Below are 60,948 nucleotides of genomic sequence, written 5' to 3'. Positions count from 1 at the left end.
AATGGCACTATATGCATTGGGATGCTTCTATAAATATTTACTATATTCAAATAGCTAGATTATTTTAGATTGAATAATAACTGTGTCTTTTATTTTTAAAAGTAAATGTTTCTTTGTATGTGATTGTTGATATTTCTTTGTTTTTATAGTTGTCATTAGATGGCTGTTTCTTTATTTTTTAGATAAAATTTCTTTGCTTATGGCTGCGTATATGTCTTTGTTTGTGATTGCAGATGGATGATTGCAGAAAGTCTACTTTAAAATGATTGATAAATGAAACTGATCGAAGAAGAAATTGAAACAGTTGATGAATTGGATGAAGTGAAAGAGACGTGATCCAAGTGTAGCAACTAGAAAGTTATTCTTTATTTAGCTAGTTGTATAGTAATGATATACCCATTTTCTAAACGATGTAGCTTCACCCCCTCTAACAAAATATAAAGTTTAATAAATGATGTAGCTTCACTTTCCAGGAGCATCCTGAAGAGGCGAAAGCAATATGCAAAAATCTACCTCAGATGTTTCTTTTGTTAAATAAATAAATGTTTTTTTAATAATAAATGGATGATTCTTTTTGTATTACTTTTGGTCATGATAAATTCCTGTATCGACAGTGTTGCAAATTGTATGGATAAGTTGAATGATTATGATTATTTCTTTCATTACATTTTAGTATGGTGACAAATTCATAGTTACTTATATAGGATAAGCTTTTTTTAAAAATTTTTCATTCACACGACTTCTGTTCAAGTAACATCTATTAAGTGTGGAAAAAGAACATCCTGATGTTTGACAGAAATAACATCCACTTAGATCTTTACAAAAATAATTAGGTACCTAACAGAAGTTAGTTGTATTTATTCTTTACTGCAGAGATGATTCAATTGACAGTGAATACAAGTATCACAAAAGAAAGAAAAATTTTTTGTCTTTATCCTGATGCTTGTTTAACAAAATTTAAAGAAGAAAAAAAAAGATAAAAAAAAGACAACAACCGTATCTGATTATTTGCTTTTTCAAGAGCAATCAAAGTGTTTTAACAGCTTTTCTTTTACCCACTGTTTGCTTTATGCAGTTATTATATTTGAACTTTGGACTTCAAAGTCCACATACACAACATACTACTTAGTACTACTTAGTGATGAACTTATGAGGCAAGTGTTACTTCCATGATTAAATTTATTATCTAGTGGTGAGAGTGTATGTAATAAATGAATAGCCATCTATGTCCATTATATATTAACTATAAAAATGCTCATAAGTCACAACAATTGAATCAATAAGTACAATATGCGTTCAATTACATCAAAATTAATTTCCACCTAAAATGATGATTCATTTCAAAGAATCATCCATTCAGTATAAAGAGAAACATCCATTTATTTAACAAAAGAAACATCTGATGTAGATTTTTGTATATTGCGCTCGGGTCTTCAGGATGCAACTGCAAAGTGAAAGCAAAACAAAACATTTATAGTCAACGTATATGCAACAGATTAATAGCCATCTATGTCTATTATATATTAACTATAAAAACATCCATAAGTCACAACAATTAAATCAATAAGTACAATATGGGTTCAATTACTTCAAAGTTAATTCCCTTCTTAAATGATGATTCCTTTTAAAAGAATCATCCATTTAGTATAAAAAGAAGCATATATTTGTTTAACAAAAAAAATATGTGACATAAATTTTTACATAAACATTTAAGTTGCCTACAAAAAGAAAAATACTAAGTAGGACTAAAATAAAATACATCCAATTTGCTGTACTAACAAATTGGCAAATTTAGTTTATTCGCAATTGTTGCTTACACATAAAAATACAATTCTACTATTTGGCAAAATAGTAACAAAACCAAGGATGAAGCTGAAACTTGAACCTAAGTTCTAAACTTGACCTTTACTGCTCATATTGTACAATATAAAGTTTGTCGATCTCCTTGGAGTGTCTGAGTTAGAAAAAGAAACACACGGAGAATTTACAAGAAAATGAAACTTGGGGACATGTACTGGTTGTTTAGGAGTGCTAACAAAATTGAAACCTTTCACACTTCTATTTATTTGTCTATTATGATTTTATAGTGTTTCATAATTGAATAATCAACACTTTCCATTGAAGAATAATACACAAAATTGATCAAGAATCATCCACATACATACTAAAAGCAACATACGTTTATTATGGTCGGAGACATATACACACAAAAATTAGAAAAAAAAAATCCCTATTTCACGGTGTCTAGTTAATGTAACATATTGCGAATGTGTAGTTAAATTTCAAACCACCCATATTGAACACAATCCACAAACACCATTCTCTTTTTTTGTGGCAAAGTCAAAGAATCGTATCACAAATAATACAGTCCAATCTAACAAAGCAGTAACATCCAATCTCTATGCACAGGCATCTCAGCAATAGGGGGCCCCTAACGACAACAACATCCAGTGTCGAACAAGTACATTGACCTATATTTACCACAATTGAATCCAATTTTATTCTGTCTCAGTTAAAATAAAAAAAATAGCTAGTTTCACAGAAAATCCATTTGAATTCCTTCAATCAAACCTCTAATTTTAGACAGCAACAACATCCAACAAATCAAAATTCATTGTATATGATTGTGTCATTATATGCATATGATCTGATTTAAAATCCACTTACAACTAATTTACTCATACCCTTTTCAATCAAGTAACACGCATGAATAGATACTAACCGATTAGTACTGTCAGGCGAGGCTTCATGGCGCTAGCAGGAGGAGTCCGACGCGGCATTCGTCAGAGCAGAGCAGGAAAGCCAACATCGAGTTGTTCGGCTGAAAAATGGACGCTTCAATGGCGCTGCGACAACGACATGTAGCAGCAGCGACACAATGTAGGTGAGAATTAGACCCCCTGGTTGCTCGCACGTGGGCGGCACGACGGCGCTGCAGTGAACTGGACCGAACCTCTGACGAACGCGGCTGGTAGCACATGGACAGAATGGAGGCATTGCAGCGATCTAGGGCGAGCTTCCGATGCCGGCTGGTGCTCGCACATGGATGGACGGAGGCGCTACGGTGGTTGACGGCGGTTGAGAAAGGCGTCCGACGAACCTGGTTAGAAGGCACTACCATTGGATGGTTTTGAATGCTGCTAAAGTGAAACAGTGAAAAGGAGAAGAGGTTTAGCTAGGGTTAATTTTGTTGAATTGGGGTTAATTTTGGATGTTGCTTTTTGCTTGTGTGGTGAAATAGGCTTCGGGTCCAGCCTAATAGGAGTTGGCTGGACCCCTCTTGGTTTCCTAGCAGGATTGTTCTTACAGTTATTTTTTTAATGAAGTTAGTAAAATACTAGTTTGTCGATAAATTTTTATTAGTCTTTTGATATGAAATTTAGTGCAAAATCGACATGTTATATATGTTCTTATTTTTTCAAGTCTCTTTCTTTATGGTTCATGAATATTATAAACTTCAAACCGTTTCATTTGCATTTTATTTTAAATAAAGATAAAACAACATATTTAAGATATTTATTATATAATGACGGTGTTATACTAAATTCAAAAAATTTATAATTATAAAATATTATTTTTAATTTACTATATCAAATTAAAATATAAGTTTGTATCGCACAGATTTAACATTAGTTATATACATACCAGAACAAATAAAAACAATTACATATTTATAACAATATATAATACTAATACATGAAGATTGATGTCCAATTTTCTATTTTCTATTTTAACCCTACTAACATAATTCAAAATTATTTTGCAGTTACTTATTCTATTAACAATTACAAATTTCATTTAGTTTTGTGGAAGTTACTAAATTTACGTATAATTTTTACCTATATTTTATTTTCTCTTTAATTTACTTATCCAATCAATATTTTTATCATTCTTTTACCTTTTAGATAGTAAGCTCATTGGTGGAATTGAAGAGTCTGATATTAGGTAGCGTCGGTAGGAGTGGGAGAAAAGAGATCGGAATGGTGGGGTATAAATTGATAGCAATGATGAAAAATGGAGTATTTCGGTTTCGTCTGTTTTTACTCCATGGCAACGAGCATGTGCGCCTGATGTTTGACATCCATGAGAGAATCATGGTGGAGCAAGTGATGCAGCTTTCTGCAGAGGTTGGCGATGTCGATGGCGGTGGATCTGGGTCGTTAGACTTCGTCCAACATGACCCATCTCTCGCACCACCATCGATTCATGTTGTCAGTCCAGTGGAAGTCATGGAGGTCGACGGTAAGGAGTCTGATGGGGAGTATATTGCGAATAGCAACGAGAGCGGTTCCTCCAAGGATGATGATGAGGAAGAGTTTGTACCGGAGACCCCGGTTGAGGCATCACGTAGGTATCTTTTGCCTCCCCCGCATCCAATTTCAGCCTTGTCATCTGTACCCAGTCACTATGGTACGTTGGATCTAGACGAGATGCACGAGAATAACTCATTAGAAAACATGGGTGAGGAATATTACAACTTGGACGGTGGGGTAGACTTTAGGGTTGGCCACATATTCAAAAGTAAAGATGCAGTAATGCAGGGTGCTAAGAATTACATCATTCGCAAAAGTGTTGAATATCGAGTGGTGGAGTCCGATCGGTTGAAGTACCATGTGCGTTGCCGACAACATGCAGCAGGCTGCTCTTGGAGTCTCCGTGTTGCTCTCCGACAGAATCTCGGATACTGGTACGTTAAGGATTTATTGTATTCAATATTGTCAGTTGTCGTTGTTATGCTTGTTGAACATGTTTACCACAGTTGTTCTATTTCCCTAAGGAGGTGCGTAGAGTAGGAGGAGCGCAGACGTGTTTAGCACCTACAATGTCGCAGGACCACCGACAGTTAGACAGCAGTCATATCTGCCGTCTCATCCTCCCGTTAATACAGTCAAACCCGTCTATTAGCATCTCAATCCTACAAGGTGCAGTTAGGCTGAATTATTACTTCAAACTCTCATACATGAAGGTCTGGATAGCGAAGCAAAAGACGATTACACAGATATATGGTAACTGGGAGGAGTCTTACAACAAGGTGCCAAGCTTGCTGCAAGCGCTGCAAAGTTGTTGTCCCAGAGTAACTGATCCAACTTCCAACGCCATCTGTGGACCCTCTGCTCGTGCTGGTCCCTGCTCTGCTGTGTCATCACAATCAATATGTAGCACCTCGCATACTGTCGGAGGATGGCTGGGTTATCAGTATCGGGCAGCATCTGTTAAACACGATCCCAAAGCCATGTTAGTTTCAAGAAGAATGACTCCTTCCTCTGTGCCCCCTGCTGCTAGACTGGAGGAGGTCGGGCTTTGAGTAACCTCTCAACCAACTCCAAGGCCACATACCGTACCACGTGTGAAGTTACGAAAGCAACCACCCACGGACTCTCCATTAGCGCACAGCCCAAGGTGGTATGCGACATCCTGGAGGGTGATCGTGCACTCACCCACGACATGTGGAAGGTGTGGGTCTCTGGGCGCCAACGCTCAATGAATGCTGTGATCAGGGAGTTGTCGAAGACGAAATCCCTGAGCGGCAACACATCACCGAATTTGGCCTCCTTCAGGTACGGAACAATGGCGTTTGGTGGTGGGAGTGTGTGACTTGCTATCCTCGAAAGAAGCAGGCGATGCCTTTGGTAAACAATACGAATACCGAATCAAGAATTAATTTGGCTTATAAGTAAACAATTCAAGCAAATAAGCACAAACACTTAAATATAAATTTATTCACATCAAAAAGTTTACTTGAATAATAGAAATGCTTAGATAAATGATTAACTTTAACGTTTATTTTAATACAAATGAAAATGTCTCTTAAGATAACTAATGACTACACTTTCTATTTTAATTAAGGAAAAGTATAAGGAAACAATAAGAGTAGTAAAAAAAATTAATGGCTCTCAATTATCAATTTCACGTGAAGTTAACTGCATCTTAGTTTTCACCTCTAAAAAAATTAAGAAGTATGCACGAATATAATAAATTTAATAAAATCAATTAATATTAAGCTATTGTTAGGATAACTAACTAAATATAAGTATTTTATTTTAAATTTGATCATAAAAATAAAATGACCTAATTTTATTTTTAAAAAATTATAAGAATATATGAATTAAAATTAAGATTGTGACTCAATTATAATAAATAGAAAAATTTTAAGTGTATCAAAAATACTATGTTCTAATTGTTTTAATCGTTAATCTGAATTATAAAAAAGGATTGTCTAAAATTAGCTCAACACTTATGTGTTTATTGAATGTGCCACATTTATATAGGCCATTAGATTTTATTAGATTAAAATGAAAGGTTAATATAAAATAAGAGCATTGATAGACTCTAATAAATACAGAATATCATAGTACATAAATAAATACTTTAAATGACAATACTTTAATATATAATACTTTAAAAAACAACAAAATCTTTTATTCTTAAATAATTAAATATAAAATATATAAATACAAAATATCTAAATATTTTTTATTTATTAAAATTAATTATTATACAATTTTTTTTATAATATTAAAAATTATATTAATTTAGATATTATTATACAAAATATTATTTATAATACATGTAAATATTAATTTTTTTATTTTTTAATTTAAAAAACAGAATAAATAATATAATTTTAAATACATACTTAAATAAAAAAGTTAATATTTTCATGTATTATATATAACGTTTTAAATAAATTTTACTTTTACAAATATTTTGATAAAAATTATATTATATAAAAATAGATTTAACAAAGTAATTAATTAATAAATTTTAAATATAATAAACTAATTATTTATCAAGTAATATAAAATAAATTTTATTTATTTTATATTTTTATGTTGTAGTTTAAAAAATTATTTTAATATTATAAAAATTTTTTGTATAATAATTAATCTTAATGAATAAAAAAACTTATATTTTTTGTATTTTTTATTTTATATTTTTTAGAACAAAAAATTTCTATCTTTATATAAAAAATATGTGATCATCTTCTTTTATATATATATATATATATAAAGGGCGGTAAAAACGGATCGAATCCGTCGGGCCGACCCGCCGAACCCGCTAAAAAGGTGGGTTAGACTAGAATTTGAGAATTGTCAAATTAAAAAAATTTGCCAAATTATGTATATATGTTTCAATTATATGACTTTATTTATTTTATTTTACAATTTCATATATATGTTCAAATTACGTGATTTATTTTTTAAAATAAAAATAGTTTTATTGACAAATATTATTTTGAACAATTTTATTGAAGTTAAAAATTTTAAAAAAGATAATAAAAAAATTATATTATAATTTGATTATTTTTTATTTGTATTTAATTATTTAATTATTATTTTTTGTTAATTTTAACTAATTTAATTTTTTTTAAAAAATAAAGTAAAACGACTAACATTTTGTACCCACTTTAGATGGTGGAGCGGGCCAGCCCGCATTGCCACTATTATATACTATCTAGTAATTTTTTTTATATATTAAATAATTATAATAATATAATAAAATTGGAATAAAAAACATATTAAATCTGTTATAGTATAACTATTTAAAATATCATTTTAATATAATTTTTTAATATTATAAAAAAATTTTGCATAAAAATTTTGCGAATTTGGCGAATTTTTTTAATTTGACAGGTTTCAAATCCTAGTCCAACCCACCTTTTTTAGCGAGTTTGGCAGGTTGGTTTGACGGACTCGACCCGTTTTGCCACCCTAATATATATATATTAAGAAGATTATCACATATTTTATTATCTAAAGGTAGAAATTTTTTTCTAAAAAGTATAAATTAAATAAATACAAAAAATATAAAATTTTTTATTCATTAAGATTAATTATTATGCAAAATCTTTTTTATAATATTAAAATAATATTTTAAACTACAATATAAAAATATAAAATAATTAAATTTTTTTTATATTATTTGACAAATAATTAGATTATTATATTTAAATTTATTAATTAATTATTTTGTTAAATATATTATTGTTCATACCCTGGCCCAATATAAAGGCCCAGGTCCAACTAAAAGGCCTAATCTAAAGGATTAGAGCCTAGCTAAGTACCGACCTTCACATAAGAAGTCGGTATCAACCACGACTTGGTCAGAAGAGGTCGGATGCGAGATTAGCTGGCAGATAAACACTCATTCAAATGAGTAACCGCCCCTAAAATCTCTCTAACCGTCTCATAAAGCCATATCTTAACCTCCCCAAGATAATAGGGACGGTTACCACCCTAAAGATATGGCACTACACCAACGGTGGTTATTGGCTCGCCTCTATAAATACCCTGACACCCCTTCAGGTATCTCGAAGTTCCAATACATTCTAAACCTGCTTAACCCCATGCTGACTTAGGCATCGGAGTGTCATTGCAGGTACCACCCCCCATCTCTTGGAACACACAACTCGGAGGCAGCTCCCAGACGTAAACCAAGTCGGAGACCACACTCCTCCAGCGCTTGGGCCTCAGACAAGTCCAACCACCGTCCGGTTCTAGGTAAGCCCCGGAACATTGGCGCCGTTGCCGGGGACCCGAGAGATCACTCAACGATGGCGGATAGATCCCACGAAGAAGGCCATGTGGAAACAGATTCTGAACAAGAGAATCTAGACATGGGTAATGGCAATGAAGACAATGATCAACACAGAGAGGGCACCTCCGGAGTAAAGAATCCGAAGGTAAATTCCTCAGATGGACGTGAATCAGAAAAGGGCGGACCACCTCATGTAACTGAACTAATGGGATTGGTCCATAGCCGCTTGGAGCAATTGGAACAAGAGCGGGAGAGGCAAAAGGAAACCGAAAGGTACCTTAAAGAGGAGATGGAACGGCGGAAAGAGTTAGAAAGAAAACTCTTGCAGCTAGAATCCTCCCTCAAGAACTCCCGCGATGAAAGAGAAAACCAACTCCCAGGCGGAGAAGATCCCTTCAGCGAGGACATAATGAGGGCAAAAGTTCCAAGGAACTTCAAAAGCCCTGATATGGACCTCTATGATGGAACTACGGATCCAAAGCATCATCTTAGCAACTTCAAAAGTCGGATGTATCTAGCGGATGCCTCCGACGCTACGAGATGCAAGGCTTTCCCGACCACTTTATCAAAAGCAGCGATGAAGTGGTTCGATAGCCTCCCCCCGAGATCCATCACTAGTTTTGAAGACCTCTCGAGGAAATTCTTGATGAGGTTCTCAATCCAAAAGGATAAAGTAAAACATGCACCGAGCCTCCTGGGAATAAAACAGGAGGTCGGAGAATCTTTACGAGCCTATATGGAAAGGTTCAATAAGGCATGTTTAGAGATTCAAGACCTGCCGACGGAGGCAGTAATAATGGGGTTAGTCAATGGACTTAGAGAAGGTCCCTTCTCACAGTCCATATCTAAAAGACACCCCGTTTCTCTAAGTGATGTACAAGGAAGGGCCGAAAAGTACATCAATATGGAAGAGAATGCAAGACTAAGAGACTTGAGTTCGCGGCCTGGACCTACTTCCTCCTCTAGGGAAAGAGAAAGGGAAGTCAGGAAAAAGGAAGAACCCGGTCTCGAAAGGCCCAGAAAATATCACTCTTATACTCCTCTAAAGACTTCTATAGTGGATGTATACAGAGAGATTTGCAACACTGAAAGGCTGCCACCCCCAAGACCTATTAAAAATAAAAAAGGGGGAAGTCGCAGTGAGTATTGCGAGTACCATAAAATATATGGTCACTCCACCAACGACTGTTACGACCTCAAGAATGTGATAGAAAAGCTGGCTAGAGAAGGCCGGCTTGACAGATATCTCATGGAGAGGTCGGACGCCCATGGAAAGAGAAAGCGAGATGATATGGACAGAAGAGATCCTCCACCACAGACCCCTGAGAGACACATCCACATGATCTCAGGAGGATTTGCGGGAGGTGGAATCACCAAATCTTCTCGCAAAAGACATCTCAAAAGAGTCTTTCAAGTTGGGGATGAGACACCCGACCTCCCCACTATATCATTCACAAAAGAGGATGGGCAAGGGATAATCCCCGGGCATGACGATCCCGTGGTGATAACCATGATCTTAGCCAACGCCCATCTCCACAGAACCCTAGTAGACCAAGGAAGCTCGGCGGACATCCTTTTCAAGCCCGCCTTCGACAAGCTAGGGTTAGATGAAAAAGAGTTGAGAGCTTACCCCGACACCCTATATGGGTTAGGGGATACGCCAATAAAACCACTGGGATTTTTGCCCCTTCACGCAACTTTCGGAAAAGGGGAAAAATCAAGGACTCTGAGCATAGACTTCATAGTCATCGATGAAGGGTCAGCCTACAATGCCCTAATTGGCAGGACTACCCTTAATCGTCTTGGAGCAGTGGTATCAACTCCCCACCTTTGCATGAAATTCCCGACTCCAGGAGGAATAGCAACGGTAAGGGGAGATCAAAAATTGGCAAGGAAGTGCTACAACGAAAGCCTAAATCTGAGAGGGAAGGGCAAAGAAGTCCACACCATAGAACTAGGCGGCGCAAGAACCAGAGAAGAGCTACGACCCCAGCCGGGGGGAAAAACCGAGGAGATACAAGTCGGAGAGGAGGAAGGAAAAAACACTCACATAGGAGCCAACCTAGGGGAAACCCTGAAACAAAGGTTGGGTGAACTCCTAAGAGCTAATTCCGACCTCTTCGCCTGGAAGGCTTCTGACATGCCCGGGATTGACCCCGAGCTCATGTCTCACAGGCTCTCGGTTTACCCAGGATCCCGACCTGTACAGCAAAGAAGACGCAAGCTCGGCCCAGAAAGGGCCTCCATAGTAGAAGAGCAAGTACAGGCGCTCCTAGAAGCCGGCTTTATCAGAGAGGTCAAATACCCAACATGGCTAGCCAATGTAGTGCTAGTCAAAAAACAAAATGGTAAATGGAGAATGTGCGTCGACTATACCGACTTGAATAAGGCATGTCCTAAGGACCCTTATCCCCTACCGAGTATTGATACCCTGGTGGACTCCAGCTCAGGGTACCAATACCTATCGTTCATGGATGCCTATTCGGGATATAATCAAATCCCGATGCATGAACCCGACCAGGAAAAAACATCGTTCATCACACCAAAAGCCAATTACTGCTACGTGGTCATGCCATTCGGACTGAAGAATGCAGGAGCCACGTACCAAAGGCTGATGAACAAAGTGTTTTCCCCCCATCTAGGAAGCCTAATGGAGGTATACGTCGACGACATGTTAGTAAAAACCAAGCAAGAAGTCGACCTCTTAACCGACCTCTCACAAGTCTTCGACACTATAAGGTTGCATGGGATGAGACTAAATCCCGCAAAATGCGCCTTCGCAGTAGAGGCAGGAAAATTTCTAGGGTTCATGCTAACACAAAGAGGGATTGAGGCCAATCCCGACAAATGCAGAGCCATCCTAGAAATGAAAAGCCCGACTTGTTTGAGAGAGGTTCAACAGCTCAATGGCCGACTTGCAGCCCTCTCCAGATTTTTGGCAGGATCGGCACTAAAATCCCTTCCACTGTTCTCCCTATTAAGGAAGGGATGCCAGTTCGAATGGACTCCGGAATGTGAGGAGGTGTTCCAAGAGTTCAAAAGCTTCTTAAGCCAACCTCCTATCTTAACCCGACCGGAACCGGGAAAAGACCTCGTCCTATACCTATCCGTCGCAAACAGAGTTGTCGCATCAGCCCTGATTAGAAAAGATGAGGTCGGGCAACACCCGGTCTATTTCACCAGTAAGGTTCTACAAGGTCCGGAGCTAAGGTACCACAAACTAGAGAAGTTTGCTTACTCCTTAGTGATAGCCTCAAGAAGGCTACGACCTTACTTCCAGGCTCACACAATAAGAGTCCGTACGAACCAGCCCATGAAGCAAATCCTTCAAAAGACGGATGTTGCAGGGAGAATGGTTCAATGGGCGATAGAGCTTTCTGAGTTCGATTTGAGATACGAAACTCGGACTGCAATTAAAGCCCAGTGCCTCGCCGACTTCATTGCAGAATGCGCAGGTGAGCAAGAGGAAAAACCGACTACATGGGAACTCTATGTAGACGGATCCTCCAACAAAACAGGGAGCGGCGCAGGCATAATATTGGTAGATGGAAAAGGAACCCAGATAGAGGTTTCCTTAAAATTTGAATTTCCGGCTTCAAACAATCAGGCAGAATATGAAGCCTTGATTGCAGGATTAAAGTTAGCAGAAGAAGTTGGCGCCACAAAGGTGACGATCTACAGCGACTCACAAGTGGTGACTTCCCAAATAAATGGGGAATATCAGGCAAAGGACCCCAATATGAAGAAATACTTGGAAAAAACCTTGGAACACCTAGGGCGCTTTGCGGAAACCGAGGTCAAACATATAACTCGGGATCTAAATAGCAGAGCTGACGCCCTATCCAAGTTAGCAAGTACCAAACCCGGAGGGAACAACAGAAGCCTGATTCAAGAAACCCTCCAAGAGCCCTCGGTATCAAAAGCAGAAGATGAACGAGAGGTACTTGAAGTAGTCGGCCTAAACCTCGGATGGATGAATCCCTTAGTCGAATACCTAAAATTCGACATCCTCCCTAAAGGGGAGAAAGAAGCTAAAAAGATCCGAAGGGAAGCACAACATTATACTTTGGTGAGAAATGTCCTTTACAAAAGAGGGATATCAACACCATTGCTGAAGTGCGTACCGACCTCAAGAACCACCGAGGTCTTGGAGGAAGTACATAGTGGGATTTGCGGAAACCATCTTGGAGCAAGGTCGCTGGCCAGAAAAGTAATCCGAGCAGGATTCTACTGGCCGACCTTGCAGAAAGATGCAACAGACTTTGTGAAAAAATGCCAGCCATGCCAGATGCATGCAAATTTCCACGTGGCTCCACCAGAAGAGCTCATTAGTATAACTTCCCCCTGGCCTTTCGCAAAATGGGGGATGGATCTGTTAGGTCCTTTTCCCCAAGCACCAGGGCAAGTTAAATACTTAATCGTGGGAATAGATTACTTCACAAAGTGGATAGAAGCAGAACCGTTAGCCACTATCACCGCTCAAAGAAGTCGCAGGTTCCTCTACAAAAACATCATCACAAGGTATGGGATACCATATTCCATCACCACAGATAATGGAACCCAATTCACCGACGCCACCTTCAAAAACCTGGTAGCCAGTATGAAAATCAAACATCAATTCACCTCGGTAGAGCACCCACAAGCCAATGGGCAAGCCGAGGCAGCTAACAAGGTCATACTGGCAGGTTTGAAGAAAAGATTACAGGAAGCGAAGGGAGCTTGGGCTGAAGAGCTCCCTCAAGTGCTGTGGGCTTATAGGACAACACCCCAATCCGCCACAGGAGAAACACCCTTCCGACTGGTATACGGCGTAGAAGCCATGATTCCTATAGAAATCAGTGAGCAAAGCCCAAGGGTAATTCTTCATGATGAGGTCGGAAATGTACAGGGGCACAAAGAGGAGCTCGACTTGCTCCCCGAAGTCCGAGAGAACGCCCAGATAAGAGAAGCGGCATTAAAGCAAAGGATGACTACCAGATACAACAAGAAAGTCATTCGAAGAACATTTGCCGTAGATGACTTGGTCCTAATCAGAAACAACATTGGAGTCAACAAGTCAGGAGATGGAAAGCTCGCCGCAAATTGGAAAGGGCCATACAAAATCAAGGAAGTGTTAGGGAAATGTTATTATAAAGTAACCGACCTAGATAGCACTGAGTTTCCAAGGTCGTGGCATGCATGTAATATGAAAAGGTACTACAGCTAGAAGCGAACTCTACTCCCTGATGTACTCTTTTCCCAGCTTCATGATTTTTTCCCAAAAAAGGGTTTTTTCTGGAGAGGGGTTTTTAACGAGGCATCATAGTAGAGGCTAAGGGAAAATACACTGTCAAGACCCTTAGTAGCAAAAAGGTACCTTCCCGATTAATAAAGATCTTTCTTATCACTATATTTCTCTTAAAATATCCTCCTTTATTTCTTATAAGTCTTTCTACGAAACGCGCCGACTTAAGCTCGACAAAGCGTGAAAATCCCATGAATCGATCTAACATGGTCGTCAGGATAAAACGACGAGGTACAAGTCGGTGTAAAGAGGTTATACAAGTTGATCGTATTAAACTCGGAAACTATCCGACTCTTAAGTCGAAAGGAAATCCGAGTAAAACAAACTCGAAAGAGCTCCGAGTAAAAGAAAACCGAGCTCCGAGTAGATGAAAAACGCATCACAAAAATAACCTAAGTCATAAAAGCTCACTAAAGCAAAGTTGAGTATAAAGGATAACAAAAGAGATATGAAAACCTGAAAAGTTTAAAGTTTGCATACAAGTCTTTGCACGAAAAAGGCTCGAGAAAACAATGCAAGCTAACAAAAGGGTTTTCCGAAAAAGATCAAACATATTCAAAACGGAAAAGCATGTACACGCGCAAAGTAACTTAAACCCTTATCCAAAAAGGGGCACCTACTTTGATTAGAAAACCCTTATCCAAAAAAGGGCATTTATTTTGTTTAAAACCCTTATCCAAAAAAGGGCACCAAACAGAATATTTTGTTTACGGCCTTAAAAGGCCAGAAGGAAATTGTTCACAACCGCCAACAAATAAATAAGTTCAAAAAAGGGGGGACCCACAGGCCGGGCCCCCATATAGCCATAAAAATAAAAAGTCATTTTTTGGACGGAGTAGAGGAATCACCACCACCAGGAGGAACACCACCAGGACCGGGAGGAGGAGCCGAAGAGGAAGTCGGGGAAAGGATTGAAGAACCCGGAGCATCTTTGGGACGAGGAGGAGACTCTATAATCCTCTGCCCCCGAGTCTTTAGGTCTGACTCGGAAATGACCTCGGGGACAGGAGGGTCAACAATAGCGCCGTCGATAACTACCTTGTCAGGATGTAAAGGAGAAAGGTCCAAGTCGGGAGCAATAACTCTGACTTGTTCCAAGAAAATTCTCCAAGACTCCTCGGCGCCCTCGGCGATAGAATCCTCCAACTCGGCGTATGCGTTCCGGGAATTCAGCAAGTCCTTCCTCACAGCAACAATATCTTGAAACAAACTGTGGTAGCTCTCTTACGCTGTTTTCCTCAAATTTGCCTCCAAGGTGCATTGAGCCCGCAGCTTACCCTCCTCCTCCTTAAGGTGATCCCTCTCCTTCCTCAGTCTATCTCTCTCCTCCTTCAACTCTTTTTCATGTTTTTCATAAATAAGAAGTCTCCCCTCCAGCTCCTCAACCTTCGAGGATGCCCCCAAAGAGCTGAGGGGAGCCTTCTCAAAAATGTCCAAGAGTTTGCTACAAACACCCGCTGTCCTAAAACTCTCCTCAGCCATGGCGGTAAGGTGGTTTCGAACAGAAACATCATCCATACTTATAAAAGGATAGATGTTCTTTCGAACGAATGTCAAAGCATCCGCCTTAACCCCGCCATCAAAAGAAGAAGAGCCAGACTCTGAAGTCTTGCGCTTCTTCTTCTCGGGCTCAGAGAGAGTTTGGGCAAAAGGGGGTGGTCGGGGCAAACTCGAGGAAGAAATGACAAGAGGTTGAGAGGGAGTAACCACATTCTTAGGAGGAGGAGGAGGTGGCGGAGAGATGACCGTCTTGGCCCTAGCCCGGGACTTCGCCTTAGCCTCCTGGACCCTTTGGTAGGCCTCCTGAGCGTTCTTTTTTGCCATATCTATAAAAGAAACAACCAAGTTACAAGTCGGTAGAATACAAGTCGGCATAAACAACTCGGAAATAAAAAATGCATGCGCTACCTATGCAAGATTGAACGAAAGTCGACGTCCCCTGAAGGATTTTCCTCGTATCTAAGTATAGGGCCCTCCCCCATGCTTCTCGGAAAAACCCCACAATGGCCGCCTCCACCTCGTCTAGGTCATCTAGACCAATCTTTTCGCAAGGGGAGGCCGGCAACCAGTAAAGGGGAAAGCGGGGGAGGAATGCTCGTCCAGAAAAAAGGGGTGGTGACCCCCTACAGCTTGAACCTTGAAAAAGAAGTTTTTGAAGTCGTGGAAAGATTCGTCGAAAAGGGTGAAAATCCTCCGACCTTGAATAGCTCTGAAGGATACCCATTGTTGTTTGTTGTTTAGCCCACTGAAGGGCTTAGTCATATGAAAGAGAAAGAAAAAAATCCTTAAAGAGGTCGGGAAGTCCAGAGCATGGCTTATAAACTGATAGATCTTCAAAAAACCCCAAGAATTGGGGTGGAGTTGAGTAGGGGCAACCTTACAGTGGTGCAAAACGGACATTTCGAAATCAGAGAAAGGAAGAAAAACACCCAAACGGGTGATCATACATTCATACATGAAGAAAAAATGAGGGGCCGCCTCATTAGCTCTCCCAAAACAGACCCGGTCTTCAGGACCCGGGATTATCAGTTCGTATTTGGGCTCATCCTCGTCCGAAGTACAGAGCCTATGATGAGTACGAAGGTGGGTGATAAACTCAGCGTCAACCAACGGTTCCTCCCCAAGGACCGTATCGTCAACCCACTGAGAAAGAATGTCTACAGAAGCCATTTTTTATATAAAGAAGAAAGTGGCAGAAAACCTACAAAAAGGAAAAAGAAAAAGAAAATCAAAAAATACGGCCACTAAAGAAGAGAGATTCGAAACCAGAATCTACAGGTCAACCTATCTACTCGCAAAACAAAACATGCAAACATAAAGCATGACATGGAAAAAGCAAAACTAACCTTTATCCGAAAATAGAGGTTGGAGAAGAACAGAAGTCTTCGAATACAAAGATGCAGTATGAACAAGATAAGGAGAAAGTTTGAAAGATTGCAGAAACGGAAAATGGAAAGAGAGGGAAAATATTTATAAGAAGGGCTAAGGGGCATAATGGTAAAAAGCGAGGCAGTCATTAATGAGACTGCACCGTTACCAAAGCCCTCAATCCCTAAATGATCCCTCAACGGACACGACGCTTGAATTGACGTAACTGTCAGAAACTAAAGGTCGCGAAAATCACGTCGGTTTCCAAGATCCGTACTCTTTCAAACAAGTCGACTGCGAGCCCGAGTTGAATACTTGAACCCAAACTTTAAAGAAAATTTGGGCTCAAGTAGGGGCACTGTTCATACCCTGGCCCAATATAAAGGCCCAGGTCCAACTAAAAGGCCTAATCTAAAGGATTAGAGCCTAGCTAAGTACCGGCCTTCACATAAGAAGTCGGTATCAACCACGACTTGGTCAGAAGAGGTCGGATGCGAGATTAGCTGGCAGATAAACACTCATTCAAATGAGTAACCGCCCCTAAAATCTCTCTAACCGTCTCATAAAGCCATATCTTAACCTCCCCAAGATAATAGGGACGGTTACCACCCTAAAGATATGGCACTACACCAACGGTGGTTATTGGCTCGCCTCTATAAATACCCTGACACCCCTTCAGGTATCTCGAAGTTCCAATACATTCTAAACCTGCTTAACCCCATGCTGACTTAGGCATCGGAGTGTCCTTGCAGGTACCACCCCCCATCTCTTGGAACACACAACTCGGAGGCAGCTCCCAGACGTAAACCAAGTCGGAGACCACACTCCTCCAGCGCTTGGGCCTCAGACAAGTCCAACCACCGTCCGGTTCTAGGTAAGCCCCGGAACAATTATTATATTATATAATTTTTTATCAACATATTTGTAAAAGTAAAATTTATTTAAAAAGTTATATATAATACATGAAAATATTAACTTTTTTATTTATGTATGTATTTAAAATTATATTATTTATTATATTTTTTTAAAAAAATTGAAAAAAATAAAAAGTTAATATTTTTATGTATTATATATAATATTTTAAATAAATTATATTTTTAAAATATTTTTATAAAAAATTATATTATATAATAATATATTTAATAAACGTAATTAGTTAATAAATTTTAAATATAATAATTTAATTATTTGTCAAGTAATATAAAATAATATTTTAATTATTTTATATTTTTATGTTAGTTATAGTTTAAAATATTATTTTAATATAATTTTTTAATATTATAAAAAAATTTTGCATAATAATTAATTTTAATTAATAAAAAATACTCATATATTTTATATTTAATTATTTAAGAATAAAATATTCTGTTATCGTTTAAAGTATTGTGTATTAAAGTATTGTCATTTAAAGTATTTATTTATGTATTAGAATATTCTATATTTATTAGAGTTCATGAATGCTCTTTTTTTATATTAACTTTCAATTTTCATCTAATAAAATCTAAGGACCTATATAAATATAGCTCATTCAATAAACACATAATTCTTAAACTCGTTTTAGACATACTCTATAAAAAATATATATAATATATATTAATTAAAATCAACCGTTAAAATATAAAATACTGTTATTTTCAGGACATTTGAAATTCTTCCTAATAAATATACTGATAACTGTAACCTAAAGTTGTTTGATATGTTTCTAATTTTTTCATTAAAAAAGTGTTCCTAAAAATTATTCAATTACTTCACCTCTCATCACCTCTCATCCTAGCAGACCTTCCCTCCCATCACCTCTCATCCTCGCCGGCTCCTGCCCGCTGCTCACCATTCTCGCCGGCTACAGATAGTTTCTCGCCTTCTCCTCTCCTTGTTGCTGACCTGTCACCATCTGCTCCCCGTCGCCGCAGCACCTTCTTCTTCTCCTCTTCCCAGTGCCACTGTCATCGTCTTCTCCTTCACTTGGCACCGCGCCTTAGTCGTCTTTTCCAACATGTAAATCCCTCTCTTCTTTGATTTTGATTCGGTTTTAAGCTTGATTTCAAATCACATTTGCTTAATAAGAGCTTCTGTTTGGTCAGCAATCGTTTGAAATTAGCGATGATAAGGCAGGACTATATTGGGTAGAGTATCAACCTTATATCAGAAGTTTACATTAGTTAGAACCAGGTATTGAAGTATTCTTTCACTAGTACCTTAATTTTTTGGTCTTGATGATGATTGATAATAAAATTTAATATTAGCTTTGTTATTTACATTATGTTATTGTTTAAAAGAAAAACAGTGGCTAGATGCATTACCTTAATGTCATCAAAATCATTTTAATTTTGTTTATTGTAACTATGAAGGTTTCATGTATTACATATATGATTAGACTAGATAGGCGCTGCTTAGCTCTTGTGTATGCACATATTATTATTATGTTGAGAAATGAGAAGTTTGAATTGAGATGCTAAAATAGAAGAATGAAGGCAAGAGATGGATCCAAAAGAAACTAGAACCTTGGTCCATATAATTTATTTATTTATTTATTCTTGGGTTCTTTAGTTAAAGGCTGGCTTATATATGTGATTGAACTTGATAGTTCTGCTTAGGTCTGCATATAACTATAGCTCCTGCATATAGAGAGATAGGTTAAAAGAGAAGAATGAAGGAAAGAGAGGGAGCAAAAAGAGACAAGAACCTTGTCCTCCTTGAATGAAGCCACAACCTTGCCCGTTTCCCTCTTTTGCATGAAGCCAGAATTTTGCCATCTTCCTTTCCTGTAAAAAAAACCTAGCACATATGAAATGAGAAAATTTGGAAGAGAATAATGAGAGTTCCAACTCTCGACTCTACTTATACAAGGTAAGTTTCTGTGAATTTTAATATTGACTAATATTTTAATATTTCAAACTTCTCGTGACTGTAATTCAGCTAATTTATTATTAATGTGCAGGTTCACTTTTTCAAATGTGCAGCAGAGAAAAAAGTGTCAAAGCGGAACGTAAACACTGACTACCTGCATGTTGATATCCCATTGCAAATCACTGCACAACATTGCACATCTCATATCCCATTGTTTTCTTGCTCCAATATTTCTGCCCATTTGTCTCAGCTTGACACCTCACCTTCATCTCCTCCTCGCTACATAATTTTATATTTAGTAGATTTGGCTATGCATTTGGGTCTGTTACCATCTGATATGTATCAAAGTGTTGGGGCAAGGCGCCTCCTATACCGCTCTCAGATAACACATTACGTGAAAGCAGGTCTCATTGACAATGCCATCAAGGTGTTCGACGAAATGACCCAATCAAACTGCCGCCTCTTCAGCCTTGACTACAACCGCTTCATCGGTGTCCTCCTCCGCCAGTCCCGCTTCGACCTTGCTGAGCACTACTACTTCCACCACGTCATCCCCCAGGGCTTCTCCCTCTCCCCATTCACCTATTCCCGCTTCATTTCTGCCCTCTGCAGTGTCAGGAATTTCACCCTCATCAACAAGCTCCTCCGTGACATGGAGGCACTCGGTTGCATCCCTGACATATGGGCCTTCAATATCTACTTGGACCTCTTGTGTCGTGATCATCGGTTGGACGATGCTCTGGAACTTTTCCATTGCTTGTCCCGCAAGGGAAGAGAGCCTGATTTTGTTAGTTACACTATCCTCATTGATGCACTGTGCAAGTCTCGCCGGTTCAATGAGGCTGCGGGGTTTTGGCGAGGTTTGATTGATAAGGGGCTGAAACCTGATGCTAAGGCTTGTGGTGCTCTTGTGATTGGTTTGTGTTCTGGTGGTCATGTTGATTTGGCTTATGAGCTTGTTGTTGAGGTGATCAAGGGTGGTGTTGAGGTTAATAGTTTGGTTTATAATGCTTTGATTGGTGGGTATTGTAGGGCGGGGAAGATTGATAAGGCGCTTGCAATTAAGGCGTTTATGAGCAAGAATGGGTGTCTACCGGACTTGGTGACTTATAATACCTTGTTGAATTATTGTTGTAATGAGCTTATGTTGGATGAGGCAGTTAGGTTAGTACAGTCAATGGAGACGAGTGGTGTGGAGCCAGATTTGTATAGTTATAATGAGCTGCTAAAGGTTTTTTGTAAGGCTAACCAAATGGAAAGAGCTTATTGGATTATGGTAAATAGGATGCAGGTTAAAGGGTTGTGTGATGTTGTTTCTTACAATACCATTATCGATGCGTTTTGTAAGGCACACCAGACTGGGAGGGCTTATAACTTGTTTAAGGAAATGTATAGGAAGGGGATTCAACCCGATGTAGTGACTTTCACAATCATTATAAAAGCATTTCTGAGAGAAGGTAGTTCTACTGTGGCCAAGAAGCATCTTGATCAAATGACCAAGATGGATATTGCTCCTGATCAAGTATTCTATACGACAATAGTGGATCACATGTGCAAGACTGGAAAAATTGATACGGCTCATAGCATTTTCCGTGACATGGTGGAGAATGGTATAACTCCAGATGTTGTCTCTTACAATGCCCTCATAAATGGGTTTTGCAAGGCTTCTCGAGTTACAGATGCTGTGCATCTCTATGATGAAATGCAAGCGAAAGAATTCCATCCTGATGCGGTAACTTTCAAGTTGATAGTTGGAGGGCTTATAAGGGAAAACAAGCTTTCAGATGCCTGTAAGGTTTGGGACCAGATGATGGAAAAGGGCTTTACACTCGACAGTCATGTTTCTCAGACCCTGATCAATGCCCTTCAATTGAGTAATGCCACATAAACATGACATTGGTTAACGCCATCATCACATGTTCCTTTCTAATGGAAAACTGGCCTAATCGTTTGCTCGGAAAATTGTATGTGAAAGCTTGGCAACATGTTGAAGTGGTACCCTTTCTGCATGTTATGGCACCTGCAAATCTGTTTATCCCTTTTCTATGTTGCTCACGGTGCAATCCCATACCATGACTGTTTACTTGCTGCTCATGCTTTTGGACACTGAAACATACTACTGATTCACTGGCCAGTCTATATTAAAGGATCCAAGGCCACCCACCAAGCGTGGTTCAGTAATGGTTTTCTGCCACAAATGGAGATGCTGGTGTGCAGGTTTTGCTTCATACTGCCAACTGACTATTTACATGATGGATTGTTTGTCAATACTCAATATGATATAGGGCAAGTAGTTAGTTTCCCTTTGGCCATTGTTATACATGGGGAGCTATGCACCTGTTCCTTGGTTTCATCTATCACAAACTGGTGTCAGTACCAATTGATTGAAATCACTCTAGCTACATACTTACGTCTCCCAGTTTGCAGAGCATAAGTTTGATTGGAGAAACACATTCATTGGTGATGTTGTTACCTACACTGAGTTCCTTGCTACCTTTCTTCCTGTTATCCATGCAAATTGTTGAGCAATAAATCCAAAGTTTTATACCCCAAGTGTCCTGGGACTTATAGTACCAAATTGATAGTTTATTATTTGTGCATATTTCTAGACTCACATAACTCACCAGAAGAATATGGAAAACATACAATCCGGTCCACTAAGTAGCCTTGTTAGGTTTTGTATTCAAGTTTATTAGATATTTAGATTATGGAAAACTGTGAATGTTGCCCCAATTTATGTGTTACTTTATTACTTGATTACTTCTCATATTCATAGTTTTGAATTAGCATATAAGAACCTTTTTCTTTTTTTTTTCCCAGATTATAATGTTAAATTGAAACTTGGATGACCTATACTAATATTAGTTTGGGCAATCTTTGATGTTTTTGTCTCTATCTGCAGCATGGAACTTCAGGCTTCTTAAAAGAAACGTCACCCAAATGGTTTCACTTGTCCAAGTATGTTTTTGTTTAATTGCAGCATATTATTTTTCTTCGAAAAGTTACTAATGATCCTCGACACTCTCTTTGTATTTTTCATTTTTTGGTCCCTGCTGCAACTCCTATATGAAAGTATGAAACAAAATACGACAATATGAAAGTACAAAACAAAATAAGACAATAAAGGAAAAATTTGTTTGCGAGTGATTTGACAAGAGCATACTTTCTGAAGGGCTTCCGAAGCAATGAAGAATGATCAGTAACCACCAAATCTTTGTTTCATTTGGTAAATGTCACTTTTCGATGAACTATTTTATTTACCCATGTATTCAAGAGAATCTTATTTTGGGGGAAAAGGACTCCTTTCTTGAAGCAGTTGCATTCAGTTAGGTAAGCATCAAGGTGCAAATAAATGGTTATTCGTCAAAGCTAAGTTTGAAAATGGTGGTTTCTTATGGTGTCTCCTTTTCCTCTTTGCGGGTATGAAACAAAAATGCGTGAAGCAGAACAAATTTACAGATGTAGATCCTCGGCTGCAAACTGTCATTTGTATGTGATTTCTTCTGTGACAACTCAGTACAAGATTGGAGAACTGAGAATTGTTGATATTATTCACCAAATCTTGTTGCATGAATGCTTAGTAGTTATCAATGTCCAGCTAGTGAGTCTGGATGAACTTCCAAGTTTCTGGGTTTGGTTCCTCACATTTCTTACAGCTATTTTGAGTGGTAGTTTGGGGGTTGGAGGGAATGGAGGAAGAATAGTTGAAGTAGAAGGCATCGTTGTTGACTACATAATTCTGGAAGTAATGTCTTCTGTTCAGAAATTTGAAGATAACTTATGCCTGCAACTGTTGAAGCATTTACCGCAATTTTCATGGAACCGGGAAATTAAAGTGGTAGCTGTTCGATTTAGTATTTTACGAAGGGAGGTACTCTAACACAGATTAAAAGAGTGAAGAGATACAGAGAAAAGGAAAAAATAACATGATTGTGTAATTTTCTTTTAATGTACTCCTAAAGGATCTATGTATCCTATGTATCGTATGAATATGTATGTGGGCACTTACCTTTTACGAATTCATATTTAATTCTTTATCATTTGAATGAAGGTGGTTGTTCCCATACATATTTCAATAATGTAGAGAGGTAGAGTGACATAGAGAAATCAATATCAGTCCTTTTTTAAAGAAGACATTCGGTATATTATGCACACTTTTATTATGTATGTGACTTTCCACCTTGAATGAATGCTTCCATTTGTGTTTTCATTAATGAATGCTCCCTCTTAAAAACTGCGCTGATTCCTCGGGTAGTCGGGTATATTGGGTGTTTTTAACTTAATAAGGTTGTAGAGTTTGTCATTCGTGTTTGTGGTCCATGTATTTTGGACCATAGTAGGGGGAAGGTATCTTTTGCAATTAGTGTAGTTGGCTTGTAAATTGTCATAGAAGAAACTCAAAGTGCTCGTGATTGTTTAAGCCTTGCCTCATTAGGACCTTTCGGCACTCATTTAATTTTAAATTAATATATCTCTGAACTGAAATTATGAGGCTCATTTGTGATCATTGCGGAATCTTTTATTCCAAAATTCCTTCCCACATGTAAACTTGCACAAGGTTTTTTCTTCGCCAGTGCTGATTTTCCATATAAATCTAAGCCATTCACGAGCCTGGCAAAAATTTTAGCATGCAACATAGACATACCACTTTATGTTAGAAAAACACAAATCGGCTTAATACTTAAAAGCGAGAAAAACACATTGTCCCACATACTTGGCTTATGTTTGATTCCTTACCTTTACATGAATCATCCTTGAAGTTCTGATGAAGTCATTCTCATTTCCTTTATAACTTTGATTTTTGTTTTGGGTTTAATCCTTCCTCCTTTACACTAGCTTAATAGCAATAACATAGTATTTGTCACTGTGTTTGTCTTCATTTCCCCACTTCATTTTCCGTTAACAACCATGTCTCGCCGAGAAACCAATCCTCATTTTTCTAGACCACCACCGCGAGGACATCCCGAAGATCATCGGCAGTCACCTATTCTATTCGTACCAGCCTCAGAACACCATGGCCAATATCCACCACCGGCACATGGAGTAGCACCTATGCAACAAGAAGATCCCCCTTACCACCCTCATTTTCCATTGCAACCGCGACCACAAGAACATCCCTATCCATTGCGGCCCCAGACGCAAGGACCACCACCACCACCGCCTACCTCAAAAGCGCCGACCCGTGACAAGCGTAGCAAACCACAACAACAACCACCACCACCACCAGAATCTGGACGAAGGAAGCGGCAAGAAGGTTTAGCTTACCCACCAAGCAAGCAAAAGGTAAAAATTAGTGAGCCATCATCTTCCAAGCCTCCCGTTGTCACCCCTGTGCTACCCCCACTTAGCCTCTCTCCTGAGCCTCGGCAGCAACTTCGTGAACCTCACAGCCCCAAGCAAAAGCAGAGACATGATGGGCCGCGGCACCACCGCCCTCCATGGTTGCCTCCGCCGAAAAAGTCCAACCCTCTAACATGGTGTGGTGCTGTGTTATGCGTAATATTTTGGCTGATCATAATCATAGGAGGGTTGATAGTCCTAATAGTGTACCTTGTTTTTCGCCCCCAGAGCCCTCATTTCGACATATCTGGTGTCACCCTGAATGCTGCATACCTGGACTTTGGATATATGCTCAATGCTGATATCACCATTCTTGCAAACTTCACAAATCCAAACAAGAAGGTTCATGTAGACTTCAGCACAGTGAGCATCTATCTATATTACGGAAATACCCTCATTGCAACTCAATATGTGGAACCTTTCTCTGCTGCAAGGGCTCAGTCAAGGTTTGCATATATTCACATGGTGACTAGTCAAGTTAAGCTGCCACTGGGAGAGAGCCAGCGCATAGTGAAGCAAATGGAAAGCAATGGAGTTTTGTTGAGTGTGAGGGGTGTTTTCAGAGCAAGGTCTAAACTGGGAAGCATCTTAAGGTATTCATATAATCTCTATGGCCTCTGTAATCTCATGGTCACACGCCCGCCAGATGGGGTTTTGCTCAAAAAGAAATGCAGAACGAAACGCTGAAGCACCATATTCTTTTTTGTCCTTCTATATTGGGGGGTGTTTTTGGTTCTACTTAGTTTCACCATATTCTTCTTCAAATAGCAGCTTAATTGGGTTAACCTTTGTCGTCTTATTTATTTATTTCTTTTTTGCTAAGTGAAGAGCTACAAATTTGTATTCAACCATTCATATTCTTTTTCTTCTCCAGTCCACATATCAGGGATTACTTGTATCCTTGTTCAAAATTTCTTTGTGATGCAGGGCTTTTAAATTTTACATGAACGCCTTGCCCAATAGTAATAAATCTGAAATCCACAACACGACAGACTGAAACTCAACTCGATATTTGTAGCTAGCGCTTATATTTTTGTAACCATACAGAGAACAACCAAGTAAATAGATGCTGATCATGGTGTCATGTAGCTTCTGAATAATTAGAATATTTGAACAATTATTATTAACAATCAGAGTGGCGCAGCGGAAGCGTGGTGGGCCCATAACCCACAGGTCCCTGGATCGAAACCAGGCTCTGATATAACAGAGAAGCTTCCTAATCTTTTCGAATGGGTTAATTACAATGTATACTTAGGATTAATCACTTTTTTAAACCAAGAGAAGTGGGTAACTTAATATACTTTACTTAATGAAGACAGCCCCACTATTAAAAATTTAAAATAAAATTGCTCCCTCCACTGTTCGATTGTCTGTTGTCTGTATAACGAAGTTTCCTACCTACCATTCTTCCCTCTCCTCTCCAATTTTATCCCCTATGCTGTCGCCTACGGTGGTAACTCACGAAACTGCCCTTTCAAAGAGAGGCTTGCCGCTTGCGCAAAAATATTGCCTACGTGGCACCATCCTACCCCTCAATTCTGTCACACTCATTTGCATAGGACACCACCCAATCCTTTCTTTTCCCTTCCCCCGAGTTTTTTTTCTTATTCGAATTATAAAAGGAATGAAATAATCATATACCCTAAAAATAAAAAAGAAAACGAAAGAAAATCGAGTATCCCAAATCCCAATTCCTGGAACGGAGTGGTTGGTAGTGTGCGGTGCGGTGTTTCCTTCTTCTTCGTCATCTTCAGGTTCCCAATTACACGACACCATGATCATGTCCTTTCAATTCGCAACCAATAACAACAGCATCATCGTCTATTCATCAGCAACCTAAAATTCTAAGCCTAAAACACTACTCCATTAGATTTTAATTTCAGACTATAATTTCTCCAACGTTTTTGGTCTTCGCTTCAATTCCTAGGGTTTATCGTTATTCTTATATGTTATTAAATTAAATGGCTGCCGCCGGCAACGAGGATGCCGACGCGGTGCTCAGCGACGTCGAGGACGAAGCCGGCGATCCTGGTCCGATCGCAACAAAAGCTCCGTCGCCGGAAGACGTCTCCGTCGAGAAACTACGGGAGCTTCTAGGCGAGCTTGATCGGGAGCGCCAGGCGCGTCTCGCCGCTGAGAACTCCAGGTCCGAACTTCAGGTGTCGTTCAACCGCCTGAAAGCGCTGGCGCAGGAGGCAATCAAGAAGCGCGACGAGTTCGCCAGGCACCGTGATGACGCCGTTCGCGAGCGCGACGAGGCGCTGAGGAAGAACGACGCCGTTTCCTTAGAACTGGCAGAATCTAAGAAAGCAAAGGACGAGGTTGCAAAGCAGTTGGAAGAGGTTGCGAGGGATAGGGATTCACTAAGATCGGAGATTGGGAATTCAAGGCACATGCTTGAGACTGGTATGGAGAAGATTTCCGCCAAGGTCAGCAGCTTCAAGAATTTCGGGCCTAATGGGCTTCCACGGTCGCAGAAGTACACCGGCCTCGCAGCCGTGGCTTATGGTGTGATCAAGAGATCCAACGAGATCGTTGAAGAGCTCTTGAAACAGAACGATGCGACTTTGAAGTCTAGGAACGAGACTAGGGAACAGATGGAGCAGCGGAATTACGAGATTGCCATTGAGGTTTCTCAGCTTGAAGCAACAATTAGTGGACTCAGGGATGAGGTTGCAAAGCAAGGTTCCTCAATTGAGGGTTTGGAGAAGGACTTGGCTGATAGGGATAGCAAGTTGAGCGAGATGGAACATGAGATGAAGGAGAAGTTGAGGGAGGGACAAGGTGAAGCATCACGGTTGAAGGAGTTTCTTGTTGAGTGTGAGGATAAGTTGAGTAAATTGGAGGCGAGGATGGAGTCAATGCGGCCATTGTTGATTGATCAGTTGAGCTTTGTTTCAAAGATTCATAATCAAATTTGTAATGTTGTTAGGATATTAGATGATCAGAATAGCTCGGAGCTTTCTGAGTCGTTGTTTGTGCCGCAAGAAACTGATGTTGAGGAGAATATACGTGCCTCTTTGGCTGGCATGGAGTCTATATTTGAGTTGACTAGGATTGTTGTTCAAAAGGCAAAGGATTTGATTGAGGATAAGGATCGTGAAATTAAGAGATTGGATGAGACCGTAACTCGTTTAGTTAAGGAAAAGGATCAAATTGGCTCCTTACTAAGGAGTGCTTTGTCAAAGAGGATGAAATCCGATCCATCTTCGAGAAAGAATGAGCTGTTTAAGGCTGCAGAGAATGGATTGAGGGAGGCTGGGATAGATTTCAAATTCAGTAAGGTTCTTGGGGATGGAAACGATGCAGTTTCAAATGACAAGACAGAGTTAACTGAAAAAGAGGAGGACGAAATATACTCTCTGGTGAAGTGTTCATTTTGTTTCTTGATTCTTGGTGAAACAAATTGTTTTCATCTCAGTTTGCAGCTTTTAAGGTTCCTTGGAGTTAATGAGTTCTTTATGCCTACATTGTGCACAGGCTGGAGCATTGGAGCATGTTGTAAAGTCATCTCAGCTTGAAATCATTAATCTCCACCACACTGTCGACGAATTAAGGTACTTAACATTAATCAGAACCAAATCCGGTGTTATTTTCTAGGTTTCCTATTTGGAGGTTGATAAATGAAAATCTTAACCTTATTCCCATTGTTCACTGAAAAACTTGCTTATTTGGTTTCCTAGTTGCGCTGACTTAATCTTTAATTTTTTGTGTTTTCTTAACTGCATTAAGGGCAGAGTTGAGTTTACTTAAGCAGCACATAGAAGCTCAAGCTAAAGAGCTTGACCATAGAATGCTCCGGATAGAGGAACTTGAAGAGAAGGAGAGAGTAGCTAATGAAAATGTAAGTTTAGATATGTGACTGTAAGCTTAATTTTATCTAGTTTCCATGACAATGGTTGGTTTTATTCTGATATATATATATGGTGTAGAACGTAGACTTGTCTTGGCCCTACAGTGGATGATTAGGGTGGGATATTTGATTGTTGGTATTTGTTTTAAGCAAGTATCAAGTTGGTCAATTTGTGTGTTGTAGATTGAGGGGCTAATGATGGACATTGCTGCTGCCGAAGAAGAAATTAACAGATGGAAAGTGGCAGCAGAGCAAGAAGCTGCTGCAGGTAGAGGTGTTGAACAAGAATTTGTGGCACAGGTATGTTAGCAATATTTGTTTCCATGTTTGCTATATGTGGAGGGTTTCATAGAACATAGTTGAAAAATCACTTTTGAGAGCAGTTCTCGCTCTATCTCTTCCTTCAGTTGTGAAATGGTGAAGTGAGTATTTCAATATTCGCAGTTGATTAAAAATGAATTCTGATTGATAGTCATACCTTGTTTCCATGAATTCCATTACTGCAATCTAGAATCATATTTTGTGCATTCATTCAATATCATTACACTTATGCTGGACAAATTTATTACTGTAAATATAGCAGGTTGCTATTTTAAGTTGCGATACAAAACCTCCTACTATGATCAGTGTTTAATGAAATTATTTGTGTTTTGTTCTGCATTTGCAAACTTGCCCTGTTAAAGTTGATTTTTCATACAAGTTATTTGGAACTGAAGTGATCTTTTACCTTTGGTATAAAGACTGAGACATAAATGTTACACCAACTGTAAAAGCAAAAAACTATTGCTTTATAGTAAAAATCAATGATCAATAATGATGCTTTTCAAACTGGGTTTAAAACGAAGTAAAGATCAACCCAAATAAGTAAAAAGTCCAGCAAGTACGCTGCAAATCTTCTGATAGTACTGGTTCAGAGTTAACGTGGGAAAAGAACGAGTGCATGTCATCACCTATTTGTTCTCTGGAATCTGGGTTGACGTAGAGGAAGACAATTATAGGTACAGCCAGGGGTATTTGAGAGACCCTCTCCCAATTCCTGCTGTTAAATTCCCATCCAATCCTTTTCTACTTTTAACTGTTTCCTTTTGTTATTGTATGCTCATCAGAGCACCAATGCTTATTGCCCGGATCCTCTTCTTTGGCTTGTAGTATAGACCCATTTAGTAATTGGTTTACTATGTATTCCACTATTCGTATTCCTAGTCATAATTGTTGGTTTCAAATTTCTAGTTGTCAGCACTGAAGCAGGAACTTGAAGAAGCAAAGCAATCCATGTTAGAGTCAGAGAAGAAACTAAAATTCAAAGAAGAGACTGCAGCTGCTGCCATGGCTGCAAGAGATGCGGCTGAGAAATCTCTCAAGTTGGCAGACTTGAGGGCATCTAGACTAAGGGACAGAGTGGAGGAGCTTACTCATCAGCTCGAAGAGTTTGAGAACCGGGAAGATTCAAGGGGTCAAAACAGGCCTAGATATGTATGCTGGCCATGGCAGTGGCTTGGCATGGACTTTGTAGGAGTTCAGCATCGGCCTGAAACGCAACAGGAGGCTTCTAACGAAATGGAGCTCTCAGAACCCCTCTTATAGTTGGATCTTTTTTATGATCTTCATTTATTTTCTTTTCTTTCAATCTTTTTCTTTTTTTGGTGTATTTATGTTGATTTCTTCAAGTTTATGCCATAAATTCGTAGCTTATAGCAACAGGTTCCCACACACGCAATGCAGCAACGGTGGTGTTTAGTACCATCTTGGTTGTCCTGTACAATCCTTTCATTTGAGTAATTTGCACATACATTTTCATTACATTACACGAACCGAAGAGTCTAGATTTGCAGTCTTGTTTGCCCAATAAACACATTATACATTACCCCATTCTGTCCACTTTTGATGGAAGACAATGCCCTCATTTTGACTGGTACGGGATATGTCGTTTACCAACCTTCAAATGGAAGATATTGGGCAAAGTTAACGGTCAACAACACGGTCAAGCTTTTGTGTCTTGCACCGGGTACAAATGTCAATTGAGTTACCATTTAACACCAAGTATATAAGTACTAGTTATGCGATGGGATGGTTATAGGTAATTAGGTATATATTCGACTTTATTAGACTTGAGTTCGAGGTTGTTCGAGGTTTTGAATTCTTTGAGATTTTCTGATGTAATATATTTCACTCATGGTTCAATTGTGCGGCGACATATGTGAAAGATGTGGTATTTATTATCACAATTATGCCATTCACCTTTTATGATACCTATAATTTAGTATGTAACTTTTGTCTAACTTAATTTTTTAATTAATTTTAAATATTTAATAATTATTTATTTTTATATTTTTAAAATTAAATATTAATTTTTAATTTTTTTAATAAATTAGGCAAATATTTCTAGATACTATAACCAGGGGCGGAGCTAGGCTAACTGTTTAGGGGGGCGGTGTTATAATTTATATTACTATTTCTATTGATAAAATTAAAAAAAATATATATATATATATAATCTCAATCAAAATAAGACAATAATATATAAAAATTACTACTTACAGTTTTGTATCATGAAAAGGCTATTCGACGTTTTTTTCTATTTTCAAAATCATCTATAATTGAATTTGTGTCAAAAATAGCTGCTAATTCTTTTTCTATATAGATGACCAAATTGTCTGCAAGAAATTCATCAGCCATCTTACTTCGGAGTCTTGTCTTAACAATTTTCATTGCTGAAAAAGCTCTTTCTGTTGTTGCTGTAGACACTGGTAGAGTCAAAACAAGACGTATTAATCTATCAACCATGTGATAAGTTCTTGATTTTCCCGTTTCTTGCAACTTGTTGCACAATTCAGAAAGTGTACCAATGCCTTTCAAATGATTTGGTATATCATGCTGATAATGTTGCAACTGAGATTTCAAAATATTTAGCTCATTAGAAGGAAAGTCAAGGGGATAAAACTTCTCTGCTAACTTGCTGATTTCTTCAATATTGAATGATTTGAAATTGTCCTTAGGATCCAAAGCACAACTCAAAGTCAAAAGCTCTATTGTTTGCTCATTAAATCTACTATTCAACTCTTGTATTTGAGAGTCAATTGTTGCCAAGAATACATCTATTCGATAATGATGCTCAACTGTCACACTTGGTTGACGAGATCGATCTCTTCCAAAAACATATTGTGCACTCATATTAGGGACTTCAATTTCATGTTTTTCACAAAAATCTTTAACATTTACAAAAAAATTGCACCATCCACCATCTCTTAATTGTTGAAGAAGTAACTTTGATGTAGAAACAATATGCATTGCATTAAGAATATCTTGAGATTGTTGTTGCAGTGCTTGGCAAAGGACATTAGTGATTCCCATAATCTCTTTCATCAAGTGCAAAGTGAAAACAAATTCAAATGACAATAATATTTTACTAACACCATAAGCCTCACCTCTTTGTGCATAAGTTGTCCCGTCTTCAATGATATTATTGAGAACAATATTGGTAGCAGTAAACATTTTTACCAAACTGCAAATAGAATTAAAGTGAGAGCTCCATCGAGTATCCCCAGCTCTTTGTAAAGTGCTTATTTGATTCGCACCTTTGCCTGTTTCTAATTCATTTTGAGCAACCAAGTTTGCATTTTCAATTGCTTGAACTTCTTGTAATTGATCATGTCTTTTTGAAGAAGCACTAACAATAGTGACAATAGAGTTTAATTGAGTAAAAAATTCATGAATTTGAAGTACCTCTCTTGAAGCTGCCACCAATGCTAATTGTAACCTATGAGCAAAACAATGCACATAGTATGCTTGTGGAGAATCTTTAAGAAACAAAGCTTGCAAACCATTCCACTCACCCCGCATGTTGCTAGCACCATCATACCCTTGACCCCTAATATTTTCAACTTGGAGATTATAATGAGAAAGGACAGAAATCAATTCTTTCTTTAAAGTTGTTGCACAAGTATCAGTGACATGCACAAGATCAAAAAATCTCTCTTTAACAAAACCATCTAGAGTAACAAATCTCAAAACAATGGCCATTTGCTCCTTTTTAGATTCATCTCTAGCTTCATCAACAATAATACAAAATTTGGCATCTCCAATCTCTTCTCTAATTGAATTTCTCACCTTAGTAGCAAGAATATGTAGAATTTCTTTTTGGACATCATTTGAAGTATACTTAGCATTTTTTGGAGCATTTTCCAAAACATTCTGTTTCACTCTTTCATTGTAAGATCCCAAAAATTTTAACATTTCCAAAAAGTTACCTCTGTTGCTTGAACTTTGGCTTTCATCATGTCCTCTGTATGCACAACTTTGAAATGTCAACCATCTAATGCAATCTATAGATGCTCCTAGTCGAATTCGATTCTTTTCAATCTCTTCTGATGTTTGCTTATGAAGAAGTCTGTCAATATGTTGTGATTGTTTCATCAAATCATCACATGATTTCAGCGCCTTATGATGGAATGAGTTAGGACCTTTGTCAATGTGATTCAAAAGAGCACATTCTTTTCCACTATTTACTTTCTTCCAATTCCTGAAACCATTCTCAATCAAAGCATTTGAACCCGTATTGATTGAAGGTTCCTTAGCAAAAAGAAAGCACGGAAAACAATATATAGCATCATCTTCTATAGAATATTCTAACCAAGATGGGAACAATTTAAACCATGAAGCTTGAAAGCGACGATGACTTTTATCACCAGAAAATGGATAATTATCAAGAATTGGCTGATTTGGCCCAACTTTAATATAAGCCCGACGGATTTCATCTCTTTTATTTGGAGGAAACTTCCAAATCATTGGTCGCATTCCAGGATCTCTTTCCAAACGAAAAACATCCAGTTGATTTGGAAGAAGTCGTGGACGCTTTGAGCTATTCAATGAAGAACTTGAAGTAATGGAATTTGATGACCCCTCAAGTATTGGAGTAGTAATAGTAGAAGCATCTTCATTCTCTTGATCTTTTCTTTTAAAAAATGTACCAATAGTTTTGAACTTACTCATAATTCAAATGGCCAAATAAGTTCCTATAATTTAAAATATATTTAGCAAAAAGTATAAATTACAGTCTAAATCTTTATAAAATATAAAAATTATATTTCAATTTAAAATAAAATATTAAAATTCAGAACAATAATACTAACATCTTAGTATAAATAATATAAAATTGTAATTAAATAGTTAACTAATAAAAAAACTAAATATACAAACTAACATATAATAACATAAACTTAATTAACAAATAATAATAAATTAACTAATTAAGTAAATAACTAAATATATAAAAAAGAATAAAAATAGAACCTTTTTTGAGAAAGAGGAGTGAAAAATCACTTGTTAAACTACTCTTTTTTTTAATCTGCAAAAAACAAAAAAAAAGAGTTAAAAAGGTAAAATTGTAAAAGATAAGAAGATTAAAGAGATAAAGAAGAAGAAGAATAGAAAAAATTGTTACCTAAATTTTTTGAAAGCCAAGGTGGGAAGAGAGGGAGAGGAAGAGACCGGTTGTATGTTGAAAAATAGAAAAAGGGGATTGAGGAACTGATTAGTGATTATACGTTGGGAAATAAAAAGAGATAAGGATTGGAAAATAGAAAAGGGATAGAGAATGGGCAGATGGGCTATTGGGCTGGGTTTTGTAGAAATTAAAAGTGAGAGGGGGAAGGGGATTGGAAAAGATAAAACAAAAAGAGAGGGGAGCTGAGAAATAAAAAAAAGGGGATCAGACTTTTTTTTTTTTTTGAATAAAAGCTAAAATTTTGGGGGGCCATTGCCCCCCTTTGTTTATACCTACCTGCGCCCCTGACTATAACAATCACTTTTTTATTAATTGTCCTGGAGATCCAAATTCCAAGAGCTTAAGATGCCATACGGGTCAAATTGAATGTGAGCGAAAAGTGGGAAGAAGAAAGCGACAGTTAGGTTGTGTTAGGATTGTCTCTCAACTAGAAATATGGAGAATTGGAGATAAAGAAATAGACATGGATATTTTGTTTTTATTCTTAAACATTACAACATTATAAGAATTTGCCGTTTTTAAAATAAAAAATTAGTTATTTCTGTACTTGTTTTTACGTCTAAGGAGATTCTTAATCTTTATTATTTCTTCATTTTTTTCTCCTAAAGCAATATTCAAAAGCATTTGAAGAGGTAAAAACAATTCATGTGACTGAGTGGTTGTTTCTTAACCCAGTTACCCACGTAATTGTTTACCTAATCTTAGGGAATAAGAAACGACAAGTCGACAACATAAAATATGAGAATGCATATGCATACACAATTATGGATGTTTCGTGATAAAGATCATCCATCATACCTAACGTAAATTCGTCCGTCTCAAAAAAAAGCACTATATATTCCTTAGTATTTTTTTTTTTGAAAGAAAATAAGCTCAATACACTAAATGGAGTGTACAAGAGATAAATATGAATTTTAGTAACACCTATATTATTTCCGATATAATCATCAATAATATAGGTTACTTTTACACTAGTCTTTAGAGTAATAAAACTATCTAACAACACAGTCCACTACACCTCTTAACTTATTCTAAAAAATAAACTCATTCTTACACAACCAGATATTCCATATAACGGAGAAAAATCCACTAACCATGTTTTCCGCACATCTTTTTTCAAAGGCAACGACTTCCAGCTCTCAAAGTGCTTCTTTATGGATCCTGGGATGCTCCATGCACGACTCACATGACTAATCCATGCGTACCACACCTGCCAAGTGTACTCACACGTAACAAACAAATGTTATACAGTTTCAATTTCCTTGTTACACATAATACATACATTATTACTTCGTTCAATGATGTCCAAATTACTCGGTCGATCTTTTGTATTAACTCGGCCTACAAGCACAAACCAAGTAAATAACTCTACTCGAGGTGGTACTAGTCTTTTCCATATTCTATTTGTGAACTTATAGTCGAGGATATCTTCCGTTACTGTCTGTACCTGCAAAACCTGCACAAATGAGTTAGTAGTATAAACGTCTTCCTTATCAAATTTTCACACCACTCTATCTTGTGCTCCTTCTATCAATTTCACAGCTTACAAAATAACTAAAAGATGGTTTAAGCTGTCAGTCTCCTATTGGCGTGGTTCCCTCTTCCACTGAAAGTTCCATACCCACTCTATTCTATCCCAAAACCCACAGTCCCCGATCACGGATCATTTGTTATTTGAAATCAAGTAGAGCCTCGCAAAGGAATCTTTCAACTTTTTCGACTGTAACCATGTATCTTCCCAAAATTTGGTTGATTTGCCATCATCTACTTCCATAGCCAGTCCGTCAATCATCTTTTGTCTGACATGTTGCTCTTTTATTTGCAAGTGACGAATATCTTTCCACGGGCCTGCTTTTGTCGGTATAGCTTGAGTAGACAATAATTGTCCAAAATTTAGATTATTGCAGGAGCACACAACCTTTTTCCATAACGGACAATCCTCCTTTACAAATATCCACCACCACTTAAACAATAAAATTGTATTACAGATCATTTCATCTTCCACATCTAGCCCTCTTAGTTTTTTTGGTGTCTGTATCAACTCCCACTTTACAAGAGCCAGCCGAAGACGTCCATCATCCTTCCCCCAAAAAGAAACTCCTTTCCAATGAAATTAGTTTTTTTGCCACTGTAGCTGGCATTTATACAAACTCAAATAGTATGTAGGTAGACTATTAATCATTGAATTGATGAGGACCAACTTTCCTTGCTTTCTACAAGCTAAGTTTCTCCTCTACCTTATCTATTACTGGCTTCCATGTTTTAACTAGCCTCAGATTTGCTCCTAACTCAATGCCCAAGTACTTCACTGGTAGTCTTGATGCCTGGCACCCTAATAATTGGCACATCCGATGAACTCACTCATGGCTACAATTCACTGGTATCAAGCTGGACTTGTCGAAATTAATACTCAATCCGGACATCACTTCGATGCACCTCAAAAGTCTCTTGTAATTTTTTATTGTCTCCTCCTTCGGCGGACAGAACAATATAGTGTTATCAGCAAACTGGAGATGTGATAACTCTATATTATTCTGACCGACTAATAGAGGGGCAATTCTCCTATTCCTTACAGCCTCCCTGATCATCCTGTTCAATACATCTACAACCAGCACGAATAGAAAAGGTGATAACGGGTCTCCTTGCCGAAGTCCCCTTTCCATCTTAAATGATTTGGATGGAACCCCATTAACCATTACGGAAATAGATGCTGATCTTACGTACTCTGTGATCTAGGCCCTCCATCTTCTATCGAATTTCATATTTTCTAGCATAATATCAACAAAGTTCTATTTGACTCTGTCATAGACTTTCTGAAGTCCAATTTAATAATTGTTGATGCCTTCTTCTTCACTTTTAGTCATTGTACAGTCTTACATGCTATTAACGCTCCATCATGTATTCGTTGTTCTTTGACAAATGCACTTTGTGATTCTCCCACTAGTCCTGGCATTACACTCCTCATTCTTCTTGTCAACACTTCTGATATGACCTTGTAGACGCACCCAACTATACTGATCGATCTAAGATCATTTATCTCCTTTGCACCCACGCAAATTTCGGAGCCAATACTACCCAAGTAACATTGGACTCTACTGGTAACCGCACCATCTCAAAGAAACTCAACACAGTTCCAGTGAATTTCACACCAATATTCTCCCAGCACCTCTTTATAAAGTTCATGTTATATTCCTTCAGTATATTCCTAATATTTAATTAACCTCCGAATTGAAATATAACTAGAGTCATTCGATATGATCTATAATTTATTAATATCTTTCTACTAAGAGAAAGTCTAGGAGTCAGTACTTTTTTTAAAATTTGGCCAGTATTTAACTATAAAAAAAAATGAGTAATCCCACACTATTGAATATAATTTCACATTATTAAAAATATTATTAATAATTAATTAATAATTACAAAACACAAAATTTACTGATCCTAGCACTCCTCTTCTACTAATTCCTTAACTTCTTCCTCATTGAAAGATTGCATCAATTTTGTCTGTATATTCTGTATGTATTTAGTGCATCCTTTTCTTTTTAAACCGAGACTTTGTCTAAATGGCAAAGTAAAGATATAATATAACTAAGGACTTCAATAGAGAAGTATTGATTTTGAGCCTGGAAGGACGCTAGGATGACTCTTTATTAACGATGAACCTTTTTAAATTAGGTCATGGGAAATAGGAAAATTAGTCGATTGTAAATAATATCTACTTATATAAGACCAAATATTATTTTCTAATGAAGTTTGTCATGCCACGTGTGTTGAAAATAACATAAAAGAAACCTACTCATTATATTTTCTAGATGTTTTACCGTGTGGCCCCTTTTCCTAACAAAATTAAATAAAACAAGTCAACAAATTGCGGTTGAAGAACAAGGAAAGAATAAAAAAATTGACCGAGACATTGTATAGTCTATAGTGTGTATAGTAGAATCATATTAGCCAATAGGTGGCGTTTCCGGAGATGGGTCACTTTCTTGGGTGTCACACATCCTGGAAAATGTACTGGTCAACTTAGACATGGTATAAGTCTTTCTACATTTCCTTTTCACCTGCAATACTGGGAAGGATCCATGAAATATACTTCGTATTTTCCGCTTCTTTTTTAATAAATTAACTTTGCGTGCCAGTTTGTAAGTCAATCATTGTTGTTTTCTATTGCGGATAGAGCCTATGTATATAATTATATATAGATTCTGTATCAAAATATTGCTTAGGGATTGTTGATGGTTTCAAAGACCTTCCTATATTTTAGTGTATATATAAAAATAAAAAATATAAATAAATTGGAATATATGTTTGATTAGGAGGAAATGGCTGAAAAGTTTGTTGTACTTGACTTGACCTTGCTCTAGCTTAGTTTCCTTCCAATTTCTACATCTTCTCTCGATAGATCGATCTATTAATTAGTTGAACAAGGAGAAAAGAAAAGCAAGTCTAATCTTACGTGATTAGCGTGAGACATCGATAGTTGTTAATTTCATCACAATTCATCTGCAATGCATCTAGAGGTATGAATGAAGTGATAACCGTTCTTTTACATTTGCAGTATTGAATTGTATTATAGCTCAAGATACATATGATTTTGGAATTTGTAGGCGGAGACTTGGACAGCGTTGGTTGTGATATTGTGTTTCCTTGGTTTGATTCTGAAGGAGTCAATTATGGGAGGTAAGAGTTCAAGAGAATCTGGCGGTGATAGGAGGCATGTGCCATCGTACGGTTCTGGTGGTGCTTCATCTTCATCTTGGGACAATTATGGATACTCGCAACCGCCACCGTATGCATATCAACCGTCAATTCAACACCGGCCACCCGCCGCTCCGTATTACGATTATCAACAGCCGAAAAGGAGGTTGGATAGGAGATATTCCAAGATTGCTGATAATTACCGTTCACTCGACGAGGTCAGATTAATCATTTTTTGATTGCTAGTATCAATGCCATCGTCTCATGGATCATGGAATCTTGTTAAAGTACTGAATTTTTAAAAGAATAAGTATAGAAAATTAATTTATAAGAGTTTAATTTTAATGCACCTGTAAAACTGTTTTATACAAATAGTCCATCAAAATTAAATTTAACTTTTAATTAGTTTAAATTATCTAACTTTTTTATTGTAAAATTATATTTTTAATCTTTATTTTTTGGACAATTTTGAATTTTGAATTTAGGATTTAGAATTTTAAATTTAGAATTTAAGATTTAGGGTTTAAAATTTAGGATAAAAGGAGAATTTCAAAAAGTTAATTGAAAAATAGTTGATTCCCTTAAAATCTTTTGAAAATATTCTGGACCCAGGTTAAAATCTTTTTCAAATAAAGTGAAACCTGTTCTACTTCCTTCTTTGTAAGATTTGTGATGTTAGCATTAAAAGGTTAAAAGATAACTCTTGGAGACTTCGCATGACCCAAAAATTCAAGCTATAGACAGTACAAGTATCAGGAAAGCTGCTAGATGGATCACTAAGAACTCTTTCTAGAATATTTCCTATCAGTATCAGGTGTTATCAATTATTATGATGATTTTGGCTTACATATGGTCAAAAACTTTAGTCAGTAACCAGTTCATTGCCTAGAGCAAACTAGTCCTAGCTTGTAACAAGCTAAGGTTGGTTTTTCATAAATTATATGGATGAAACTAACTGCTGAATTTCTATCGCTTTTCCCCTCAAATTTCAATATATTAATTTACATATTCATAACAAATATTATTATAGATCTGTCAGTATCAACTATTCTTTAGGTGATCTATTTCACTCAACAAAGAAAACCATTCTGAATGTAATTGTATTGCACACAGGTTACTGCTGCTCTTTCACAAGCTGGCCTAGAATCTTCTAATCTCATTGTCGGCATTGATTTCACAAAAAGCAATGAGTGGACAGGTTTTATATCCTATTCACTTCTTGATCATTGAATCTCTTGTAGTAATTTGTGGTACTAAATTTATACAATTAACTTTGAAAATCAGGAAAGAGATCATTCAACCGAAAAAGTTTACATCATCTCGGAAATGGCCATAATCCTTATGAACAGGCGATCTCCATTATTGGGACAACTCTATCTGCCTTTGACGAGGATAACTTGATTCCATGTTTTGGATTCGGAGATGGTAATGCCACCCAGAATTACAGATAGATCTTCATGTTTTTCCCATTGCTTGCATTTCCAAATTGCAAACTTGATTTTCTTTCCTGTGCTTCTCTCCCATTGTCAGCATCAACACATGATCAAGATGTCTTCAGTTTCTACCCAGATGATAGATTCTGCAATGGATTTGAGGAAGTTTTGTCAAAATACAGAGAAATTGTTCCTCGTCTCAAACTAGCAGGTGTTGCCCTCACCAGTTATCTTAGTTCTTAGATAGCATTTTTGAATCAGGCCAAGTAGTATGTATAACTCATTGCATTTAATTATGTGACAGGACCCACTTCTTTCGCACCTATCATTGAGATGGCAATGACTATTGTTGAGCAAAGTGGTGGCCAATATCATGTCTTGCTAATAATTGCTGATGGACAGGTAGGTATCTTTCATACATATGTATGTATGTATGTACTTCCATTGCTAATTTTTTGTTATAAATGTTAAGCATAAACTCCAATTTGCATCGATGATACTCAAAATGTTGGCACAGGTGACCAGAAGCGTTGACACAGAGCGTGGCCAGTTAAGTCCACAGGAACAGAAGACAATTGATGCAATTGTAAAAGCCAGGTGATTATTTTTGCTTTCTCTCTTCTGTAATTCCCATTCTCCATTCTTATATTTTTCACAAATTGCAGTGAGTATCCACTGTCAATAGTTTTGGTGGGAGTTGGAGATGGACCATGGGATATGATGAGGGAATTTGATGATAACATTCCTGCTCGAGCCTTTGACAATTTCCAGGTCTTGTAATTCACTTAGACTTGGCCTTAACCTTACTTCCCAAATTTCATATGTTCATAACTATAATGACATGTGTTTTATGTCCTGCCAGTTTGTGAATTTTACTGAAATAATGTCAAAGAGTGTAGATTCAGAAAGGAAAGAGACAGAGTTTGCTCTATCAGCTCTGATGGAGATACCTTCTCAATATAAGGCAACCATAGACCATGGCATATTGGGGTATGAAAATATGGTACCACTACTCCTCATAGTCTTAGTTTGATATGTGTATGTACATGTTTCCCTGAATCTTGTGTTGTTTTAATTGATGAAATTAGTGCTCGGAGGGGATATTCACCGGACAGGGTTGCTTTACCTCCACCTCAATATGACAGGGCTTCCAGCAGCAACAACATATCTTTTCGCAGTAATAGTTTTCAGCAGAGTACTCCTTCGCACACTGTCTATGATAATGCAGTTAGTACCAGTGCAGAATCATCACCGGGTGGCTTATATGATCATAAGGTATTAACATCATTCTATTTAACCTGAGATTCAACTTGACTAGCATATTTTCGTGATTTGATCATCATGATTCATGATCTAATGGTGAATTGCAGCTTTGTCCAATTTGTCTTACTAATGGGAAGGATATGGCCTTTGGTTGTGGGCATCAGGTAAGCAATTATATAATATGGTGATACTGATATATATATATATATATATATATATATATATATATATAAGTAAACTTGATTATAAGACTTTATGAAATGTTCTAATTCACATATCACCTTTTCCTCACATGACAGACTTGTTGTAACTGTGGAGAGAATCTTGAATTCTGCCCCATTTGCAGGAGCACAATCGATACTAGAATAAAGCTTTACTAGTTAACTTGGCTCAAACCCTTGTTTCTGTGGCACATGCATACATTGTTAGAACAAGGTTAGCTCATATATCATTCATAAACTTAGCTTTCTATTGATGGCATTGAATAAGTAAAAAAAAGTTAACTAACGTGACAGAGTATATGCAGGGGAACTTGATCGATATGTAGTTAGCCTTGTACACAAAACTACGTTCACGATTTTGAACTAATGTTCCAACTTAATCATACTTGTTTATAGAGAGAGTGGGTTTCCTCCTTGTATATATGAAGTTTGATTTGTGTGTTGTGAGAAAAGGACTTGGTTCATCTAGATTTATTTTGACGTATGTATAATAGTATTTGTTTTAGCTTTCTTTTCTTGCGTCTGATTTTGGTTGATGTATCCCGTAGAGAATCAGAAACTAGATCTGTATTATTTGATTTAATTTTATTTGATTAGTTGCATTTCATGAATTTTTAGCATGATATATCCACCTCACTGACCTCGGACTACATTCTCAACCTAATAAAAAAAAGGGTATATATATTTGCACTTTAATAACCATGAAAGACAACGGCCACATGAATAAGTATACTCCTGTTACTCGATCATTGTGAATAAAGAAGTTAATTTAAAGCATAAGCCCCTGTAGGAAACAAAATAAAAATAAAGGTGTATTCTTTTCTTTTAAAAAAGGTCAGAGAGAAATGAGAGATCAGCAGAGAAGCAAATACACGGATGATGGATGCATGTAGAAATCAAGTAAGAAAGAAAGAATACAAGACGAAAAGGAACGTTGTAGTAGAAGCAATATATAGTCGTATATATGCTCCAAAATAAAAAGCAACAACCCACTGATCTTTCTCCTTCTCTTGAAGCAAACAATTAAGAGTATAAGATGCAAACTACTATATTGGCATTTTCTGAGACGGATGCCATGTTGATGCAGGTCTTTTTTCTTTAACAAATTATATATAGGTTGCGTCTCATATTATTAAGCTTAAAACTAACTGGATGGAGTCACGACACGTTCTGTGAAGTTCTAACATGACATACTACACTTAGCTCTTTTCTTAAACACTTCAGCTTATTAGCCCAACTATATATATTTTCTTTGACGGCAAACATCCTTAATCAATAATTAATCTATTTGAGAAACTGTTGCTTTTACGCCATAACAATATTAAGAAAAACCATGCAGCAGTTGCTAGAGTAAGTAGTAAACGGCATCTTATCAAATATATGGTGTGCGGCTTTAATTAATTTGTTTAGTAAAAGAAAAGATTCGGGATTTAAAACCTACCAAACTTATAGATGATTGTAATGAGTTTTTTCCTTTTGTGTAGCTTAATAAGTTTCTTATTTTTCTAGTAAGAAAATAATGATAGGATAAAGTTCAATAAACAAATGGTGCGTGTTTTATGAGTCATCGAAGTCATAATAAATAGATGGGAAGCATATCCGTCCTTTATTTTCCCTCAAAGAAAAGAAAGAAGAAATGGGAAGGAGAAGATGCTCCACCTTTTTGGTGTTGTTATTGACACTCCAAGTGGTGAAGGCTCTGACGGAGGAGGTTCCACTAAGCACGAATTCACGGTGGATAGTAAACCAACAAGGGAAGAGGGTGAAGCTTGCGTGCGTCAATTGGGTGTCCCATCTAGAACCCGTGGTGGCGGAGGGGCTTAGCAAGAAGCCCGTGGATGTGATCTCGAAGGGGATAAAGTCCATGGGCTTCAACTGTGTGAGGCTCACTTGGCCCATTCTATTGGTCACCAATGACTCCCTCGCTTCTCTAACCGTTAGACAATCATTTCAGAGCCTTGGCCTAACTGATTCCGTTGCTGGCATCCAAGCCAATAACCCCTCCATCATCGATCTCAATCTCATCCAAGCTTTTCAGGTCTCTAAACCATTATAATATTCCTTAATTTGTTCCCACATGATGCTTTTCTATTATTTATTTATTGCTACAAATACATGCTGACATGCGTGATGCTTATGTGATAGCGATATTCACTATAAATTAAATTTCCTTTGTCGCAAGTAGCCACTAATAAAAACATATTATATATCAACAATTATACTCCCTGCTTAATGCTTATATTCAACCGTGTTGTAACATAGTTTAAGAGCTTAATTAGTTGGACTACTCTCTCAACCACCTAACATATTAAATACATGATTCTTTTAGTGGCAGGCCATTTCATTTTTTTTATTTCTTATCATTTAAATTTAAATATTACGTGTGTTTCTTAAGATGGTTTCGCCTATTTTTGACTTACACTTATTTTTTGAATTTAAATAAACAAAAAAAAAATTGTAGTAATGTGTAACAGTTTGTTAGTATCAAAATCAAAAGATAGTGTGTCATTTATGTATAACTAATTATTGAAATTGAATAGATGCATTTACTGTTTTGAAAGAATAACAATGTATTGCAAATCAGGCAGTGGTGAAGAGTCTCGGGGACAACGATGTGATGGTGATCTTGGACAACCACATAACCGAACCAGGTTGGTGCTGCAATAACAACGATGGCAATGGCTTCTTCGGCGATAAATATTTCAACCCAGACCTCTGGATCCAAGGCCTCACCAAGATGGCCACTATTTTCAACGGAGTCACCAACGTTGTAGGCATGAGCTTAAGAAACGAGCTTCGTGGCCCCAGACAGAATGTCAACGATTGGTACAAGTATGATATCTCTAAATAACTCTCTTTTAGGGTTTTGAGATTTGGAATTTACGTTACTGTCCTTGTGTTGTTTATGAACATGAAGGTATATGGTGAAAGGAGCGGAATCGGTTCATGCAGCGAACCCAAATGTGATTGTAATCTTGTCCGGCTTAAGTTTTGACAAGGACTTATCGTTCGTTAGGAATAGAGCAGTGCAAGTGTCCTTTAAGGGGAAACTAGTTTTTGAGGCGCACTGGTATGCCTTCACGGATGGTCAAGCTTGGGTTCAAGGGAACCCCAACCAAGTGTGTGGACAAGTGTCTGCAAACGTCATCACCAATTCTGCTTTCTTGCTGGACCAAGGATGGCCCTTGTTTTTCAGCGAGTTTGGGTTGGACTTGAGAGGCACCAATCTTAATGATAATAGGTACATCACCTGCTTCATGGCTCTCGCGGCTGACCTGGACTTCGATTGGGCCTATTGGACTCTTGTTGGCAGTTACTATTTTAGACAAGGCGTTGCTGGAATGGAAGAGTTTTATGGGCTTCTTACTTGGGACTGGGCCAATGTTAGAAATACTACGTTCTTGCAAAGGATCTCTTCCCTACAACTTCCCTTCCGAGGTAAGCAAAAGCCCATTGATTTGGCCCATTGAAGTGTATTTACTGTTTAGGTGTTTAATTAAGTTTTGTATTTTATGTAGGACCAGGCATAACACAAGGTAATCCATACAAAGTGATTTACCATCCTTTGACGGGGCTTTGTGTGACAAGGAAGTCAATACAAGACCCATTGAGGTTGGGCCCTTGTTCTAACTCTGATGGTTGGAAGTATACGCCTCAAAAGATACTAAACGTAATGGGAACTTACTATTGCTTACAAGCGGATCAAGAAGGAAATCCTGCAAAACTTAGCATAATTTGCTCTGCTTCTAACTCTAAATGGGAAATGATCTCAGACTCAAAGTTGCACCTCTCCTCTAACCTCACCGATGGTTCTAAGGTTTGTTTGGATATAGATTCCAACAATAATATTGTGACCAATGCCTGCAAATGCTTGAGCACAGATCATACTTGTGACCCTGGAAGCCAATGGTTCAAACTTGTTGACACTGGAAGGTCAACAACCTCATCCATGTTGGATTTACCATATGCTTTATGGGATTCATTATTCGAGTTAACAAGTCTGCTTTCAAAGGCATATTTGTAAATTTATTTGACAATTTGTACTCAAGTGTATTGGCATTACAAAAATGACATTAATTATGTAGAGTCTTGCTTAGCAAATCATAAATGTACGATAAAAGTATGAAGAAGCAGAAAAATGGGTTGGGGGTGGTGCTGCAACAAATGTAAACTAATCATTACTGAAGTGTTGAAAGTTTAAATAGTCTGATTCCTTCATATCATAAAAAGTTGTGTGAATTTTATACCTTTCTTATATATCTTAACTTGTAAACACATGATTCTTTCAGTACTAGTAACTTTTGCAAGGTGTGAATCCAAAAGTTTGATCGAAGAATATATAGAGCACTTAGTTACTAGATTGCTAATGAAGAACATTTAGCAAAACTTTAAGTTACTCATAAAGTACAACGATACAAATTAAAAAGCTTACACCACTCGTGTGATAATCCATTAATCTTACAAGTGTTTAGCAGAACATACCAACTACAAGAAAGCCATAAAATAAAGGTGATCGATACTGGCGAGCCTTTATCTGAAATCTCAGATTCTCCATGGTTACTTTATAGAGGAGTTAAACCCCAAAACAAGCAAGGTAGAAATTTAATAAATTTGGAATGAATGAATAATTATATATAAGGCTTAGAGGTAGCTAGCTACCATTGCTCCTAACTGGTATCTGTTAAATTCCACTGTGCCTTTTGCTGCAGCAGCATTACTTGATTCTTATTGAAGATGGCAATGGTGCCCAGGAAGTTGCAATCCCACTTTTTTTCAGCATCAGATGACAGTACAATGACCAAACAAATTCGTGCCACTCATGCTCCTGTTGATGATGAACGCATTGATGTTAGGCCTCTTCTTAATGTGGTTCAACACATTTTCAACTCTGCTGCTTCTATCATCCCTGGCATTGTTCAGGTATATCTTATTTAAATAGTATTCTTTTAAGATTATCTTATTTTAACAAAGACACTTTTCTAATATAATATATGAATATCTTTTGATGCATCTTATTAAAGTATAGTTATTAAATATTTGACTTGTGCTGAAACTTCACACAGGGAAAGCCAGCAAAATTGGATGGCTTAATGGATAGCTTCCAACAATCTGAGTTAACTGACATGCTAGATATCACCTCCCACACAATTAACAAAGTTTCTTGCGAGGTTTTGTTTTTATTTTTTTATTTTTGAAAAATAAATTGTTTCATATATGATTATATATACACTCTAATCTCTTAATGCCTTCATGGTTGTGTCAGATATCTTGCAAGTGTTTGAGTGGTGGAGATGCACATGCCACAACCATGGGGATACTAAGCATGCTGTCAAGGTATTCATGGGAGGCCAAGGTGGTGATAGCATTGGCAGCATTCGGGACCAACTTTGGCAAGTTCTGGCTTCTGGCTCAGGTTCATGCCACCAACCCTCTTGCCAGGTCTGTTGCAATGTTGAAGCACATCCATGAAACGCTGGAACAAGTGAATGAATTGGGACCCAAGTTTGAAGCAATCAGCCACCTTCTCAAGGCCATGTTGGATGTAACCAACTACATTATGCAGTTCCATGAGCTTCCCTCTCAGTACATTGACCCTGAAGCACCAGAGACACTAGCTGCCTCCAATCTTATTCCAAGTGCTGTCTATTGGACCATTCGGAGTATCATCGCCTGCGCAACACAGATTCTAGGCATCATTGGCCTCAGTCAAGGGTATTAATCAATATAAAATATCCTAGCAGCTCATGATTTTTGAGATCAAATTCAAATTCTGAATTAAACTTGTCTGTTTTTGTCTTAGATTCATGTCATCAACAATAGAGACTTGGGAACTTTCAAGTTTGGCTCATAAGCTCAGTAACATAAACAGCCACCTTCTTAAGCAACTTGACCTCTGTCGTCAACATTTAGGTATGCCAGTCTTATTTGCTTATTCACAACAATGATACATATGTTGAAGAAACGCTTGAAATATCATGTTATGATGCAGATGATAACAAACAACGAGAAGCATTTGAAACACTTCAGATCCTTTTTCAGACATCCCACCCTGACAACATGAAGATTCTCAAAGCCTTGATTTACAACAAGGATGATATGTTGCCATTGTTTGATGGCTCTACCAAACAACGGGTTAACCCTGATATTTAGTTTATGATCATGTTTGCTCATTAGTTCTTACACCAGTACATGTAGTAATGCCATCATCCAATGCTTCATCTTCAGGTTAGCATTGAGGTGCTGCGGAAGAAAATTGTGTTACTCTACATAACAGACCTCCATCATATTTCTGATCAAGAAATCATGATCATTGACCAAATGTATCAAGAATCACGCCAGGAATCGAGCAGGTTTGAGAGCCAATACGAATTAGTTTGGATCCCAATTGTGGACAAGGGAACCCCATGGACAGAAGAGAAACAAAACAAGTTTGTGAAGCTGCAATCTATGATGACTTGGTACTCACTCTACGACCCTTCCATGTTGGAGCCAGCAACCATCAGGTACATAAAAGAGGTGTGGCTTTTCAATAATGCCAAGCCAATAATTGTAGTTCTGGATCAGCAAGGAAAGGTTGTTAACCTGAATGCAATACACATGATGTGGATTTGGGGAAGCTTGGCTTATCCTTTCTCCAGTTCAAGGGAGGAAGCATTGTGGAAGCAAGAATCATGGCGGCTTGAACTGTTGGCAGATACAATTCATCCATCTCTCTATGATTGGGTATAGTATAGTCCTCCCATTCTTTCTTTAGATAATTTCATAATGCACTTCCATATATAATTTTTAAACTCCTTCCAGATAGCACAAGGCACATACATATGCTTGTATGGAGGGGACGACATAGAGTGGATTCGGAAGTTCACAAGGAAGGCACGATCACTGGCAGAAACTCTCAAGTTACCACTGGAGATGATCTATGTAGGGAGAAGCAACCCAGGAGAAAAGGTTCGAAAAATCAACACGGTCATTGAAGAAGAAAAGTTAAGCAACACACTCCCTGACCCTGGGCTTACCCTTATATGGTTCTTCTGGGTTAGGCTGGAGAGCATGTGGCACTCAAAACTGCAGCAGGAAAAGAAAGTTGAAAATGATGAGATAATGCATGAGATAATGAGGATTCTAGGCTTTGACAGCAGTGAGCAAGGGTGGGTTGTTATGAGCAGAGGCACAGAGACTATGATGGCAAAGGGAAAGGGAGACACATTCCTGAATTGCCTCAATGACTATGATCAATGGAAGGACAAGGCAGAGGAGAAAGGGGTTTTGCCTGCAATGGATGATTATATTCAAGGATTACAAACCCCACATCATTGTAACCGCTTGATACTGCCGGGAACCAATGGCAGAATCCCAGATAAGGTGGTTTGTGTCGAATGCGGCCGTCCCATGGAAAAGTTCTACATGTATCGCTGCTGCACAGACTGAAATATCAAATCAACTTCATATTTCATATGTATGCTTACGCCATTTGAACCCCCTTTTTCTTGTTAATTTAGACCCAAGCACCATACAAAATAAAAGTCTACTCTCCAAAAACGTGAGTCAGTAATATTTTTCAATTTAGCATGTTCAAATTTAGACTCCAAGATGTACTTCCATTTAGTCCTACTGTTTTGTAAAGTTTAACCTCCAAACACTGATCAATCTATTGTTGTTTATACTTGATTCCATCTGCATCTATGGCTCCATTTTTTTGGGGGGTTTTACAAGACAAAAGATTGTTTTACTTTTACATTAAAGAACAATGTGCTAAGCTCTAACAAGTAATTAAGAATGGTAAAATAAGATTAACAAGGCAAATAAATGGTCATTGTGGAGTAGATTTAGTGGCAGTGGTAACAGAGTTCCATATCTGTGCAAGAGGGGCAATGATAGCACCCATTCCTCTAAGTGTGGCAGCAGAGGCAACTCCAATTGCAACAGTCTCAACATAACAAGGCTTTGAATCAAGCTTCATGTAACATATCACTCCGGATCCTCTATTCATCCCTTGGGATTCATAATGTGATATCAGCTCCTTTGGCGACGGAATCTTCCTTTTCTGGTTTGGTTTCGATGAGGGTGATGCATTTGGAATTGGTGGCTTTTCAATCTCTAAGAGCTCTTCACAGTTAAGTCACCAGAACCTGTGCGGATCCAGTGTCTTGAAATCATCAGAAAGATGTCACTATTGCTACAAAGAGTCGAATGCTAAAGAGTAAAGAGCAATACTAGCTGAACATCAAAATTTATTATTTTTTGTCATCACTTAACTAGTAATAACTTGCATTTATATTTATATGTATTTATATATAAAAAATATATAATTTACACTTATATTTATCAAAATTTACACAAATAAATAACAATTTAATATTTGTAATGTAATTGTAAAAACCGAACCGATCGATTCGATTGAAAAATTGGTGAATAGAATTATGAACCGGTTTGATTCGTTCTTTGGACTATTTAAAGATGAAAATCGACATAAATTGAAAAAAAAAACCGGTCCAATTAGTTCGACAACGGTAGACTCTATAGTGCTCCATAGCATCGTATCTCTACCTGTGATCTAGGGCATCCTACGGTCCTTCAACGTGCCACTTGTCCATCTGTTAGCATTTGTTAGTTTGGAAAATTCCAAAATATTAGAAGCAGGGTTTGAACAGAAACCTTTTGAGTGCAATTCACCTTCAATGCCACTTTGTCAACATAGTTCTCATTCTTATATGTGACAAACATTAGTTAGATAATAAATTTTTGAATTAAATAATTATATAAATATCTAATTTAATTTTAATTTTGTATTTTTTATTTTTTGAATTAATGATATTTTTAATTATGTACTATTATTAATAGAAATATAAACTTTACTAAAAATTTATTAATCTTTATCTATTTTAATGTTAGTATTGTGATTAAAGTTATTTGTTTTGATATTAATATTAAAATTTACTGATATTATGGATTGGTATTCTTATTGTATCAAATTAAAATACTATTGTAGTAGTACTAACTAATTTTATGTTTATATTTGTATTAATTGTCTTTAAAATTTGAGACTTATTTATTCTTAAAATATTGGTAAAGATGTGTATTTTAAAATTTTTAAGATTTTTGACTATTTTTTAATTACATATAACCGATTTTACCGATTTAAATAGAGATTTATCGGTTGAACTAATAAACCAATAAAATCGATTCGGTTCTTTTGTGATAGTTAAATAATGGCCAAAATTATTAAGATGCCCCTAGAGTTTTTTAATACTAGAAGTAACATTTTTCTGCATTTAAATTTTGAATTTAATTTTTTTAAATTTTAAATTTTTATTTAAAAAATTAAAATATAATTTTTCATTTATAAATATTTTTTCTTTCATCTTTTTCTTTTTTAGATTCTACCTGTCAAATAAATGATATATTTTTTCAATTATATTTTTTTATATTAACTATAAAATAAATAATAAAAATTTACACTTTATTCTCTAAAATAAAAATTAAAAGTTAAAGGATCCAAATCGCAAATGGTCATACTTTGATTGTACCAGTAGACATGTAGCATAATGTAACTCAAAAAATATTACAATACGCTGTTTAAAATTGGTTAATTAAGAAAATTCGATATAGACTTCGAAAACATGAACATCCCCAACTTCAATATAAAAAAAGATTTTACCAGAATAAGCAACCATACAAAAGAAAAGTAAAAATACAAATAAGTGAATGTGTATAAACAACACGACCGAGAAAAAAACTACGATAATAAGAATGTGTAGTTAATTGGTAGAGACATGAAAGACTCAAAGAAGTTTTCGTTGAAGATTGATATACGCTTTCATTGACACGTCTTTCTGCAAAAACAATTTAGACGAAAAATGTAACGCCTTTCAAAAGCGACGACAAAGAATGTGAAATTTGGAGCTCCTTCTGATTCCCATGCCATAAGCCTAGGGCTGGTAATGAGTAGGGTAGGGTTTGGACTCTACTCTAATTCTATTTGCGGGTTGAAAATTTAAAATTCTACCTTACCTTACTCGCAAATTGAAAATCTCTCAATCCTAAGCATATCCGTACCCTAAAGTTCTAAACCCTACTCTATCAGGTTTTATCCGCAGAAAAATAAAAAATTTTCAAGCAAACATAAAATTCAACCATTCCAAATTTCATACATATTAATAAAATAAAAAATAAAAAACTAAGTTCAAATTAATAAAATCTTAGAAAAATCCAACATAAATTTACAAATAATATGATCATCAACTAACTTAGTGATTATTTCAAATTTTTATAAGAGGAAGATTGTGAGTTCAACACTCACTTTCTTCATTATATACATAACTTTTACATATATATTATATAATGTATTAGGAGTACGGGTATAGTAGAGTAGGGTATACCATACTCTACTTTATCTATAGCAGAGCGAGTAGACAACCCTAAACCTTGCTTTGTCCTACCTGCTCCTCTTTGGGCTTAAGCCCTTCTTCTAATCGGGGCTAACGCACTACAAACCAAACATATCCAATACCATTGCTCTTAGAGAAAACAATAAAGAGGCAGCCGAGCCTTGGGCTAGTGGCAGGATCTGCTGCCTCGCAAGTAGCTGCACCCAGGTTTAAATTTTAGGAGAGGAATTATGAACCTTTAAATGAACTCATGTAGTGTGTGTGAGTGTGTTGTGTGGGTGTGTAATACATGAGTAATGCCTAGAATTAGGGGCTGTCTAATCCATCTGACCAAAAAAAAAAAAGAGAAAACAATAAAGAGAAAAACCAACAAAAAGAATACAATTAACATTTAAAATAAACATAGACAGTATAGAAAATTAATTTCTAAGTAGTTAATATTATCCATTTTTTATTTATTAAATTGTTGTTTTAACCTTCAATTTTTAGATGATTTAGAATATTTAAAGTTATATTTTAGAATTTAGACTTACTAAATAAATATAGACTTACATTTTTTCTAACAGTTATTATCTTTCCAATATTTGGATGACATGCTGATGGAATTACGTGGAGTTTAGAAAATGACATCCTTCTCCAGAAGTTTGATTCTGCCAATAATTTCGTGTATGTTTAGTAATTTAGTTTAACGTTCAAAAAGTGTACACGTTTAAAAGTGTTAAACATTAGATTAAATTTGTTTGGATTATTTATTTAAAAAAATTCTAAAAAATTAATTTTGTTATAAACCAATTTAATTAACTCTTTTTTATTTTTAGTTTTGAAAATCCAAAAGATAGGAATAATAAAAAGTTGTTTTTATCTTTTTTTATGTAACTAGTATATTTTTCAATTAGTTTACTATAATTGGTTATATCCTAAATTAGTTTTCTAGTAAAATTCTTTTTTTAACATGATTTTTACTCTTAAACGTATTTTTACTTGAAGCAACATTTTGTAGTTTTTATTTTTAGTTTTTATCATTGATAATTGATTGCAAAATTTATTTTTTCAGTTATCCTTCTTCACTTTCTTCTTTTTATACATACACGGTCTTCTTCATTTTATTTCTCAACTATCATTCTTCACTTTTTCATCTTTTCTACATGCAAGATTATCTTTATTTTGGTTTTTAACTATCTTTTTTTATTTGTCATCTTTATTTTATTTTATGCATCTTATTGTTATTTTTATTTAATTTATAAACCTGTTTGGCTTTTATTATTATAGTTTATAATTATTAGATATTATAAGTTATATATATTTAATATTATGTGTAGTTTCTTATAATATGCATATAATATTTAAGATGATATTTTATATAATAATATAGCAATATAAAAATAGTTAGAATAATAATATTAAAATTTTGATCTAATTTTTACTTTTTTAGTAATTTCACATCTAAAAATATTTTAATCATTATTATCTAAATAATATTTTATCAATTATAATTATTTTTAAATTAAATATTAAAATATAAATCACATTAAAACAAACTCAACTTTAATTAAAATCAATTTTATTATAATCAAATTAAATTTAATTTCAATTTACAAAAACTAAATCAAACACACGCTATTGGGATAAAAGCATGCGCAAGGTGCTTGCAATTATTGGCCTGTTGATGCAATTGCAAAATTTAATCTCTAGTAGTATGTTTTCTTTGTATTTATTTCGGGGGCACAGTTGACTATATAGGAAAGCATTGAAAATTTTTGTCCATTAGCGAGTAATTTGTTAATGACAGAATCTTTGCTGAATTCAGCAGGCATCACTCAAATTTGAATACATATATACATTATATATTTAAATGTGGAATCAGTCTTCGGTAGAAAAATCTCACTCAACTATAGATAAACATATTCATCAATTGCTATGCTGCTAATAATATATAATATACTTATAGTAATTATTAATTAATGATCTATAACTATTAGAATTTAGATCTTACGGGAGCATTAGTATAATTATATTGATTAAATTAATTATATAGATTATACGATGTGACGATGATGATTGATGAGACGAGGACAGCACCATCATTCCTCGTGCTCAACTTGCATGTCAACTTGAATTTCCAATTCACACAGCAGCTTCCTTCTAAGTTCTCGTCAGCAGATCATGCATATACTTTGAGGAATAATCTAGAACATGTATACACTCATTTACATCAAATTTGACTTATTAAAATTAGAGTCTAGTTAAGGTGTTTAATATAAAAAGAATTTTTGAAAATAAAATTTTCCATGTTTTTGTAATCTATTTATTTAAAGAAAAAAATTAAATACTTTAGATAATCTATTAACAAGTGCAAAATACCATTAAAAAAATACTCTAAAACACTGTTAAAAAAATTAATTATTAAAAAAATTTTGAAACTAAAATTATTAAAAAAATTAATGTTTATAATAGTTAAAAAAATAACCAATTGTTTTATAAAAAGATAAATATATCTTTAACTATTTTTCATAATTTTTATAGCAATAAATTTTAGAAAAAAATTCCACTTTTCTCTCTTGAAAAATGCTAAAATAAAACTCTTTTTTCTATATTTGTAAAATATACATTTTTCTCCCTTATAACTTTTAAAAAATCTTTTTTAATCCATTTTAATTTTTTTTGTATTAATTAATGTTTTTATCCATTTTTTAAGAAAAATAAATTACTTTTTACAAAAATACCTTTTAGCAAAAATTTTATTTTTTATCATTAAATTTTATTTACTAAAACATCCTTTAATAAATTATTTTTTATTGATTAAATTGTATTTTTACTAAAATATTTTTTAAAAAGTTTTAATAATTAAATTTATTTTTTTAAGAAATCCTTCAATAATTTTTAATTATTAAATTATAATTTTACCAAAATTTTTATTAATAATTATTTTTATATTTTACTATTAATTTTCTGATATCAATATATATTATTTTAACATTAAATAAAAGAAATTTTACCAAGATTTTTTTAATGTTAAAATGATATATATTGATATTGAAAAATTAATAATAAAATATAACTATAATTGTTAAAAAAAATTTGGTAAAATTACAATTTAATAATTAAAAATTTATTGAAGGGTATTTAAAAAAAATAATTTAATTATTAAATTTTTAAAAAGTATTTTAGTAAAAATACAATTTAATTAATAAAAAATAATTTATTAAAGGTTATTTTAGTAAGAAAAATTTAATGACAAAAAAATAAAACTTTTGTTAAAGGGTATTTTTGTAAAAAATAATTTATTTTTCAAAAAAAATGGACAAAGTTAACATTATTAATTAACACAAAAAATTTAAAATTGATTAAAGAGAAAGTTTTTTAAAAGTTATAAAAGAAGAGAATATATATTTTACAAATGGAAAAGGAAGTATCATTTTAGCATCTCAGAAGAGAGTAAAATTTTTCCTAAATTTTATTCTTTCTAAAATTTTGGCCATTTACATGAAACAGTATAAGAAAATAATGTTTTTTCTAAAGGGCATAAATAATAGACTAAAAAAAAGTTAATTTTAATTTTAAAAATTTAAATTTTAAATTAATTAGATTAATTCATATTTAGTAAGTCTAAAATATAGTCTATTATTCACATTATTTATAATTTTTGTTTTTTACTTAACAAATTGTATCTACATAATTATTTATTTTTTTATTTATGCGGTCTTTTTTTTCTTTCTTCCTCCTTCTTTTGGTCTCTCTTTCTCTTCACTTCATGGAATGGATCTCATCTAACCCTTGTGATTCAGTTTGGATAGTTATTAATGTAAATAGAAGACACTGCAATTCGGTACGTATGTGGTATATGACTTAAGTAGGGAATATTAATAAATGTTATGTTAGGTAACTAATAATTTGTTTGAATAATATAAATAATCACTAATCAAATTAAAATACATTATACCTCTAAATTATTCACTTAAATTTTAATATTAGAATAATCATCTGCACACCTAGTGAAATGAATATCTAAAATATCGATTATTTATATTATTTAGTATTTTCATTGTCTACCTATACTTTTCCTATTAATAATGCTTCGCAAATAAATCGGTTCTTGTAAGCTTAAGATTTAATCTAATACTAAAACGTTTACTAGACTAGTAAAGTATAATGCGGATAGCAAATAAAGCAGAGATAAACAAAAGATTTTTGGCAGAAGGTTTTAAAGATTGTGTCTAGCGACGATTTTGGAAGATTACTTCGCTAATGGCTCTCAGGTCTTTTCGATTTGGTCACAATGTTAAAAAAAAATCTACATATTAACCTTTTTCAATACAGGCATTTATGAATTTACAAAATTTTCTTTTCAACTGATCAAATATAACCCTAACTAACTGTTATTTGACCAATGGCTAATAATAAATTAGTCATTTACTAATCAATAATATTAGAGAAAGAAAAACAGTTAAAAAATTTTTTATTTAATATTCATTAATTACTGTGTTTTTGATTGATTTTAACTAAAAATTTTTTATTATCAAACATTTTTGTTTACTGATTTACTCTTTTGATCATCCTTAGTCCTTAAAGCCAAGGACACAAAACTAATGGCATATTTGTCTCTTGTTGTACCCCATTCTCATTCCAATTTCTCACTCTCTTCGTTCAAGTTTTCTCTTAATCACTGTGCCTACGCCGATGCCACTACCACTGCTGCCTCATGTTCAACAAAACAGCCTGAACCAAATGATGAAGAAATAACTAAGCAAAATGTTATAACTTATAAGCATAACGAGTGATTAATGAGATCAGCTATTCATAATATCCGCAACAATTAAACTATATAAAATGTGGAGTAAAAAAAGGGTATAGTTTGTAATTGGACAAAATAATCGGACAAAATGCATCGAACAATAATATAGTCTGTAATTGGACAAAATAAGCTTCCTTATCTCCTCTCGTTTGCTCGGAAGCAGTACAATAATATAATTCCTTCAACAAATTGAAATACTTACATGGTTTAACGATAAGAGAAAGTTGTTTTTAAGCTCACTACTACGTCACCAACAAATATTATTAATTTAAATTTATATTTAATTAATAATAATTTATATTTATATTTATTATAATTTATATATATAAATTAATAAAATTTATTTATTAAAAATAATTTAATATTTATACTGACTAAATATTAACCAAAATTGATAAAAATTATTTACTCTTAAGAGTCTTTTTATATTTTTTTTTATTCTATTATTCATTCTATTTAAAAAAAATAGTACAATAATAATTTAATATAGTCAAATACAACTTACAAAAAGCATGTTAATTAAATTATGAGTACAATTTTGAAATAACAAATTTATTATATTACAAAATGAAATAATTATCCATAAATTATTTTCTAATGCTAATGGGGAAGGTCAACATTTAACCCATTCCGAAGTCCAAACTCTCTTTTTAAATTCTGCAGCCCATAGTTTCAATCAAAAGAAACCGCCGGTGTGAACGATATTAAAATTTAAAACTGGGACGAAGCGACGAAGTCGAATAATTAACACCCAACATAGCCCAGGCACAATGTTTCGCCGTTGGAAAAACCGGAAAACAGTAAAGCTTTTGTCGTTTAGCATAATTTATATTTTAATTATTTATTTAATTTCTTATTTATAAATTTTATACCATCCAAAAATTGTTCCTGAATTCATTACAATAAATAATAGAATTGAACAGAGTCAGAAATTGTAATTAACGTTGATGATACTCCAATTGCAATAACAAATTATTAATTATGAGTTGGTTGTTTTATTATATTTTTACTAGTATTTTTGCCCATAATAACATTACAGAAATATTAATATTTTGAAATTATATTGATTTTATCCTGATATTATAGATTATGGCAAAAAATTTATAGAATCAAACTATTTTTACAAAAAAATGTAGGGGATGAAAATTCCTATCGGCTAAAAAAACCAGGTTTTCGTAAATAAAAGACTAATCTTTTACTAATAATTAATTTTAATATTTATTATCTAAAAATTAAAAGAATTTAATATGTATATTTTTATATTTGATTAGGTATTAAGTTTATTACACACAAAAAAATTATGTTTGTTATTTAAAAATAATATTATATATATATATAATTAGATATTAATATAAAAAAATTTGTATTAATAATTATAAAATTAACTTAAATTTATTTTTTTAAAATTGAATATTAATTCTAATTATTCATCACAACATTAGTATTCTTTTTAAATTATATATAATAAAAATTTGAAAGAAGAGAGGTATAAATATAAATAAGAAAGATAAACGATGAAAATTTAAAACTAAATATAAAAGCTAAGAAAGTATGTATATAATAATATATATTTTTATGTGAATAATATTACAGAATTATTTTTAATTATATTTAATTATAAATTTAATATGTTCTTTATAATTTTATAAATTTATTTGAATTATATTATTTTATTAATTTTATTTTTTGTAGAATAAAAAGGTAGATAGATAGAGAATGAGGGAGAAAGATAAAAAAGAATGCATTATGACATATTTTGTTTTGTCAAATTAATAATATAAAATATAAATTATAAGTAATTGATAATGATATATAAAAGAGATAGGGTGGGCGAAGAAATGAGAGATAGGAAGAGAGAACTCTTTAATTTTGAAAAAAAAATGATTTTAATTGCAATAAGAAAGTGATATATGATATATTTCGATTGTAAAATTAGTAAGTAATTAATCATTAATAATGATATATAACACAGATAGAGTAGATGAATGAACGAGGGAGAAGAGGAGAGAACTTTTTGATTTCAAAAAAATTAATTACAATAAAAAATAACATATAATATATTTTTATTATAAAATTAATAAAATATAATAGATAATAAATTAAAATGAAAACTTGATCGATTCAAATAACATTTTTAATTGAAATTATAAATTAATTTTTAATTTTACTCAATAAAATTATTCAAATAGGAATTGAAACGTTTAGTGCATGGCTTTTTTTAAACACAACAAACAAAATATACTTCCATACAAACATTAATTTGGCTTAAACATAAGAGATGACATAGTAAATTATGAATGCCTATTCATTTTAATTATTTAGTGGGCGCTAATCTCATAATTGACTAGAGGTATAATTAATTTGGTTTGGTTTAATTTTAGACTAAAAATCAATTAAACTGACCTATTCGATTCTTTCACTATATTAGTTTGTTGTTTGTAGGACAATTAAATCGATCTAATAATAGTTTGGTTTGGTCAATTTTTTTTAGTTTTTTAAATACTAATAGCCATTTAATCACCATAAAATAAAATTTAAAACAGTTAATAAACTAAAATAATAAGAATACATCACATTTAAATTCAATATAATTTCAACTGATCCCAATAATTAAATATAAAAACAAAGACAATTAAAAATGTATAATAAACAATAAAATAAATACACACTTTAAAATTAAATAAAAATTAAACCAAACCAAACCAAAATTACATCTCCATTAGTTGAATCAACCTTTCTCTTTTTTGATCTAGGATGGGGTGGGGGTTTGATAAGCACATCGTTATCTGTTGAAGAACATACCACAAACTATTTTCACCTCCAACTTCAGGCGTTACGGGTGTTTACGGGTATTGGACACCCAATTATCCGTCCGAATCTGAACCGAACCAATTAAGTTGGTTCAAAAATTAATTGGTAATTAGGTACAACCGGAACCGGATCGACAACACTTTCTGTTAATTGGTTCGGGTAATGGTTTTAGAAATGCGGAATTCGAACTAACCTGTAGACCCAAACTTTTTATTAATTAAATTAAAAAATGTATAAATTTAAAATAAATATAATTTTATTGATTATTTACGGTAATAACTTAAGTATTTAGCTATAATTGTAGATTATTATGGATATTTTATTATTATTAGCATATTAATGACTTGTTTATTGATTTTACATATTTATTAATTATTATATTTACATAATTTTTAAAATAAAATTTTCATTTTTTTAATTGTTTTTTTTTATAAATTTCTGTTTTATCGGGTATCCAATTACCAAACCGAATCAATCAATTCTTAATCAGTTTCGTTTGGTTCGGGCACATACATAAAAAAACGTAAATTCGAACCAATTACAATTTAATTGGTTCGATTCTAATTTCACTTCAAATTCGAACCAACTCGACCCGTGAACATTCCTATCAGGCTTAGGTCATTGGCCTATTCATTGCTTGTTGGCTGTATATATATAAACATAACAATAAACAACAAAATACAACAATTTTATTTAAAAAAAATTATTCAAACTCATCAACCTAATCAAGAACAAACCAGCAACAACAATTAGAGACATTAATTTTTTTCAAAAATTTTATTCAAGTAAGCTGATCATCAACCTAATCAAGAACATACCAACAACAACAATTAGCGACAATCATTTTATTCAAACTCATCAATGTAGGTGTAAAGTCAAATGAATCAAAAGTATACCATCATTCAAAACTCATATTTTTTCCAACCGACCAGCAACAACAATAAAATTATAGCCATAATAAGGTTGAAGATTCTATTATTAACTTATAACATTAAAAAAAATTATTTTTTCCAACAGACCAGTAACAACAACAAAATTATAACCATAATGAGGTTGAAGATTCTATCATTATCAACTTATAACATTAAAAAAATTTATTTTTTTCAACA

At 35.0% G+C, this 60,948-nt stretch overlaps 7 protein-coding genes and 1 non-coding gene across 26 annotated transcripts; 6 read left to right on the top strand and 2 right to left on the bottom strand.

The window, feature by feature from the left end:
* Positions 1–18,375: 18,375 nt before the first annotated feature.
* LOC112792167 (uncharacterized) lies at positions 18,376–23,671 on the top strand. 15 transcript variants are annotated; one of them, XR_011870073.1, is made up of 7 exons: positions 18,380–18,685; positions 18,772–18,859; positions 19,316–19,537; positions 19,629–21,754; positions 22,440–22,495; positions 22,710–22,867; positions 22,984–23,671. XR_011870073.1 is itself a non-coding variant. In XM_025835295.2 (4 exons), the coding sequence occupies exon 4, from the start codon at positions 19,848–19,850 to the stop codon at positions 21,423–21,425; it is 1,578 nt and encodes a 525-aa protein (XP_025691080.1). In that variant the 5' UTR covers positions 18,380–18,685; positions 18,772–18,859; positions 19,316–19,537; positions 19,629–19,847; the 3' UTR covers positions 21,426–23,671. The 15 variants fall into 15 exon arrangements, 4 of the variants coding, with proteins under 4 accessions (XP_025691080.1, XP_025691081.1, XP_029153119.1 ...); XR_011870072.1 differs by having other exon boundaries at positions 22,611–22,867; XR_003197359.2 differs by having other exon boundaries at positions 18,377–18,685; positions 22,710–23,671.
* A 686-nt stretch (positions 23,672–24,357) lies between these two features.
* Positions 24,358–25,788, top strand: LOC112792166 (uncharacterized). The gene has a single exon (XM_025835294.3). The coding sequence runs from the start codon at positions 24,446–24,448 to the stop codon at positions 25,562–25,564; it is 1,119 nt and encodes a 372-aa protein (XP_025691079.1). The 5' UTR covers positions 24,358–24,445; the 3' UTR covers positions 25,565–25,788.
* A 461-nt stretch (positions 25,789–26,249) lies between these two features.
* Positions 26,250–30,963, top strand: LOC112792165 (uncharacterized protein At3g49055). The gene is made up of 5 exons (XM_025835293.3): positions 26,250–28,242; positions 28,358–28,434; positions 28,610–28,721; positions 28,914–29,030; positions 29,961–30,963. The coding sequence occupies exons 1-5, from the start codon at positions 26,839–26,841 to the stop codon at positions 30,312–30,314; spliced, it is 2,064 nt and encodes a 687-aa protein (XP_025691078.1). The 5' UTR covers positions 26,250–26,838; the 3' UTR covers positions 30,315–30,963.
* Positions 30,400–33,719, bottom strand: LOC112783536 (uncharacterized). The gene is made up of 2 exons (XM_025826523.1): positions 31,412–33,719; positions 30,400–30,494 (listed from the first exon to the last, which is right to left on the bottom strand). The coding sequence occupies exons 1-2, from the start codon at positions 33,717–33,719 to the stop codon at positions 30,400–30,402; spliced, it is 2,403 nt and encodes an 800-aa protein (XP_025682308.1).
* Positions 33,720–38,182: 4,463 nt separating this feature from the next.
* Positions 38,183–43,875, top strand: LOC112792164 (E3 ubiquitin-protein ligase RGLG5). Of its 4 annotated transcripts, none has more exons than XR_011870068.1 (13): positions 38,183–38,753; positions 38,841–39,149; positions 40,045–40,129; positions 40,216–40,356; positions 40,462–40,575; positions 40,669–40,766; positions 40,882–40,961; positions 41,030–41,135; positions 41,227–41,354; positions 41,453–41,639; positions 41,735–41,791; positions 41,927–42,062; positions 42,683–43,875. XR_011870068.1 is itself a non-coding variant. In XM_025835291.3 (12 exons), exons 1-12 carry the CDS (start codon positions 38,742–38,744, stop codon positions 42,005–42,007), a joined length of 1,398 nt encoding a protein of 465 aa, XP_025691076.1. In that variant the 5' UTR covers positions 38,183–38,741; the 3' UTR covers positions 42,008–42,459. The 4 variants fall into 4 exon arrangements, 1 of the variants encoding a protein (XP_025691076.1); XR_003197352.3 differs by lacking the exon at positions 42,683–43,875 and adding an exon at positions 42,154–42,459; XR_003197353.3 differs by lacking the exon at positions 42,683–43,875 and adding an exon at positions 42,143–42,459.
* On the top strand, positions 43,485–46,077 carry LOC112792163 (glycosyl hydrolase 5 family protein). Its single transcript, XM_025835290.3, has 4 exons — positions 43,485–43,886; positions 44,433–44,680; positions 44,766–45,286; positions 45,367–46,077. Exons 1-4 carry the CDS (start codon positions 43,485–43,487, stop codon positions 45,870–45,872), a joined length of 1,677 nt encoding a protein of 558 aa, XP_025691075.1. The 3' UTR covers positions 45,873–46,077.
* A 244-nt stretch (positions 46,078–46,321) lies between these two features.
* Positions 46,322–49,517, top strand: LOC112792162 (protein SIEVE ELEMENT OCCLUSION B). 2 transcript variants are annotated; one of them, XM_072212843.1, is made up of 8 exons: positions 46,322–46,442; positions 46,558–46,768; positions 46,912–47,016; positions 47,112–47,560; positions 47,649–47,758; positions 47,838–47,980; positions 48,074–48,571; positions 48,650–49,517. In XM_072212843.1, exons 2-8 carry the CDS (start codon positions 46,583–46,585, stop codon positions 49,274–49,276), a joined length of 2,118 nt encoding a protein of 705 aa, XP_072068944.1. In that variant the 5' UTR covers positions 46,322–46,442; positions 46,558–46,582; the 3' UTR covers positions 49,277–49,517. The 2 variants fall into 2 exon arrangements, with proteins under 2 accessions (XP_072068944.1, XP_025691074.1); XM_025835289.3 differs by lacking the exon at positions 46,322–46,442 and having other exon boundaries at positions 46,491–46,768.
* Positions 49,518–51,367: 1,850 nt separating this feature from the next.
* On the bottom strand, positions 51,368–51,522 carry LOC112793600 (small nucleolar RNA snoR137). The gene has a single exon (XR_003198299.1). It is a non-coding gene; the product is annotated as a small nucleolar RNA snoR137 (small nucleolar RNA).
* Between the last annotated feature and the right edge of the window lie 9,426 nt (positions 51,523–60,948).

The sequence above is a fragment of the Arachis hypogaea genome, chromosome 13, assembly GCF_003086295.3.
Source record: "Arachis hypogaea cultivar Tifrunner chromosome 13, arahy.Tifrunner.gnm2.J5K5, whole genome shotgun sequence".
NCBI lineage: Eukaryota > Viridiplantae > Streptophyta > Magnoliopsida > Fabales > Fabaceae > Arachis > Arachis hypogaea.
The sequence above is the reverse complement of the archived record's forward strand: the minus strand, read 5'-3'. Positions and strand labels throughout refer to the sequence as shown.

Excerpts from the sequence above, each read along its gene's own strand:
- LOC112792163 (XM_025835290.3), top strand. The coding sequence starts at position 43,485 with ATGGGAAGGAGAAGATGCTCCACCTTTTTGGTGTTGTTATTGACACTC. Across the intron at positions 43,887-44,432 it reads ATCTCATCCAAGCTTTTCAG|GCAGTGGTGAAGAGTCTCGG; the intron begins GTCTCTAAACCA and ends ATTGCAAATCAG. Across the intron at positions 44,681-44,765 it reads AATGTCAACGATTGGTACAA|GTATATGGTGAAAGGAGCGG; the intron begins GTATGATATCTC and ends ATGAACATGAAG.
- LOC112792165 (XM_025835293.3), top strand. The coding sequence starts at position 26,839 with ATGGCTGCCGCCGGCAACGAGGATGCCGACGCGGTGCTCAGCGACGTC. Across the intron at positions 28,243-28,357 it reads AGGACGAAATATACTCTCTG|GCTGGAGCATTGGAGCATGT; the intron begins GTGAAGTGTTCA and ends CATTGTGCACAG. Across the intron at positions 28,722-28,913 it reads AGAGAGTAGCTAATGAAAAT|ATTGAGGGGCTAATGATGGA; the intron begins GTAAGTTTAGAT and ends TGTGTGTTGTAG.
- LOC112792166 (XM_025835294.3), top strand. The coding sequence starts at position 24,446 with ATGTCTCGCCGAGAAACCAATCCTCATTTTTCTAGACCACCACCGCGA.
- LOC112792164 (XM_025835291.3), top strand. Across the intron at positions 40,767-40,881 it reads TAATAATTGCTGATGGACAG|GTGACCAGAAGCGTTGACAC; the intron begins GTAGGTATCTTT and ends ATGTTGGCACAG. Across the intron at positions 41,640-41,734 it reads GTGGCTTATATGATCATAAG|CTTTGTCCAATTTGTCTTAC; the intron begins GTATTAACATCA and ends GGTGAATTGCAG.
- LOC112792162 (XM_072212843.1), top strand. The coding sequence starts at position 46,583 with ATGGCAATGGTGCCCAGGAAGTTGCAATCCCACTTTTTTTCAGCATCA. Across the intron at positions 47,017-47,111 it reads TTAACAAAGTTTCTTGCGAG|ATATCTTGCAAGTGTTTGAG; the intron begins GTTTTGTTTTTA and ends TGGTTGTGTCAG. Across the intron at positions 48,572-48,649 it reads ATCCATCTCTCTATGATTGG|ATAGCACAAGGCACATACAT; the intron begins GTATAGTATAGT and ends AACTCCTTCCAG.
- LOC112783536 (XM_025826523.1), bottom strand. The coding sequence starts at position 33,719 with ATGAGTAAGTTCAAAACTATTGGTACATTTTTTAAAAGAAAAGATCAA. Across the intron at positions 30,495-31,411 it reads TGTTAAGACAAGACTCCGAA|GATTGTACAGGACAACCAAG; the intron begins GTAAGATGGCTG and ends CTCAAATGAAAG.
- LOC112792167 (XM_072212844.1), top strand. The coding sequence starts at position 19,848 with ATGCATTTGGGTCTGTTACCATCTGATATGTATCAAAGTGTTGGGGCA.